The sequence below is a fragment of the Hyalella azteca genome, unplaced genomic scaffold, assembly GCF_000764305.2.
Source record: "Hyalella azteca isolate HAZT.00-mixed unplaced genomic scaffold, Hazt_2.0.2 contig11482, whole genome shotgun sequence".
Lineage (NCBI taxonomy): Eukaryota > Metazoa > Arthropoda > Malacostraca > Amphipoda > Hyalellidae > Hyalella > Hyalella azteca.
This window is the reverse complement of record NW_025941478.1, coordinates 1-61,816: the sequence shown is the minus strand read 5'-3', so window position 1 is coordinate 61,816 and position 61,816 is coordinate 1. Positions and strand designations below refer to the sequence as shown.

At 41.1% G+C, this 61,816-nt stretch overlaps 3 protein-coding genes across 3 annotated transcripts in view; all 3 read left to right on the top strand.

Annotated features, from left to right (window-relative positions):
- LOC108682820 overlaps positions 1 to 16,719 on the top strand; it is a 30,379-nt gene extending 13,660 nt beyond the window's left edge. The window contains exons 2-7 of the mRNA XM_018172061.2: positions 5,386 to 6,109; positions 6,706 to 6,788; positions 9,546 to 9,645; positions 9,885 to 11,396; positions 12,294 to 13,606; positions 15,507 to 16,719. Of these exons, the coding sequence (XP_018027550.1) occupies positions 5,517 to 6,109; positions 6,706 to 6,788; positions 9,546 to 9,645; positions 9,885 to 11,396; positions 12,294 to 13,606; positions 15,507 to 15,691 (3,786 nt within the window). The 5' untranslated portion in view covers positions 5,386 to 5,516 and the 3' untranslated portion in view covers positions 15,692 to 16,719. The remainder of the gene's footprint in view (positions 1 to 5,385; positions 6,110 to 6,705; positions 6,789 to 9,545; positions 9,646 to 9,884; positions 11,397 to 12,293; positions 13,607 to 15,506) is intronic.
- A 4,060-nt stretch (positions 16,720 to 20,779) lies between these two features.
- LOC108682818 (mucin-20-like) lies at positions 20,780 to 25,073 on the top strand. The gene is made up of 3 exons (XM_018172059.1): positions 20,780 to 20,786; positions 21,577 to 22,367; positions 24,840 to 25,073. Exons 1-3 carry the CDS (start codon positions 20,780 to 20,782, stop codon positions 25,071 to 25,073), a joined length of 1,032 nt encoding a protein of 343 aa, XP_018027548.1.
- A 5,564-nt stretch (positions 25,074 to 30,637) lies between these two features.
- Positions 30,638 to 58,078, top strand: LOC108682817 (glutamate receptor ionotropic, kainate 2). The gene is made up of 21 exons (XM_018172058.2): positions 30,638 to 30,693; positions 32,611 to 32,763; positions 33,217 to 33,401; positions 33,987 to 34,135; positions 34,484 to 34,625; positions 35,939 to 36,061; positions 36,632 to 36,721; positions 37,291 to 37,404; positions 41,372 to 41,524; positions 44,870 to 44,982; positions 45,617 to 45,722; positions 46,442 to 46,648; positions 47,377 to 47,461; positions 48,254 to 48,392; positions 48,768 to 48,884; positions 49,627 to 49,827; positions 54,279 to 54,511; positions 54,816 to 54,931; positions 55,471 to 55,626; positions 56,170 to 56,445; positions 57,084 to 58,078. The coding sequence occupies exons 1-21, from the start codon at positions 30,645 to 30,647 to the stop codon at positions 57,816 to 57,818; spliced, it is 3,642 nt and encodes a 1,213-aa protein (XP_018027547.2). The 5' UTR covers positions 30,638 to 30,644; the 3' UTR covers positions 57,819 to 58,078.
- Positions 58,079 to 61,816: the final 3,738 nt, after the last annotated feature.

The following is a 61,816-nucleotide window of genomic DNA, read 5'->3' as shown; positions in this document are numbered from 1 at the left end:
CACATCTGGGGCCTTTGTGTAGGGAGGGGACAGGGAGGGAGTAGAGAGAGGAGGCGGGAGGGTAGGGAGGCGGCAGGGAGGGGGCAGAGAGAGGGCAAGGAGGGGGCAGGGGGGCTACTGCGTGAGAAGGCAACAGTATTATTTCGTCTGTTTTTACCGCTCACGTTATGTGCCTACCTTGCAAATAACGGTAAATAACGTGCCCACCTTGCAAATAACGGTAAAATATCGTTTATTATTTATGATGGCCGTAAAGTTAAAGCCTGCCTTACGACCTGCATGACCTTGTATTGAGTGACCTTCAGATGTTGCATCGCATGAGTGAAGTGACGGATAACTTTAATTTTTCTCATTCATTCTTGATAATTTATGTGAAGTATGAGACTAATTTTACGAATAGAAACGGATATAATAATGCATTGTGATTAAATGTTTACGTTTTTCGATGTCATCGTTTTTAATTTCTAAACATGAGAATTTTTATGAATTTACGCAGCAAAGAGAAATATAAATTACATAAATTATCAATAAATAGAAAATAATTTAATATAAATAATGAGAAAAAAAGAAGAATAAACAAATAAAATTGGAAAAAGAAGAAACGAGGAGAGCGTCAGACGCGCGGCGCACGATCGCTCAGGCGCGCGTGGGCGAACCTGCGCGAGGTTGTGGACAGCGCCTCAACCGCATGTGGTTGCCTCAACCGCATGTGGTTGCCTCAACCGCATGTGGTTGCCTCAACCGCATGTGGTTGCCTCAACCGCGTGTGGTTGACTCAACCTTCACGTGTTTGGTTCAACCTTCACGTGGTTGGTTCAACCTTCACGTGGTTGCCTCAACCTCCACGTGGTTGGTTCAACCTTCACGTGGTTGCCTCAACCTTCACGTGTTTGGTTCATCCTTCACGTGTTTGGTTCAACCTTCACGTGGTTGACTCAACCTTCACGTGGTAGACTCAACCTCCACGTGTTTGGTTCAACCTTCACGTGGTTGGTTCAACCTTCACGTGGTTGCCTCAACCTTCACGTGTTTGGTTCAACCTTCACGTGGTTGGTTCAACCTTCACGTGGTTGCCTCAACCTTCACGTGTTTCCAATACTTTATACCCACTCTAGCTCCTGATAACGTCGCTGACGTGCAGGTATTTCCAATACTTTATACCCACTCTAGCTCCTGATAACGTCGTTGACGTGCATTCCAAAGCAGCAAAACCGCTCACCTTTACTGAAATTAGCGCGTTTGTTGATGTATTGTTTTTGCCAAACACTGCTGCTGTATCTCACTTGTGCTACTTTTCGAATACTGCAGCTGATAAACTTCATGCTTTCGCAAAGCACCGCTGCTATTTAAATCACGGTTGAATATGTTATTTAAGAACACTGCTGTTGCCGCTACTGCTATCGCAAAATACTGCTGCTACTTCTGCTATCGCAAAACGCTGCTACCATCACTGCTATCGCTTAACACTGCTGCCACTACTACTATCGCTTAACACTGCTACCATCACTGCTATCGCTTAACACTGCTGCCACTACTGCTATCGCTTAACACTGCTGCCACTACTGCTATCGCTTAACACTGCTACTTCTTCTACTGCGCCTCCACATCACCGCAGCTGGGGGCCACGAAGGCAGCGTGTGTCCATGTATGGCCTCTCTTATCCGCCTCAGTTAATCTAAGGCTCAAAAGCCGCGGGGTTTGTTTTTGTGCGGCCCTTTAAGTAATTTTTTTTTCAGTAAACTTTGCGGGAAGAGCAAGAATTTGCCAATATGATCCATGGATGTGAACGAACCCTATTGAAAAAGATGTTGGACACAAATAGGTGGCCGAGCTTAAGGCCGCATTAGATTTAGCTCTTACATTTTTGTATAGTTTTCTTTGTAAATATTTAAGAAGGTTGCTGTTTTGGTTAACTGAAAAATCGTGGGTTTTGAACATCTCATAATTATGATGTTGATGAGGTTGTTTTAAATCCTATGCTATGCAATATCTTTAGTTTGACGGTGTTAATCTATAATTAATATGAAGCGTCCAAGAACACATAATGTGTTGATAGATTTCAGTATCGTAGAAATCATCTACAAAAATGTAAAGAAATTTATCGAAGATTTACAAATTTTTAAATAGAATTCAATTCAATATTATATCAATAATTTTAATACGTTATTTTGAAAGCGTTCCATATGATCCCCCTCTTAACTGTCTTATTCATTAGGCCAAAAAATGATACATTTTTCATGGCCAAAAGAAATATTGAATTTTCAAAAATGAATGAAACTAAAGCGATGACTCAACATATTGCGTGCAGGCCGACGCAAGATATTATTGCGCCGCCCTTATTGCTGCTCAGTTTTCAGCCTTGCCTAAATTGCCTATATTGCCTATATTGCCTATATTGCCTAAATTGCCTCACCCTCCCTTCCTTGGGTTGCGGAAAAGAAATTCACTTGGCGCTTTCGCACGAAAAAACACAATTTTTTGATTTATATTTCACTTTTAAATTCATATTATATTATTTTTTCAATTTAAATTGTTATCCTCGTTATTAAACGCTAAATTATGCTTCAAGTAAATAACAGTGGGTGACGACAGATGCTTTTTATTAGGTAAACAAAAAAAACTGTTGAAAAAAACAGCGGCGCCCAACAGAAACGGCGTTCAACAGGAGCGGTCTCGCCGTTTTCTTTACGACTTCGCTGGTCGCTAATGGACGACGCGCGGCGATTGTTCTGCTGTGCGTCGTGCGTCAGCCTTACGACGCAGCAGGTCGGGAACGCCGGACGCTGGAACGCTGAACGCTAGAAGCTTCAGTGCTAAATCTTTGAATGCTGAACGCTGGAGCGTTGAATGCTAGAACGCTAGAACGACAATCGCTGAACGCTGAAACGCTGAACGCTAAATGCTAGAACCCTGGAACGCTGGAACGCTAGAAGTTTCAGTGCTAAATCTTTGAATGCTGAACGCTGGCGCGTTGAATGCTAGAACGCTAGAACGACTATCGCTGAACGCTGCGCAGATGTAGAGGTTTCTGCTGGGAAAATGATACCTGAGTGAGAGTGATTGTTTTTGGGAAGGCGACATTTTGGTGTCGGAGAAGCTGATTGCGACAGAGAGGGGATTTTTGTGTGAAAAAATTACCTTTTGCCAGGGAGAGATTACGCTACGGCTGATGTTACAGCAGCCGTGCAGCCACTACGGCTGAGGTTACAGCAGCCAGCCGTGCAGCCACTACGGCTGATGTTACAGCAGCCGTGCAGCCACTACGGCTGATGTTACAGCAGCCGTGCAGCCACTACGGCTGATGTTACAGCAGCCGTGCAGCCACTACGGCTGATGTTACAGCAGCCGTGCAGCCACCGCAGTTTCCTCTTCTTTGTGCAGTCTCAGCGCAGAAATTTTTCCACGTAATTTTGAAAGTTCTTTGGAGCGTCAACACATGAATTTAAAAAGACCTAAACTGATATCAATGTTCTTGTCTTCGAGCAATTGATGTGAAACTTAAAATATGCTAGGTTCGTGCTGTGTCTTACTTTTTTAATCACAAATACAATTCGTACAACAATTTCGCAAAGTAATAATAATTTTTATATGTGAGTTTTGGCGCCGCGGTTCCTGCTATTTTTGATGTATGTGCATATAATGTCTAAATATAATAGCACCTGTTCGGTTAATGATACTTACGGTGTCTTATTATTGCGAAATTTGGATATTTTGCCGCTCTCTAACTTCTAGTTCGGTTTTATTATCTTTTTATTTTAAGATTTCATAGATTTCATTTGAAATCGTTCCCATGTAAAGAATAATTTTTCGACGGAACTTCCCTTGGAAAACCTGACTGAATTTTTTTCCCGAAGCCTTTCTCTACTAAATGAGTGGAACGATGAAAGTTTATTATGATACAATGAAAGTCATGATATTGAGTAACCTACTTGATAAAAATATGAACCGTTTTATGAGCGGCAGTTGAATCGGTGCCGTTCTGTCGGCTCTAACACGGCCCTAATTTTCATTAGGGGTTAGCAAAGACTTGCTAAACTTCCACGCTTCATTGCAAGTTCGAATCCAATCGCTCATCGTGATGGATTTCAGCGTGTAAAAATGGAATTCTGTGAGAAATCTTTAGCGCAAGTTTGCTACGAGGCAATAAGTATATTGCTTCTGCCTGTCATAGATGAGTTAGGGAACGATAGCAATGACCGAAAGATTTGTTATAACACGTTCATTGAAATAATACAATATTATATTTTTAAATGATATATTCAACATTTGGACAATATGAATTATAATTTTTTATGAGTGTGTGTACACGAGAGACTGGCGGCATGATTATTTACATTATTATATATTATATTATATTTAATAAGATAATGCATAGCAAAGTTAACCAGTGATTCAACAACAATATGAACGAGACTGTATAAGAGTTCTTTGTTTCTAACTATATTTTATCGATGTATATATGTTATAATATAATATTATTATATATAATAATATTTGTATAATATTTGTATATTTTACATATATCGATGATTTTTACTTGTAACAGTGCATTTTGGTTTACGCCAGCAAGTTTAAGATGTTAGAAGTTATTGATTTGTTCAAGTCTGAGTAAAAATGAAGGCAGGTATATGACTCAGCGGCAACCGAGCATTCCGGTGACCAGATTTTCGATGGTCACGGATGGTCACGGACGGTCACGGATGGTCACGGACGGAGAATTGAAATTTGTCAGTTTCAAGCTAGCGGGCGGCGTGCGGTTGAGGCCCCTACATCGACGGCCTGGCCAAGCCTCCTGCATCGCCTGGCCAAGCCTCCTGCATCGCCTGGCCAAGCCTCCTGCATCGCCGGACCAAGCCTCCTGCATCACCTGACCAAGCCTCCTGCATCGCCTGACCAAACCTCCTACATCACCTTTTCATTGAATATAACGATGCGATGTAGTTAATTATGATAAGCGGTTGAGGTGCGATGATGACGCTGGGCATCACTGCTTCACCACATCATGAAGTGGTGAAGATGGTGATGATGAGGGTAATGGTGGCTTGATATCGAGGCACATCATCTGTATGATGGCGATATAGGGCTGTTCTTTTGACCAAACCCATGCAGCCATGGTTGAATTAATAATTAATTCAACCATTCATGCAGCTACCTCCGAACAAGCGATGTCATGCTCACCATTAAAACTATTGTGAACCTAACTTAGCATCTGGCTACTCCTACTGAAGTAGTAACATCATATATTTATGTGTGTAGGATGTGTTACTCATACGTGTGAGGCGTGTAGGATATGTTACTCATACGTGTGAGGCGTGTAGGATACGTTACTCATACGTGTGAGGCGTGTAGGATATGTTACTCATACGTGTCTCTCTTACCCTACAGCTCACCGACCTCGCACTGCTCATTCTGACGACTTCTGCTCACTCTCCACTCTCCCTCCCACTCTAAAAACTCCCCCACTCCTAAAACACACTCACCACTCGCCCACTCTCAAGTCCCACTCCAGCGCCAGTATGCGGCTGTTCAGGCGTAGAGTGGTTCACGTCCACGACCCTGGCTGTAAAGTCCACAATCCCACATGTGGACCAGGGAGAGGTGCTTCACACGGTTCAGTGGCCGCCGGTTCACACGGTTCAGTGGCCGCTGGTTCACACGGTTCAGTTACCGCTGGTTCACACGGTTCAGTTACCGCTGGTTCACATGGTTCAAAGACAGCTGCTTCACACGGTTCCTCCCGCTTTGCTGGGCATGATAACAATGTTCAAGTTTCATACGGAAAACGAAATCCTTGTCAAAAAAGCAATTTAAATGAAGATTCACGCGGCCGAGACAATAATTACTCACAAAAAACGAAAAACCGTGGTTTACAAGGCGCCAACAATATCGGTTCTCAATGCACCAGAAACTATGGTTCTCAAGGTTCCAGCAACACTGGTTCTCAAGGTTCCAGCAACACTGGTTCTCAAGGTTCCAGCAACACTGGTTCTCAAGGTTCCGGCCACACTGGTTCACATAGCAAACCAAATAATGGTTCTCACAGCCTGACTTACGTTCACCCCAGCCTGATGCGAGGTTCACAACAGGACACGGATTGCCTAAACTCACCGTAAGTGTACGAACAAATCTAACTCTGTAAAAATTATGTTCATTCCTGGAGAATTATCTGAATTTGGCTTAGCAGATATTTACTGCAGTGCCTAGCTTTTTGTCCAAAAATTTATTGATAAGCGGTCTGAAGAAACGGTTGCTAACATTCATTTGTACGCCTGAATTTATGTAGCGTATTTGTTTACTAAATCAATGTTGTAATCAGGATATTAATGGTTTAAACATAATGTGAACTGATAAAAGCGTTTACTGATAACAGAACTCGCACAGCGTACAAACAAACTTGGTTCAACGTTACTAAAATATTCTATATAGCCGAAAAAATAATCTTAAGTCACTAAATATGATATGGAATTATGAAAATTGATGTTGGCAAAATAGAACAATTGATACTGACAACGAAGCAACTATTCCTCACAATATCGTAAACTGTTGCTGTACAGTAAATAAGAGATCACATAAAGTGAAGTAGTTTACCGGCACAATATTTTAAACACCGTCAAAATTCTAGAAAACTGTCGTTAATACATTAATAATAATTATTATCACAATCAAGTAACTTACTTCACAACTAAAATATTTTATTGCCCGCAGACGAGTCGTGTCGGTGGGGGGTGACATCAGCTCCCCCACGCCCCCCCACCAGCTGGGGGAAGACAGCCACACCCCCAAGCCTGGTAAGTGTCTACACTCAATAAAATGACTGGAGCTTTGTAAAAATAGCGATGCATGTTTTGCTCTGGTGTTCATATTTTATCCAGACCATGCACTTAGTCTCGACAAAAGGAAGTAGCAAAGTGCAAAAGTGTGTCACAAATCAGACACTATACTGTAGTTAACCCTCAACTACCATGGTTGTTACGATAGGTTAAATCCGCGATGAGGAGAATTTAGCGACTGATAATACTCATTTACGTATTTATATTGCAATTGTCTGGTTAGTTGTCATGGTTTTAAGTGTTTCCAAACCCTTACCGTACTCTTATGGCCGATCGAGCTCCGCGGGGCTGTTCAAAAATCTACCGATCAAATGGCGCAGAAACCTGCGAAAATTCCGCAGAAACTTGCGAACCGACGAATATATGCGAATGATTCTTCCCATCAATATTTATTGAAAACCCGCGATGAAGGGAAGCTGCTGTAGGTGAAGTGTAGTATTACTGTATTACCCATTTATTTTTCCAGCCTTAGTACGACAACATTCATTAATAATATTTGACTAGTAAGGAGGGAGACGGATTCGAAATGGATTTTCAGAACTCGCTGTAAAACTCACGTATTGACTGCAGCGTGGGAGTTGCACGTATGGAATGGGCAGTCATGCCCATTCCATATCATTGCCCGTCATCGTGTAGTTCGTTGTACTACTATATATCGTGGTTGTTACTAATTTATTAAAATGAATCAAAACGTGACAATTGTTAAGCAAGACAGTTATTACCTTGACAGTTATTACCTTGACAGTTATTACCTTGATAGTTATTACCTTGACAGTTATTACCTTGACAGTTATTACCTTGACAGTTATTACCTTGACAGTTATTACCATGACAGTTATTACCATGACAGTTATTACCTTGACAGTTTTGCATTGACAGTTATTACCTTGACAGTTATAGCCATCCGGAGCGACTCTTTCTTATACACATTACATATATAAATAACGGCACGCATATATTTAGGACCATGTCGGTACGTAGCGCCTTTTTCTTATTTCTTATACACATTTTAAATAACGGTGCTCTGTTATTTAGTAGCTTGCCATTACGTAGCACCCTCCCGCTACGTTACCGCAGATCGTCTCGTTCCTGCCAAATGGCGTCGAATTGCACGCCGCGTCCACCTTAAAGAGCGGCCGTAGCGCGTGCGAGAATTTCACAGCGAAAAGTCGCTTACCATCCGACTTTCCGACCGACTTTTCAGCCAAATTTTCTACTGAATTTCTGAACAACTTTCCAGCTAAATTTCTGACCGACTGCCTAGCCGACTCTTCGGCCAACTTCTCAGCCAATTTTCGAATCAAATTTTCAACCGAATTACTGACCAACTATACCCAACCGATTTTGCGATCAACTTCTCAATCATCATTCTAACCAACTTCCCAACTGACTTTCCAACCGGCTTCGCAACCGAGTCATCGATTGTGCTTTTGACAGCTTCCTAGCTGGATTTTACACTGATTTCTGATAGGCGATGCGAGTGGATTCGGCACCGAATTTGCGAGGGTGTTTCCGACCGACCATCAATCGGTAGAAGAATGTAAAAGCTTAACAAGAAAACGACAACTTTGCGGTTGGTGAGCTCGTTAACCTACTTACTTGCAATGACCGAAGACCTTGCGACCTGCGATGACTTTGCTGCGTGCTTTGCATCGCTGCATGACGATGCAACATACGGAGAAATTTTGCATCACTTACGGTCGCATCGCACCGGGCTTGTCGGCAGCTATGCCAGTATGCAACATTGCAGCCTATGTACTGCCTGTACATAGCGGTGCAGCAGCCAGTATTAAGAAGTTCTATGGCCAGTAAAACAGTAAACGCAGTTCAACAGTACACCTCGCTTGCACAGCTCATCATCACTACACAGCCACTATATAGTACATGTACATCCATTACACAGCATCGAAAGTAAGCTTCCTACTTTTGCTTGATTCTAGCTAAAAATTTTGCCCGTATCTTTTAAAATTTCATTCCGGCCTTTTAAAATTTCATTCTGGCCATGCGAAAGGTTTTACCTAAGACGCATTACTCGTGACTTGTTGAAAATGACATTAGTTCGTGTCACTCATTCAAGCACACACTTCCGGTGGTTTATGCGTCTAATGCACTCGAAAATTCGTGACATTTACGTGCAATTTTTGTGACATTCGTGAGTTCATTCCATGACGTTACACATATTATTAGTGGAATTCATTTGTAAATTTTGGGTCATATAAACAAAATTGTTGGCAAATTTCACGCCAACGTAACGTGACACCCAGCGGCTTTTAACGTCTCGTTAAATCGTGAACTTTATTACGTTCGTGACGTTGGATGCGGACGCAAGACCGAGCGTCTCGACGTGTAGACGTCAAAACACGACCTTCGTTATACGGACTTCAGTTGTACGTCGTCTGGACATGTGACAAACGTACGGCGTGACGTCACGTACGGTTTGTTCGTTATTTGCATCAGATTCTGGCATTCCGTCAGTCTACATAAAATGCGCTTGTGCAACAAGGACAATTTATGTGCATCAAATTTAAATCGTGTTGACGTAAAACGACTTAATAGCGCTATAAGTCGACGAAATTAGCCACGAACGGCATAATATGTCGGCACAATAAGCCATGAACGACACAATGCGCCGATGCAAAAAAAACTCATACCATAAAAACCATAATTAATGCAATGAATGATTTTATATTCTGAATATAAATATTTTTGTGTCAGGACTGGCGACGTGGGGGCGGCGGGTGGGGCGGCGTCTGGAGCAGCTCGCCAGGGCCCCCAGCAGGGAGAAGGTCGCGGCCACCCCTGGGGATGATGGCAGGTCTTGAGAAATAGAAATAATTTTAGAAATAACTTTATCAAGTAATCATAGAAGAAAAAATGGATTAGGATGTGGATGCATAAAAGCCCCATTATGTGCAACGATAAATTCAAGTTATCTTAGTTGCAAGTGAACGCACAGTACAACTCATGTTTATAAGTCGCTGATTATTAGTATTATCGTTCAAAGTGTGCAATATTTGTAACTAATACTAATACATTTATTTATTTTGTTTGTAGTTCAGTCAAGATGTCTTGGTCCTTACGAAGACGATCTTCAGGACCCAGTTTCTTCGCTACTTCGGGTCCTCCTACATCGGCGACTTCGACCCCAGTCATGTCCCGGTCTACGTCAACGTCCCGCATCAACAACGAATCTACAGACCACCATCATCATCAGAATCATCATCATACCGATCGTCTCGAAATGATGACTTCCATAGCATCCAATGACTACATCCCAACTAAGACTGTGAGCTGCGAGAACATTCCGATTACTGCTGAAGTGAAATCGAATTTTCCTCACGCGTTCCTTAGATCGAAGCCTCCTCGGTCTGGATCAATGTCCAGGCCTGCTTCAGCAGCTCTTCAGTCTACTGAAGTCACGGGCAGTAAAGCACCTCAAGAGCCCAAAAAGAATCCCAGTGAGCGAGGCTCGCTTTCTGATATCAGGGAGGCTCTGCGTCAAAAGTTGAAGGCCGTGTCAGAGGAAAACTTTCCGTTGATGTGGTGGAGGAAGAATCAAACTTCATTGAAATCGAGACTCAATTCCAATTTTTCGCGTACGAAGAACCAAGAAAGATCGGCGTCTACGCAGTCTATGAACGCGGACACTCTTGTTTACCACAGCCCCGTGACTGCAAACCTCTCGAACATGACGAACCGTTTGTCGAAAAACGCACAAAATCAACTAAATGTCCCTGGAAATCGTACATCTTTATATATGAGCAGCACTGAGAGTGGCTATGAAAGTGAAAGTTTAGGACTACAGGCAAGGTTGCGTAGAAAACTGAAAAAAGTTGAGAGTGACGTAGACTCTGGAGTCAGTTCTGGAAGTCCGTCCGAAACCAACTCCGATTCTGGTTCATTTACGAGCAATGACTTATCTTTCGATCACAATTCTAAAGCCGATACAAATTCATTGAAGAACAGTTCTGTAAATCAACGGAACTTGACGAAGAGGCTTCAACTGCCCAAAGGAACAGACATTGCTACGATTGGGTTTTGTAAGTGCCCTCCTGATGCGAACGAAACTTCTAAACTTAATCTAACTGACGAAGAAAAGATGGTACCTGCGTTATCTGAAGACATCCACCCGGTCTTACCCGAGCCAGCAAACATTACATCTTTGCGGCACAAATTTCTCGTATCGCAACTAAATCGTCAATATTTATCCAAGCCTTATCCGGCTGGTAGCCAATCCTACGACACAAGCTCCCTCGACCACTTCAGCCATCAGAGGGGAGGGTACGATTTTGGAAGGACTTTGCAAACAGATGGAAGTTCAGAACGCTGTCGCAGTGACTCCCCTCACACACGTTCGCCATTATCTTTACCCTCACTTTCTTTACCTTTATCGAGTTCTTCCTCTTTGTGCTCTCACGTTACTCCCCCACGTACCTTCAAAATGATCAGACTCACCAAAGACGCGTCAGGAGAGCTGGGTATTTACATCACAGCTAAAAGGAACAACATGGGAGTTACGACAGGCTATGTTATCGCCCACATCGAGCGAGGCGGTCTAACCCACAGGTAGGAAGTATACAAAGTTTTCAAGTGTAATTCGTTTGAAATTCTGTCATTGGTATATTTGATTAACATCGATTTGTCCACAGTCGGACTGATTCATTTGATCTAGCAATAACAGAGGATCTTTATTATTCTTCTTACAGAATTATTTCTGGGACAAAAGTCTTAAAATGTCGAAACTATCCTTTCTCTAGCGCGTCGTGTATGTTTAACAGGCCGTTTTATTTGATTCAATCATAATATTTTTAAAAGTAGCTAATGTGCGAATTTAAAAAAAAAAGAAGAAATTGTTGCTATATTGTTCCAAATACTCGTATAATCTTAAAATGAAGATTTGTCAGGCATCAAAAGGTTGAAGGTTCTTTAAATCAAACGATTTTCAACATGAATTTTGTAATTAAGGTGAAGCAGTTTTCTTTTATTTTCACCTAACTGCTAAGCTCAAACCCTAAAAAAATTTGGGTACCGCCTACGCGTCGGTCGAATAATCACTACACTCGGCGCAAAGTTATTCTGTGACTTCTTGGCCACCCAATCGAAATCAGTTTCTGGTCAGTTTCTCCTATTCGACTTTATAGTCGCCTGAGAGTCTGAGAAGGGTTGGCCGAGCCGAATCGTACCGAGCTTGCAAGCTGCCCAGAGGCTGCCCTTCATGCCCTTGGCCGAAGCGGACATGCCCTGAACAGAAGCTGACAGAGAAGCTGATAGAGAAGCTCTTCGTATCCTAGGCGGCCCTAAATTTTGTTGCGGAATAATGTCTGACGAGCCGCCTTGAACTGCGGAAAAATTGGAATTGTTTATATAAGTTTTTTATTAATTCATTGATGAAATTAATCATTTGTGCGTTCATGATTGCGATTATGTACGTTGTGGAGTATTAATACATTCATATGCTCGCAGGGACGGCCGATTACGCGTGGGCGACGAAATAATCAACGTCGCTGGACAGAGGCTGCGTGGCGTCTCTCTGGACGACGCTCGAACCATCCTGCGCACCACCTGCCGTCAGGTGGACATCGTTGTAGCCAGGGACCTGGAAAACCACCAGCTGCCTTACCAGGACCAGCTGTCCCCTCAAGAAGAGCAGCACCAACCATACCAGGATCATCAGTCAACGTTATGCACAGGAAATGATGGATTTAGAAGGGCGGATGTCATGGTTGACGATGGACAGTTCACTTCCACTCCAGGTGAACGGTACTCTGATATCAATGATCGCAGTCCATCAAGGGCCAGCCGCAGCCCCCATGAATATTTCAGGAGTATTTCGTCCAGTTCTCCAACAAGGCTAAAAGATTTTCCAGAACCCGATGTCTACAGGAACAACATTGGAGTAAAGAAAACCAGATCAGATTTCACTGACCTAAACAACTACGATGAATCAATGAAAACTGGAAAATTATTCAGTAAAGTATCGGCTTCATCGAACGAACCTGCATCGATGACTTCACCAACCTACGGATCGTTTGCGGATCCCTTCGATCTTGAGGAATTTTCTTACGCTTCTTTGCCGCCACAAAATTTACGCCGACTCCCCGATAGCTCTGAATCTCGTAACGGAAGTGAGCTGACAGAAGCCAGATATAGGAGCGCACATTCCTCCCAGGCGTACAATTTACCACGGTATATTGATGGTCAGCCCATCTACTCATCCAACTTTGACGTTAGTCAAATTTCGTCAGAATCAAGACTATCTCCTACTAAATCTATGTTTTCTGATCAAAGGCGCAAGCCTCTGCAGCCCAGTTACGACCAAACCACCAGTATCGCAGAACCCGATCTTATGTCCCGGCCCGACAACATTCAAGGATATTCTAACAGAAACCTCGAATCTAATTCTAATAGTACAGATTCTTTATCGAACTTCCCTAACCTCGATCGACCTGCTGACCTGGACCCAGATCCCGTTAACACTTCGCACAAGAAGGAGTTCGGCATCAGGCGTCAGGCTCCCGTACACAAATGGCAGAGATCGCTCAGCGGCGGACGCATCATGCGCAACAGCTTTAACGGATCCGCAACGTTGCTCCCTAAAAGACCGAAGAGTTTGGCGCTGAGCGTCAAGACTGTCGTGTTCGAGAAGGGGAGAGGGCGCAAGAGTCTGGGCTTCTCGGTCGTGGGAGGACGAGACTCCCCCAAGGGGAGTATGGGCATCTTCGTCAAGACCATCTTCCCTAATGGACAGGCAGCTGAAGGAGGGAAGCTCAAAGAAGGTGAATAGAATAATCTGATGTGCAATGTTTACCCATATGTTGTTATTCTATATTTAAGTCAAGTCATAACTGTTAATTGTTTGAAATCGAAAAAAGAACTTGACAGGAAAGGCGAAGAAAGGAATACCAGAGAATATTTTTCACGGTATGACTTTTTAATGTCGGTACTTAAATCAGTGAGAAATATTGTCCCACTCTACTGCCTAATATTGTCCCACTGTGCTTCCTAATATTGTCCCACTCTACTGTCTAATATTGTCCCACTCCACTGCCTAATATTGTCCTACTGTGCTTCCTAATATTGTCCCGCTCTATTGCCTAATATTGTCCCACTCTACTGTCTAATATTGTCCCACTCTACTGCCTAATATTGTCCCACTGTACTTCCTAATATTGTCCCACTCTACTGCCTAATATTGTCCCACTCTACTGTCTAATATTGTCCCACTGTGCTTCCTAATACTGTCCCACTCAATTGAATAATATATTGCGAAGGGCGGTTTATTGAAGGGTGGCTTTGTGAAGTGTGATATCAAACCCTAACCCCCCCCCCCTCCTTCTACGTTGGGGGTTAAGCGATTTGCATGGGTGGCTTCCGACGGTCTGGTAACCGACGAGCCTCTAAAGATTTTTGGTTCATCAAAATGTGGAAAGTTTTACATTTTTCAAGTGATCGACATTCTGTGTAAATTTTTCATTTGAATTCCATCATATTTTCAATTTTTCCTAATTCCATCGTCTTGATACGCTTTTTTTTTTTGTCTTCGACGTTTTCTTCTTCTTCTCTTCTTGCGGCCAATTTATTCCGTCAATTTTACGCGTCATAGCCCCGCTGCCTCTCCTGCCTCCCTTCCGCCCCTTCCCTAATCCTATATCCGTCTCCCTCATTCATCCCATCTTCGTCTCCCTCATTCACCCCATCTCCGTCTCCCTCATTNAGTAGTTTTTAACAATAAAAATTTGGGTGCAATAAAATAACGAAAACATAGAAGTAAAACACACAAACCATTTTCATTTTAAAGGCATTAATCATCAGGTTTTGTTCAATCCATCGTCGTTTATTTCTTTGCTTACCTCTCTTCAACATCTTCCTATATTACATGTTTTTTTACAAGATTTTTCTTCATTTTCCCTGTTCGTGCTCCCTTCATTTTTTTTCACTTCCCCTCACCCTCTATTCCCTCACCCGTAGCCCTCTCCTCCCCCTTGCCATGCACTGCTGTTATTGGTGTCCCGCTGCTTCCTCCTTTCATCCTCCCTCTCGTCTCTCCTATGTTATGTTCTAAGCCTTCTTTTCCAACAAGATGGCCGAAACCAAAGTCAATTTATTCATAAAAAATTGATCCCCCCCAAACAAAGATGCTTTTTCGTACACGCAATTAACTTGAATAACTAATCGTAAAATTTACCCGAATCTAAAATAAACCCGAACATAAAATTACCCGTATGCAGGTATTATTGTTATAAATTCTGCAGCACCACAGCGCACAACATCAAACACAATACGCAGCACCACGCAGCACCACGCAGCGCCACACAGCACCACACAGCACCCTGTCTCTTATACACATCTAGATGTGTATAAGAGACAGGTGCTGATATAGGCGCCGTGGTACTGATATAGGCGCCGTGGTGCTGATATAGGCGACGTGGTGCTGATATAGGCACCGTGATGTGTTCGCTAATTCATTAAATTTTTTGTTCAGTAAATCATTCGAAGCAATTCATCTAACTCATTTATCAATATGTGTTATGTTCTCGTTATAAAATGTATAAGATATGAATTAATGTTACAATACATGAAATATATTTCAGGAGAGTAACTAATTTCATCGAATATTGTCGTTATAATATGAATAAGATATTATATAATGTTACAAGACATGAAATAATATTTCAGGAGACGAAGTTCTGGCTGTCAACGGCGCGTCGATGGCCGGACTGAGCCATGCTGAGGCCATCTCTGTGTTCCGAGGCGTGAGGACAGGCAAGATTGTCCTCCACATTGTCCGCCGCAACACTGGCCATCACGGCACCATTGACCAGCCCTCCGAGGCCTGTGTGGAGGCCGGCGGCCACGAGTGAAGTGAACAGAATGGGATAAAATGCGTAAAGGAAGCGCCGCTCGGGAACTGAAATAACTGACAAACAAATACTTAAATTCGCGACTTTAATGGACCACGGAACGTTTGTTTCAACGTCACCGATGGACAGGGCGAAGGTACAAATGAGGTCAAATTCGTACGATTTGAATGAGAATTTATTTGAGTTGGTTTGCCTAGGATATGCAGTTCGATGACGCTGGCTGTCATCGAACTGTGCAATTAGTTCAATCACTCATATTAATGCCTATAAAATTTTCTTGTTTAAAGATATTGTAGTTATAAATCACGCTCTCAAATCTACACATTTATTTAAATTATGAAATTGAATGAGGTACTTCGGTATATCTGCTTGTATAAAAATAGAATCATTTGTATACATTTTAAACAGAATTCAGTTGCTTTGTATATATGCTTGTACCCATATACACATATTTGCGTAAACTATTAGATGGGATGAGATGTCCTGATTTACTACTTGTATAAAATAACACATTTGTATATCAGTTATTCAAAAACTCGTATGCTGCTCAGGCAGCACTAAAACAAACACCTGACACGTTGGTTTGACGTCTTAAGCATTTTTGCTGAAAAAAATATGATGTCTTAGAAAATGTTTCAATTTATTTAACAAATGAGGAAGTGTACATAGTTTATGTATGAATGCTTTAACAATATTAATGTATTTATTGATGAGCCTTTGATGAGAAATGTAATCGATAATATCTATACCATTAATTACATTTTTATATAAATTTTCAAGGTATGCATCTATAGCTCATGACAAGTGTTGTTCAAATCTTAACTTTACCCTACTATAATTAAGTGTGATTATTTGTGAATAATTGCAAACTAATTGCCTTTATATGAATAACTATGAACTACTTTAGTGGTATCACGCAGAAAAATGGGCGAGACTTGTCCAAAAAGTGATGCTTTTTTGCTCTTTTGTGGGCTTTCCTGACCCAGTTTGGCCCAACATTTGGGTCTATTAATATGATAAAAAATATAACTCAGTACTCACTGCAGTGAGTGACAGAGAGCGCATTTTCTCGTCGACGAAAACTTGAGGTCACGGACGGACGGACAGACAGGCAGACGGACATGGCGAGCACAATAGTGCATTTTTTCCATAAATGAGAAAATGCGCTAAAAAGTGTGTCACTTTTGGACAATATCACACCGCCAATCATATGGGATAAGCCATTCTTTTTTTGTCGCCGAAAGATTGTTTGCATTGTTTTCTTGTGTTAACATTGTTGTCCCCTGTTTGCGTCTGTGTCGATAATGTTTGAGATTTGTTGTCCTGATGCATGTGTTGTCCAGATAATTCATACGATTTTCGAATCCTTTAATCCCGAATCCCGTCACTAATAATAATAAAGCTTATCTATTCATGTTAATTAAGACCTCATCTAATGTACACTTTAAATAGAAGATTGAACTCTCATTTTATTCCCGTTCCAAACTATATTAGGAACTATTAACGCCTCTTCAATTAAATTTATATTTAACCATTGTAACCTCAATTATTCAATTTTTGATCCAAAAGATACGATGTCACTAACTTCTCATTACTATCAACAAAAAATTTCCAACCAATGATGAGTTTTAATCTCCTTTGTAATTGTAAGCATTCCCTTACTTCGGTGACAACCCACCGATGTTTGTGCAGAAACCGAAATTTCGTGTCATAATAACAGAAGGTCATGTGTAACAGTTTAAGTGGGTCAAAAATGTCATTTGGTGAGTCATAATGTCTAGTTTAGTGGGATAATAAGCCTTCATTTATTGGGTGGATTATCCAAACTTAATTTTACAGGTACCAAGGTACCAGGTTGTTAGTACTTTAGCCCTGCTTACCCATGAAAGGCTGGTGCAGCTTAATATATTCAGTGTTTGCTGAAGGCTTAAATATTTAACGTTTTCGTTACTGCGCGGCTTGTTAGCGACCGACAGCTTCTCCTTCATTACAGAAAATGCTAATAAAGTTGGCGCTATTTGACAATAATTTCACGTATGTGTTTGTTAAAAGCGTTCATCCTCATTTCTTGTAAGCTGACGCACTAAAGTAAGAATTCACCTGAGCTGGCGAATTTATTTATTTATTGAAGAAAGTGATTATGCCGATGGCTCGAGAAAAAGCTCCACATTCCGTGTCATTTTCAGTTCGTGTGACAGTTGAGTAAGGTGTATATGTCGACCTTCCGACAATCCGGTAAGAATTATTATTCGCTATTTGTTCATGGTTTGTTTACTTAGAATATTAGGCAATTATTCAGATTCCATAGATTTTTTATATTACGTGTTTTGCATGGATTTTAACAAATTCGTAAATCAGCGATCCGAAACCGTGTCTTCATTACTGACTTCTACGAACCTAAACATTCGGCATGCCAGATTATTTACAGTGTAGCTACGAATTATGCTTCTCTTATGCTCTAGTTTCGATGGAGTACTAAAAAAATAATGGCTCGTAATGTCTAAATAATGATATACAATATTTACTGTACGTAGCTCTAATACGCCATTTTACAAGGCCAAACTGGTGTAAGATTACCCATTATTACAGCCTCCCCGATGACATCGTTGGCGCTCCAAGTATGAACGCGTTCAAGAACAGACTAGATAAAGCTATGGAAAAATATATGTTCAGATTTGAAATGCCTAGCTCCTTATCGAACCCGGTGGAAGTCTAGTAGCTACTTCAAACTATCGTCAGTCATGAAAAGATCCGGTCAAATGACACGATTTTAGATCTTCTGTGAACAAGGCACGAAAAGGAAAAGAATCGGCGACAGGACACATCAGGCCTACACTTCAGCGCCGAGATCAATATGTTATGTTATGTTATGTTATTACTAACTCGAAGGAAAAAATGCAAAAATGCAGGGAAAAATGCAGAAAAGAAACTAAGTCAACTTAGTGGGTCTATTAATGGATCAAAACGAGGCAATGCGTTTGGAGCGGGCCAGGCATGCCAATAAATAAAAAGAAATTGTGTTTGGTTTTATCCTTTGGCGGTGCGGAAAGTCTGGTGTTTAGGAGCCTCGTTTGGTGGGATGTTCACAGCTTGGGGACTTCGGAACACTCATACAAATGAATGAATTATCTTGTCCAAATAGTGACACACTTGCTGCACGTGGCATTAAAACGACTTAGTGCTGGGTGAAAATGTGACAGTGTGACCCATACAAGAGAAAGACGTGCATCGATAATGGCACAAAGTTTCTACATTTTTTCTGAGTGAAGGTTGGGGAGCTTGTATGCCCTGGGGCAGGGAGAGATGGGGAGGTGGGTGAGTATTGGTGGGGAAGAGAGAGAAGTGGACCAGCACTCAAAGATATAAATGAGGCTGTGTCTAAATGGCGATGCACTTTTCGCCATTTTGCAAGTCATCTTACCCGAGTTTTGGCCCTGCGAATGCGCGTTTCAAAGCTACGTCCGCTTTATACTCTTAGTGAGTAAGAAAAAATGTGTCACTATTTGGACAATATGACCCAATTATATTTTTAGTGGGAATCGGCACATTTCGAGAGATTGGGGATGTTTGTATGCCCTGGGGAGGGGGAAGGTGGTGTACCAGCTAATTGTGGACGATATTAACATACAATACTGCTCTATGAGGGTAATATTGACCGACTAATTGTGGACGATATTAACCTACAATACTGCTCTATGAGGGTAATATTGACCGACTAATTGTGGACGATATTAACCTACAATACTGCTGTACAAGGGTTTTTCTTACCAATATTGCGGAGATATCTACCATTATTACATTCGTTTTAAGGAAATTTTAATTAATTGTATCGGTGATATTGACCGATGTTATTTAAAACAATATCATCACGTGTGGATAATAGTGATCAATTTTAGGATCATATCATCGGCTGTGGCTGATATTGGATGAAATAAAGCTAAGAGCGATGAGTTGGACTGAGTAGCTGACAATGATACACAACTATTGGAAATATTTACATCTACCGGACAGACATCTACTTCCTAGCCTGTATCGCCTTGCCGCGGTAGGAACCAATCTACTTCTTAACGAGGCTCCTCTATTGATGCAGGACCCAATCTACTTAACAGCTCCGTGGACGCGGCGACGTCAACAAACTCTACGGAAATTAGACGCCAACCTAGAAACTGAAAAATTTTGGTGCCGAGCGCTGAGAACAAAATGCCTGTTGATGTAACAGCTATGATGTAACTGTATTTTTAATTAATGAGGAATTAGTGAGAGATACAAGTGTAGATGAAGGTGAGTGGTAAATGACGCGAGTAAAGGAGAGTGAATAAAATGAAAATTATAGTGTTATAGATTTAAAAGGAGAGTCCTTTAAATAGAGAATATATATTTTGTATCTTGCCAAAATTTGTCAGCCAGATTTTCCTTCTATTGTTCGAGTCAATTTTGCAATATTTATTTATACTTCTATTAACTTTTTTATACCTGCGTTCATTACAATAATTCAGGAATTCTAACTGAAATTTGCCCAGTTTCTTTACTGGAACTTTTTTTTTTTTTTTTTTTTAAGACAGACTTCTCCATTTCGCGGCCGAGCTGCCGGCCGAGAAATGATCCCATGGACGCGTGATAGATCCTTTGAAGTCATCAACTCCTGCCCCGCGAGATCGAAGATCTACGCAGATCTCTGCGGATCCCATGATCTATCCTGCGAAATCCTGCGTGGCTGCGGAGCAGCAATATCGTGTCTCATTCTCAGTGCCTCACACTGCTCCATTTAGACAAAGTTACACTTACTTTTCTGAGTGCTCCTTGCTAGTAAATAGGGTGAGCGTTTTAGGTTCGTGAGCTGCGCAGTGGTATTCGGAGGTAATGGTTAATTTCTTAGGTAATATAATTAGACAGGGTCATTTCGCTCAGGAGGTTATGGATTATGGTACTGAGTGTTAAAATTCGGCAGTAGTAATGGAAGGTAACAGAGTATGGTATTAGTTAATAGAAATCGATAGTGCTAATAGGAGGTAATAAAATTATGGCATGAGGTAATGGAATATAGCATTGGTAATGGAAAGAAAGTGATTTTGTTATAAGTTAGTGGATATGGAAGGTAATGGATTATAGCGATGTAATGGAATTAGGTAATGAGTGAAGTTGGTTGGCTAGTCGACGATGTGCAGGCTAGCGTGTATGGCGGTAAAATCGAGGCGTTGGCCATGTATGTTCAAATATCATGTTTGAGGACATGATAATCTAGAGCGGAATGCGGCAGTTGCTTATAAACAAATATTTGTAGTGTCTGCTCTCTAGACTTTGCTTAGAACATAATATTCTAATCTAGAGCGGTGTACGGCAGTTGCTTATAAACAAATATTTGTAGTGTCTGTTCTGTAGCCTTTGTATTAATACATGATATGCTAGACCGCTGTGCGGCAGTTGCTCTTCGGTTACAGTTGTATCACTAGTTGCTCTTTTTCGACAGCTGGTTAAACATTTGTTCTCAAGTTGCTGTGTTACACATGTATTATTTGGCAGTTGTTTGAAGAAGTTGCAGAGATAAGTTTGGGGCCGCGGTTGCTATGCAGCGTACGCAGCTGTTGGAAAGCTGCCAAACACCAAATTTTAAGGAAATTTCAATTATGAGCGAATTTCAGCAGTTGTTAAGAATGTTTCTAAAGGTCTCAAAAGAAATTCAGCAGCATTCAGAAGAATTTAATCATTTTTTAAAAGAATTTCAGGAGCACGTAAAAGTATTTAAGAAACATTTAAGCAAATTTCAGCAGTTTTAAGAGAAAATCTTAACGGTTTTCCAACAATTTAAAACTAATAAATTCTGAGGTTGTTATCTCACTTGCGTCAAATTCAGTGGCGATGAATTCAGTCAGCGCCACATCCACCAGTCAGCGCCACATCCTCCAGTCAGCGCCACATCCACCAGTCAGCACGGCATCCACTAGTCAGCACCACTGAATCCAGTCAGCGCTACATCCACCAGTCAGCACCACATCCACCAGTCAGCGCCACATCCACCAGTCAGCACGGCATCCACCAGTCAGCACCACATCCACCAGTCAGCACCACATCCACCAGTCAGCACCACATCCACCAGTCAGCGCCACATCCACCAGTCAGCACTACATCCACCAGTCAGCGCCACATCTACCAGTCAGCGCTACATCCACCAGTCAGCGCCACCTCCACCAGTCAGCACCACATCCACCAGTCAGCGCTACATCCACCAGTCAGCGCCACATCCACCAGTCAGCGCTACATCCACCAGTCAGCACCACATCCACCAGTCAGCGCTACATCCACCAGTCAGCGCCACATCCACCAGTCAGCGCCACATCCACCAGTCAGCACCACATCCACCAGTCAGCACCACATCCACCAGTCAGCGCTACATCCACCAGTCAGCGCCACATCCACCAGTCAGCGCCACATCCACCAGTCAGCGCTACATCCACCAGTCAGCGCCACATCCACCAGTCAGCGCTACATCGCCACATCCACCAGTCAGCGCCACATCCACCAGTCAGCGCCACATCCACCAGTCAGCACAACATCCACCAGTCAGCACAACATCCACCAGCGGCTGCGGAAGTTCCGGTTGGCGTCGGCAGATCATAACCGGCAAACTTTATTCTTCCGCGGCCTCCAAAATCCTGAACTTTCCGCCTCGTTGTGTTTCGTAATGCTTTGTGTTTGTGTTGTGTTTTGTAATGCTTTGTGTTTGTGTTGTGTTTTGTAATGCTTTGTGTTTGTGTTGTGTTTCGTAATGCTTTGTGTTTGTGTTGTTTCGTAATGCTTTGTGTTTGTGTTGTTTCGTAATGCTTTGTGTTTGTATTGTGTTTCGTAATGCTTTGTGTTTGTATTGTGTTTCGTAATGTTCTGTGCATCGGTCATGTAAGCCGATTTAGTTTTATGTCCCGCTTGTATTTGTTACATGAAATTTTTAGAGATGTTGTCCTGTTTATGTTTGTGCGGGATTTTTTTACTTATAGACGCCTTGCAAGCTATTGCACAATTTTGGGTCCCACCCCTAATTTTGGGTCCCACCCCCTATCTCTCGGGCCAAGAGATTAGGTCCTACCGCTAACGCCTGCGTTAGTTTCACAAATCAGATTCACACATGCGTTGGACCACCGCTAACGCCAGCTTCTCGCATAATGCATGACTCCACTGGCTCAGGATGACCATGTCCTCGCTGCTTTGCTGTCCGCGTCGAAGAAGCTACATACCATTATTCTATTATATAATTGCCCTCGTCGTGTTCATTTCTCATGCCGCCCCTTTGTCCAGTTGCTGTTATTGTCCTGTTATTCCTATTTCCTGTTATTTCCCTGTTTCCTATTCCTGTTATTTTCTCTATTGCTCATGATCGCACATGTCACTCCCGAAAAAGACTACATATTTGCGGCCGAATACAATAGGTGGCCGAACAGCGTCCGATTAACTTCTAAGCCGTACGTAGTGAGCCTTTTTCGTCTCTGAAAGGAACCTAAATGTAGACGGAGTTGTGTCGATGTCAATCTTACGGTTTATATAGATAATAATGTTTATAATCACATCCAAAGCGGACCACAGTGGCAATCGTTGTCCTCATGCCCTGGGAGCGTCTGTGGCCCTATAGTGGCGATGTTTGTGCAGCGCGCGATGCCGCGGGCGCCGTGGCATCAAAACCAATTTCCCGACTCCGATGACGATGCCGGGACTCATGCATCCTAAACGAGGGACGGAGAGGGACGGAGAGGGATAAAGAGAGTGATGGAGAAAGACAGAGAGACTGAACCCTATGAGAAGGAACGAAATTGAATAGGGAAAACGGTGAGGAACGAATGCGGAAGTTTAATTGAGGCGCAAAAACATTTAATTAGATAATTAATTAGTTGTGTAACGAAATTCATCCCCGAACCCTTTCAATGCGATCGGGCGTGCATTATTACGCAATTCTCATTTCACATCTTCTTGTTGCACTCACTTCCTCCACAAGGCGTTGCATTGCAGTCTTGCCGAATCTCGTGTCAGCAAATTCTGCTGCAGCCTCGAGAAGATCAGTGATTGCAGATATACCGTGTATATCTGCATCCATGATATACAGTCCGTGTCTCTCTTGGGGAGACCGAGACTATTTCTCAGCTCGGTGAGGCCGAGGACTGTCTAATTCTACCCTCCAATCCACCCAATCCAATCTAATTCTACCCTCCGTCCCTAACTGACACTGAGGACTGTATGTATATTTTTACTCTCGGTGAGACTGAAGGCTGTTACTTTCTAAACTCGGTGAGACTGAGGGTTGTCTGTTTTTACCCTCGGTGAGACTAAGAACCGTCACTTTCTTAAATCTGTGAGACTGATGGCTGTCATTTTCTAAACTCGGTGAAACTAAGAACTGTTATTTTCTTATTTGGTGAGACTGAAGTCTCTATTTCTACTCTCGATGAAACTGAAGGCAGTTTCCCTCAGTGAGACGGAAGGCTGTCTATTATTCCCCTCACTGAGGATGAGGACTGTCTGTTCCTCCCCTTGGGGCTGTCTGTTCCTTCATAGGTTGTGTCGAGTCAGCAGCAAAGTCGTTGCACGAGCTCGGCTATGCGGAAATCAAAAGCGATTTGATGAAAGCTTTTGAAAATCCTGGGTTGAAACAATCGTGTTCTCGAAATAAGCGTGAGTGCAGAGGCTTGTGTTGTCACGTAGAATTGATATTAGTTATGATTTAAGCATAATTGATGTTATTGCTTGTAACTGCCATTGCTGATGTCAGCACAATAAATGTTGTAGTTCGTGCAAATGCGTTCGATGCGCCCGTGTTAGGCGCAGCTGGGAAGAAAAAATTCGAGAAATGAATTCCCAATTCTGATGATTGCTTTAGGCGAATTTAAAATTTGTTGGCACCGATTATTAACACACTTGGGTACTGCAAGAAAATATACTTTTATTATTAGCATATACTCATTTTAATTCATATTGTTATAATTAGGCTACTAATATAATTGGTAATTAGCAAATTATTTCGATATTGAAGAGCTGTACATTCATACAAAGGTCACACATGGTTATGTGTGACAGCTATGAGAGTCTCACAAACCCACATACCCATAGTTGTGGGTGTCTCACACACCCAGCTGTCTCACACACACATGGGTATGTGCGTGTGAGACAGCTACACACAATTGCTGCCACGCGCCTAACTCTTTCTATTGCTGCCACGCGCCTAACTCCTGCCATTGCTGCCACGCGCCTAACTCCTGCCATTGCTGCCACGCGCCTAACTCCTGCCATTGCTGCCACGCGCCTAACTCCTGCCATTCCTGCCACGCGCCTAACTCCTGCCATTGCTGCCACAGGACTTATTCCTGTCATTGCTGTCCCGCACATCCTACGCGTCCTGATGTAGCATCGCTCTGAGGCCGCTTCAACAGGCCGAGGATTTTCAATTTGCTGTTGTAATTTCCTTGTTCTGCAGCTAAAAAACCGCGGTCATTACGTTTGTGGTTTCATGTTTTAACAGAGATGTGGGGAAAACGTACATTTTACGCAAATTGTAAATTATGTTAATATTAGATTATACATTCAAAATATATTTGCTGTAAGATATGAAAACCGAAAAAATTTGGTATCATTTTCATCACTGCATTGAATTCTCAGGGAAAAAGGTAAACTAAATCTTCGTTTTGAAGTCCGTGGAGTTAAATGATTGACAATCTCCTGAGTGAGAGTAAACTCAAATTTTGTTTTAAGATGTTTCAATGTTACCATTTATTTTCTTCTCAACTGCGTTCAAGATAATCAGTGCCGGATGTCAACATGCATTTGTAATTTTTGGTGAATTTAGCAATTCTCTTTATGAGGATATTTGCTTGAGATCTTTGTTAAAGACGTGGTGAATGTGAGAAGAGTTAGATCGCTTCAGCAACCAGCATCCCTCAGTGCCTCCTTGGACGTTGTGTAGTGAAGTCATCGCGTGCATCGCTCTCTCCACGTCACATGAATTATTTTCTTGGATCCTCGCATCAATAGCGTTCTTAAAATCGATGCCAAACACCACGCTTAAAATCTTGGCGCAAACTATCAGTTAAAGTTTATATTTTACAGTTGATTTGAATAACCTCTTTTGAAACAAAGCATGAGAAAAAAGATTTATCGGCCTAACGAGTTAGGGTTCAAAAATTCAGATTTTTTGGGGTATTCTTCGAATGATTTTAATTTTATTTCTGCATGACCACCAACGGCAGTTCTGAGAAAGTGAAGGTAGCTTGCTCTGAAGAATGATTCGATGATAAGATTATAGATGATGTTATTGCACAGTTTAAAAGCCTATGAGCTTGATGCGCATGTACGCTTGAAACGACCATGCAATTCATGCGTCAATGCAATCGATTCGCTTATGGAATTGATGCGACTATGTGCATGATTCTTCCATGCATCTGATACGTCTATGCATCAGATAATAATATGCGTACGTCTTTACGCTTAATAATCTCATGCGTTTGATACGCATTTATAATGAGGATTTGCCCAGAGGTGTCTGTCGCCCAGAGGTGTCTGTCGCTCAGAGGTGTCTGTCGCTCAGAGGTGTCTGTCTGTGACGGTAATCAGGGACGGCAGAGACGTCCGTCAATTGGACGGTAAGTGAGTTAGCGGTGAATTAAGGCCTCTGCTCGTGGACGGCAGAGCGTGGACGGCAGAGCGTGGTCGACAGAGCGTGGACGGCAGAGCGGGGACGGCAGAGCGTGGACGTATTAGTAAACTCGCCCCTGAAATGCTACGGCCGCTCAAGTTCTTGCATCAAAAACGCTTCATTTCCGCAAAAATTTTCGGGGAAATTCCAGCCCGCAGAAGCGAAGGAGCTCCATCCAACTTTCCTTGTCGATAGATCGCAAAAAGAGACGGTCGATTTTTCTATTTTGGAAGTTGCGTTCCAATTCCCATTTTTCCAATAGTTGTTCAGACATTAAATGCAAATATATGTTACGTATTAAAAAATCTTGGTGATATTTGAAAACTTGGGGATATTGTTATCGACCTCACAGACGATTTCTTCTATTGATTTTGAAACGGATATAAAAGGATAATTTTTGTTCTGGAATGCCTGGTGCATTAATGCAAGACGTGTTTGTAGGTTTATAAATTTTTGTATTAATTTTATCATGGATATAAAATGATAAATTACGCCTCATAATGCCAATGCAGAATTGCAAGAAGTGTTTTAAAAGTTGAATAGGTCTTGGGGCTTTTATAGCTTAAAATCATGGTTATTGAAAAAATTTCGAAAAATGGGCAAAAAATTTTCTGAGTTAAAAAAAAACATTGACAGGGTTTATTGTCTAAAATTAAAGATTGCCAAAGATAGGTTTACGGATACAAATTGCCGAAAATATTGCAATACATACATGAAGTTTGAGTAAGGGTAGAGGATTTATTACCGCAGAGGTAAGGAAATATTAAATATTAAACCCAGCCGAAATTATTGCAATGAGATCTTTGAGTTTGAGTAAGGGTAGAGGGTTTGATACGAGGGCTTCATAGCGCAACATTAAAATCGCGTCCGGCACTCAGGACCGAAATATGAGTCACTATCACGCGCGGGACAAGAAAATATGAAATAAAATATGGACCAGATTGGTTATATTGATGAATAATGAAGTTTAAATGCGTTTTATTATCAACAATTTCACTCCTATTGCAAATAATTTGAGTGATTTTACTCGACGGCTTGAAATCACACACGAAAATGAGAGATTTTCAAGTCTAAATAATAGAAGTTCCTGTTAACGTTCCTGTCAGATTTGTACGATACGGCTGGAAGATTCAACTAAACTAATAATGAGTAGGCAGTTAGTCATATCTCTTCCAATATTATTGATTCATGAAGGTAATTAATGATTCATTACCAAGCATTACCCTAATCTTGTAATTAATTATCATTTATTAAATATTAATGAGGGTCTGCCGCGACGTTTAATAGAAAATTATTAGAAAATGTAATGTTGACACTGCAATTGAATGAATAATTTAGAGGTTTAACACATTCAAGCTCTGCCATACATCATTTTGTTATTTCACGTAGTTGAATTTTCACATGCAAATTGCAATAAATAAGTTTTTTTCAGGTATATTATAGGTAATATGCTGTACACGTAAATAATGGTACACTTCTACACTTAATCATGACATAACTTTCATGAATTTTATTCTAGAAAATCTTATGAAGAATGTTAGCGACAGCACAGTGAGGACATTTTTCCCGAGATGCCGGCAAGACAGACGCATACCTTGAGACAGACGCCCCGTCAAATGGCATCCCATTTGCCGAGGGCATTGTCTGCCTCCCTGAGAGAATCTGAGCCGAGAAACTGTAATTCTGAGAGAATACGAGCCGAGAAACTGTGTAATTCTGAGAGAATCTAAGCCACGCAACGGTGTAATTCTGAGAGAATCTGAGCCACGCAGCGGTGTAATTCTGAGAGAATCTGAGCCACGCAGCGGTGTAATTCTGAGAGAATCTGAGCCGAGCACCGGTGTAATTCTGAGAGAATATGAGCCGAGAAACTGTGTAATTCTGAGAGAATCTGAGCCGAGAAACTGTAATTCTGAGAGAATCTGAGCCGAGCAACTGTGTAATTCTGAGAGAATCTGAGCCGCGCAACGGTGTAATTCTGAGAGAATCTGAGCCACGCAGCGGTGTAATTCTGAGAGAATCTGAGCCGCGCAACGGTTTAATTCGAGAAAATCTGAAAATTCTGAGTAGCTCTGTGTCGTGCAATTTAAAATTCTGAGCCACTCAGTTGAAAAATTTTGAGAGAATTCGAGTCGCGCAGCAAAAATTCTGAGAGGCTCTGCATGTTCAGCACCGCACAAAATAATGAGGGGCTTGAAAATTCCAGATTAAATTCTGAGACGCTGTAAGATAGGCAAAAAATAAAAATTCTGGAAGACACAAAGCTAATCAGTAGAACTCAATACCGGCACTTATTTAAAGGAACTTTGAGACGAGCATGTCAAGTACAAGGGGGAAAATTATTACGTGTTTCATGCTGACCTCCGGAGGAAATTATGAACTTTTTCATCCCGAGCTTAAGTAATGTTTCGTGCTCAAGTAATGTTTCGTGCTGTATTTGCGAAAATTCTCTGAGTTTTTTGGGTGCGAGTGCCGTTCATTTTGATTGTCAGCGGCAATTTTGCGGAAGCGGGAGAGCAAACAAACTGTTTTCCAGCGCAGCCTCGATGAAGGCAGAATTGAATTAGCTGAGGGTAATAGAATTGTTTAAGAGGGTACTTGCCTTGTAACTGAGGGAACTTGCCTTGTAGCTGAGGGTACTTGCCTTGTAACTGAGAACACTTGCCTTATAACTGAGGGTACTTGCCTTGTAACTGAAGGTACTTGCCTTGTAACTGAGGGTATTTTCCTTGTAACTGAGGGTACTTGTCTTGTAACTGAGGGTAATTGCCTTATAACTGAGAGTACTTGCCTTGTAACTGAAGGTACTTGCCTTATAACTGAGAGTACTTGCCTTGTAACTGAAGGTACTTGCCTTGTAACTGAGGGAACTTGCCTTGTACCTGAAGGTACTTGCCTTGTAACTGAGGGTACTTGCCTTGTAACTGAAGGTACTTGCCTTGTAACTGAGGGTACTTGCCTTGTAACTGAAGGTACTTGCCTTGTAACTGAGGGTACTTGCCTTGTAACTGAAGGTACTTGCCTTGTAACTGAGGGTACTTGCCNCTCCTCTCTTCTCCTCTTCCACTTCCCCGCTCCTCTCTTCTCCTCTTCCACTTCCCCGCTCCTCTCTTCTCCTCTCTCACTTCCCCGCTCCTCTCTTCTCCTCGTTCACTTCCCCGCTCCTCTCTTCTCCTCTCTCACTTCCCCGCTCCTCTCTTCTCCTCCTTCACTTCCCCGCTCCTCTCTTCTCCTCTCTCACTTCCCCGCTCCTCTCTTCTCCTCCTTCTCTTCCCCTATTCTCTCCCCTCTTCATTTTCTCACCCCTCACCCCGACAAAGGCCGTATTTTACGTAATGGATATTTTACGTCGTGGATATTTTTGCGTGTCCGCCGCTGCAATGGATATGAATAAGAGTCTCGTTGGCACTCGGATGTCGAGGCAGGAAATAAAGCCCCTGCACCGCTTGAAATACGCACGTCTGATGCGTATTAAATGTCCCGCTGTGTATTAAACTTCATTCAGAGCGTTTATTCATTCAAACATGTTATATTTCTTACCGGGTGCAGAATCATTTTATTCTGAAATTTTGTTTAACAATGATTTGCACGGTAAAATTAAGCTGAATATTAGTTACTAACCTTCATCTGTCTTTTTAACACGTTTATTTTGTCGATTAAGATTAAATTATATTGAATATGAGTAATAAGTTCAACATGTGTAAATCTTCATACAATCGTCTTCATACAAAATGTATTGCAAATTTACGTATATCCTATTTTTAACAGTATTATCATGTATAACTTCAAATCTTACTTCTATGTAGTATTATATTATTGCATCAATGTATCATCTCGATATTTTTCATTTTAAAACAGATTTAAGAATGATTTTTTCAGCACGGAACGAAGGCGGATGATTGTCGAAAAATATCGGTGGCGATTTTTTCGAACTTCGGACGATCTTAGGAATTACAATGCGGACAAGAATAGGAGAGAGAATATAACTTTAAAATAAGATTCTTGAATGTTAAATAAGTGTTAAGAGAAGTTGCCTAGACTTTTCTTATGTATTCAAGTGATTCAAAGGTTCAAGGTTACTTTACATTTCACGAATGTTCAGTAGCGTGTTGAAGTGCGTCGAGGAGAAATTTTCTTTGGAAAATTTGTGTTGCTCGGACTAAAAGATTAATATCAAACTTCAAAATTAAAGTTAGTCCGAAAATATTAAAGTCAGGAAATATGGGGAAATCAGCGCAAGTAACGTTAGGTCTGCTGTTGCTGACGCTGCTGCTGTCAGCTCTGGCGATGCAGCTGCAGAACAGAGCTGCAGACGACAGCTCCGTGCTGACCATCGGTGAGCTGTCGTTCTCAATTAAGTTCTCATTATGCCATGTGTTCTCTATAATTTAGTCTTTTTTTCATTACTTCTTCTTATACTACTTATTCTTCCGCTACTTATTCTTTTACTACTTCCCTTCCACTCCACTACTTTCCTTCTACTAATATCCTTCCTCTTTGATTAATTCAGTTTTCTTCCGTTCCTCTTTTCATGTCATTGATGCGCGGTGTTTCAGTTATCGCATGATTTATTAATTATTTTTGCATACTTTTCATCTGATTCATTAATATGCCAAGCGAGCTTTTAGTTTCAATCTCGTCTGTAGGCACGAAAAAGGCATATTGAGATATTTTTTAAAGACACATTAATTTAAATTTATAACAATTTTTTACCTAAATTCATATTGTCGGGTGGATTGCAGGGTGAATGCCTTCTGTGGCTTGTACACACTTCACATTATTTCTGTTAACTAACAGTTTGTGGCAACATTTATTACTTCGAACCATCTTCAAATCATAATACAAATTCACGAATCAAAGGCGACAGAAATTGAGTTCTAAAGGTTCATCTAATGTTAAACTCTTGATTTATGTCCGGTGTAGCATTGCACCGCTACTCTATCAGTTTCGGTATCCATGTATCATTTTCATTGAGAGCGCTTCTTATTGAACTTTATTACTTAGTTTACTTTCAACTTTTTCATGATATGATTTACCACGATTTTAAGATATGACAAGTTTATCAGTAACTTAAGGGTAATTTTTACTATCTTCAAAGCTGATAACGTTGCCATAGTATTCAACTCGCCAGTCTTCAATAGAAACGAATGTATGTTATTAGCCAAATTGAACCACGTCTCTCCAGCGTGATCAAAACAAATTTGTTATTATCCTGTGGTTATCAAACGATGCAAATTGCACTCCTGACCAATATTATACGGCTTTAGTGACTAGCGGCGAGGTAAGTGCAGTATCTGCAGAGTGGCGACTTATATGTCATTGACATATATAAGATGCGGTTTCAGGTTCACTGTTCTGCCCTGGTATATAGCTGACGACAACTTGACACCATATATAGCTGAAGTCAGAGGTGACCATATAGGATTATTATCAAGAATAATCCAATGATTATATACATGACTGAACCTTATGTCTGACTCAACATTTCATTGCAATATACTGGTAGAATACAAGGTCTCTTCATACTCTACCACGATTTTAAGTTTCTATGGGTCACTAACTCAGGCGCTAGTGTCACACTAGACCTAGTCTCTACAAACCCTCTTGTTCGAATGTTTGTGCAAATCTGCCTCGTACGTGGTCGTCGTTTTGATGGGTAATCTGTTCCATTGGATGCAAATAATATAATATTATAGTATAAACATTATATTGAATATTCTTATTATATAAATATTATATTATAATAATATAGACATAAATAATCTTATTTATTATCGTGCTCACATTTCCCTTATGGTTGTTCATTCTAGGTCGCCTATATTATCTAGGTTAGGTTCTCGTCGCCCCCCACTGGTGATCATGCCCCCCCCTCTCCTTCTGAATTCAAGAGCGTTAATGCAAACTGAAAAAAATGGACGTGGCATTTGACTCTAATTGCTTCCAAATGGCAAAAAAAACAAACAGCTCGGCTTCCGAGGGTCGACGGCGCGAGGGCAGTGTGGCGTCCGAGAGTACTGTGCATTTGTAGCTGTTATTATAATTCAAACATGTTATTTATTATTTAAAGATTTAAACTATTGAATGATGCTGGCGGTTGCCGCGTCTCAAAATCTACCACGTTCTCTTTTTGCAGTTTGTTTCTGTGTCGTCAGAGGAATGTAGACGCTATATAATTACCGAATGTGTAATTGCTTGTTTAAAAATCATTTAAGTGAATTTTTCTACTCCAGTGTCCAAATATTTATTCACGCAGGCGGATTATTCGACCGATCGAAGATGGAGGAGGCAGCGTTCAGGGCCGCCATATCGGCGGTGAACGGCGGTCGGCCGGCAGCATCAGGAGGCAACCTGTCGGCCAGGGTGGAAATTCTGCCGCCTGGCGACTCGTTCATCGCCGCCAGAAAAGGTGCACTAGTTTAGGCATTTCTTTTTACGAAAAAGTTAGTGTAGAAAAGTTCTTTTATACTCTACTTTTCAGTTAGTGTTTGTTAGAAAAAGTTATTTTCGTGACGATAAAGTTAGTGTAGTCAATATAATGCAAGCATGTGCAATACTTCTTGAATATTTACATGTCATTTTTTATTATCAGGCAATAATGACGTCTGATGTAAAGTATGATAGATATTGTCTTGTGATTTTACGTAAAAAGGCATTGAACGTAGCGATCTTTTCGTTTGATTACAACTTTTAAGGTAAAATATATTTTAAAATCAATAAATATATTATTAATTCAAGTTTACCAAATATCAACATTAATAAATATTAGACTTAAATATTCAAACGCGATACTTTTAATAACATATAATTAATTAAATCATTACCTGATAACGATGATGTTAATGGGGGTGTCGGGGGGCAGCCTGCTCCATCCTGGAGGGGGGCGTGGCCGCCATCTTCGGGCCGTCATCGGACGTGAGCGCGGCGCACGTACAGGCGATCTGTGATGCGATGGAGGTGCCCCACATCGAGACCCGCTGGCAGTACCGGCTCACCCGTGACCCTTATAGCGTGAACCTCTACCCGCACCCCGCGACCCTGTCACGGGTGAGTGCTGCTAGTATACACTGTCACGGGTGAGTGCTGCCTGTACCGCCTCACCCGTGACCCGTACAGCGTGAACCTCTACCCGCACCCCGCGACTCTGTCACGGGTGAGTGCTGGCATTACCGGCTCACCCGTGACCCGTACAGCGTGAACCTGTACCCGCACCCCGCGACACTGTCACGGGTGAGTGCTGGCAGTACCGCCTCACCCGCGACCCGTGCAGCGTGAACCTCTACCCGCACCCCGCGACACTGTCACGGATAACGGGTGATCGATACCTCTTATAACGATCACGTTACTTATAGTCAGAGGTGGGCAGTAGCGTGCTACATGTAGCGGTAGAGGCGCTACATTTGAGCAAATGTAGCGGTAGCGGTAACGGCCGCTACATTTCAAAGTAGCGCTTACCAGCTCTGTTTATAGTTGAATTACCCACGTGTTAATTAATGAAGCAGACGTCCTTAATTAGGACCACGTGCCTAAATGGTTCACGTAGCCCCACGTGCCTGATGAAAGCACGCGTGTAGATTCACTTTAAGGATCACGTGGTTCATAACGGTTAACGTGCCCACGTGTGTAACGCAGGCGTACGTAGACGTGCTACGTGCCCAGGGCTGGACGAAGTTCACCCTCATCTACGAGACGATGGACGGGCTGGTGAGGGTACAGGACGTCCTCAAGGACCCTCACTTCAGGATTACCCTCAGGCAGCTCCCTCACACCCTCGATTTCAGGTTAATCCTGCACACATTTAAACTGTCAATTGATTTTTGTTTACATTTTCAAATAATATGCAATTTGAGTTTTCAAAATAATGGTTCATTTAAATTTTCTGATAATTTTCATTACTCATTTCAAAATTATTTACTTTCCCTTTTTCAAATAAATAATTTCCAATTATTTTAATAGTTCCTCTTTTTTTTAAATTGCATATAAACTTCTTTTAATTTTTTCTTTTATATGTAAATAAACTAGGATTTTTCAATTGATTATACCCTCAAACGTTAGAAAGGCAGGTAAATTTTATCCTTGGAAGAATATTAATGATATTTTTTAATAATAATTAGTTTTTTAAATTGCAGACCACTTTTAAAAGATATTAAAAAGTCTGGGTCGACGCACCTGCTGCTTGACGTGCGGCTCAGCAAACTGCAGAGTGTGATGAAACAGAGCCAACAGATCGGCCTTATGACGTCATATCATCACTACTTCATCACCACACTGGTGGGTAACACCACACTGGTGGGTAACACCACCCTTGTGTGATATGTTAAATATGTTGTAGAACTAATAACATGCATGCGTATGGAAGGACTAAATATGCTCATGGCCATACACGGGCTATTGACCTATAATTAAAGTGCACGCGGGTTAAATATGATCGGTTTAATATCTTTCTGCACATGGATACGTTTTTGATTAAGAACATGCGCAAAGGTCGGGTTTAACATGACGGGATGCACAAATGAACATGCTTCACTACATACAAACGGCTCTGCCCTACAAAATTGATAGGAGAAAGCTCGTATTTTATTATCTTGCGTATTATTTTACTTCAAATTCATAAATTATTTTGAAGTTGTTAGTCGCCTTTTTAGTTTAAACTTTACGAAAATTTTTTTATTAAAAATATTAAAACCAAAATTAAAAATACATAATCTCTAAATTCTGAGCCAAAATAATGTGCGTTTTGGCGAAATTAACGTGTTAAAAACATAAAAATCAAATTAAAAAAAATACATAGTCAATTTACATAAAAAGAGCATTATTTTCTCTAAATTTATAGAAGTCAGAATGCGGATGGTGGAATTTGCTAGGATATTGTGCGGTGTGAAGACCGAGCGCAGGAAAGCCTAAAACCCAAAACCTGATACTCGAAACTATACATTATACAGTCCTCTTCTCCCATTAAATATCAGTTTGGCCAGCACGTGGATTGTATATGCTATAGTGGATGGATTGTTCAATAAGGTGATTTTAATTGAAGAATATAAGTGACCAAATGACCCTATACGATCATATAGGCCAAGATGGTGTGTCGGTGACTGCAACATGCACACAAATCAGGTTAAACATGACAGGATGAACATGTCGGTCGTCAGGATATGTTATAGGAAGTTTATCACTAACAGTCATGTTGCGCAAGTCATGTTGAAGATGACGAACATGAACATGTTGGACATGAACATGTTGGACATGAACATGTTGGACATGAACATGTGATACATAAACATGTTAAACATGAACATGTGGTACATAAACATGTTGGACATGAACATATTGACATGAACATGCTGGACATGAACATGTTGGACATGAACATGCTGGACATGAACATGTTGGACATGAACATGCTGGACATGAACATGTTGGACATGAACATGTTGGACATGAACATGTTGGACATGAACATGTTGGACATGAACATGTTGGACATGAACATGTTGGACATGAACATGTTGAACATGAACATGCTGGACATGAACATGCTGAACATGAACATGCTGGACATGAACATGGACATGAACATGTTGCAGGACCTACACACGGTGGACTTGGAGGACTTCAAATATGGCGGCACGAACATCACATCGCTGCGCCTCATTGACCCCGCCCACCCCCCGCTGCGGGAGCTGGTGCACAGCTGGATGCCCCAACAGGTGCCTTAATTTTTACATGTTTTATATCTTTAATAAATATCTTTTATATTTATATATATTTTATATATATTTTATATCTTATATCTTTTAAATCAAGTTTCAAAAGTCTGATGTTCAGGTATTACATGTTTTATATGTTAAAAAATATCTGCTATATTTATACATATATTTAATGTTTTTATCGTATATTTTTTAAATCAAGTTTTAAAGTTTTGGTGTTAAAGTAAGTAAACAAGATTAGTGTCGCTATTTTTATTTGAATTTGTGCATATTTATTGATTCAAAAACATATTATTATTTAATATAATTAATACAATTGAATATGTAGGATCTTTTATTGAAGATCACACCCAGAGAAATGGGGGAGACTTTGTTCAAATGTCTAAGCGTTTTTTGCCCCTGTAATCCTGACACAGTTTGGCCGTGCAACAGGGCATATCAGTGCTACGTGCGCTCTCTGCTCACGGGCGAGAGAGTGAGTCACTATATGAGACATTATGCCCCGTTGATTTCGTTGAGTGGTACACTGCGTGGTACAGCCTAACGCTTATTTATTCCGCCATTCTGCAGCCCACAAGCCTGCAGACCACTGAGAAGCCTCCGCCTGGTCTGCTGGCCGGCTTTCCAGACCATCTGCCGTCAGACCTTTACAACACCAGGGTGAGTTGCATGGGGCTGTCTTAAGACCGCCGTATGTTTGGTCTTAAGCACCGTACATTTGGTCTTAAGACCATCGTATGTTTGGTCTTCAGACAACCTTACGTTTGGTCTTCACCCCACCTTATGTTTGGTCTTGAGACCATCGTATGTTTGGTCTTGAGACCATCGTATATTTGGTCTTTAGACCACCGTATGTTTGGTCTTGAGACCATCGTATGTTTGGTCTTGAGACCATCGTATGTTTGGTGTTGAGACCACCGTATGATTGGTCTTCTGTCTTCAGACCACCGCAAATTTGGTCTTGAAACCACCGTATATTTGGTCTTAAGACCACCGTATGTTTGGTCTTCAGACCACCGTATTTTTGGTCTTCAGACCGCCGTATAGCATCAGAAAATTACACGATATCGCTCGTCGTTGTTAATTAGCGTTTAACACTGCAAATCTACGGTTGTTCTTCTTAGACATAACGTAGAGAATAATTTAATTTTTTGTATAGAATAATTTAATTTTGTTGAGAAAATACATAAATTTAATTCGTAAGAGATTCCACCTTTTTGCAACTGTAGGCTGGGTTGGAAGAGCCCCCCGGCACATCCACACCCCCCGACCCCTCGACCAGCACTGAGCTGCCCCAAGTGACGTCATCAAAGGAACCTGACTTAGACTTGACATTATTATCGGTAAGTTCTTTTGATTTAATATTAATGCTTACCATTTTATCCAGTGAGTAACATATTGATTTTAATCTGATTCTTAGCTAATAATTTTTTTGTCTAACTTAATCGTTTCGAAGTTCATATTGCCGGAACTCAATTAACCATAGGAAAAGCCTAAACATTTCGGCTTCATAATTTATAGAATATCAGTAGGTTAGTCCGGCGTTGCAAGGGATAGATTATACATAAAATTTGAGAATACTGTCATCCTAAACCCCTTCATCACGAACCCCATCACCCAGAATCTCACCACCCCTGTCATCCCAAACCCCATCATGCCGAATACAGTTAATACTTTTTCCATTAAACTTCTGCTATTAACTAAAAACTTAAAAGCAAAGAAAACTCCACAAAAATTCATAGTATCTTTAAAGAAAACGTTTCGGAGTCCAGCTCCATCGTCAGTTCGAAAATTCTAGAACACAGATAAATCAATAATTAGTACAGTCAAGATTACAACAAAAAACCTAAGCTGTAAAACCTACCTATTTACAATTTCAAGCGGGTAAGAGCGAAAAGCTAATTCAAACTAGGCCTCTGTTTAAAAATATACAATGATTCTAAAATGCGCAAATCAGAAACACCGGAACTGGAAGCTAAAACTTTGAAGTCACTGTCAGAAACTGGAACATCGCACTGCTCGGCGTAAGCCCGCACAGCCGAATGAGGTGGGCGCGACAGTAAGTTACCAGTTCTACAACTCCTGCCCCTATGTTCTGCGACCCTAGAATAAAGACGTCTCGCAATCTTTATTCTAGGGTCGCAGAACATAGGGACAGGAGTTGTAGAACTGGTAACTTACTGTCGCGCCCTCCTCATTCGGCTGTGCGGGCTCATGCCGAGCAGTGCGATGTTCCAGTTTCTGAGTGACTTTAAAGTTTTAGCTTCCAGGTCCGGTGTTTCTGATTTGCGCATTTTAGAATCATTGTATATTTTTAAACAGAGGCCTAGTTTGAATTAGCTTTTAGCTCTTACCCGCTTGAAATTGTAAATAGGTAGGTTGTAATCTTAGGTTTTTTGTTGTAATCTTGACTGTACTAATTACTGTTTTATCTGTAAGAGCTGGACATCATGTAATTTTCGAACTGACGATGGAGCTGGACTCCGAAACGTTTCTTTAAAGATACTATGAATTTTTGTGGAATTTTCTTTGCTTCTATATGTTTAGTGAATTTGCGATTCAAGCAAACGAGTGACATTATTACTTATATACGTTCTGCTATTAAATATCGTAAATAATTCCTCCATCCCTCATTAATTAAATGTAATTAATTAATGAGGGATGGTGAGATGAGAGGGATGGTGAAATTATTTTTTCATACTCATATTAAACACAAAATAATAAGTAGTTCTTGCAATTTTAGGATCCCGGATCAATTAATGCATAATAAAGCTGACGTATGCTAATTAATTAAAGATCAACTCAACCGACATTTTGAATAAAACGACGAACTGTGGTTCTTAGGTCCTCTAGATTGAAGGTGGCATGTGAGTCGTCGGCCTAGGGTCGTGCTAAGTCTACAACCTTTTTTATTACATGAGAATTTATAAACCGCGTTAGTTTCTTGAAGTAATCCAGATTTTTTACATGAATTATTATTCACGACAAGGTTTTTAATTTTCGTATTTTTGTAGTAGATCAGAAGTTTAATTGTTTCGTTATCCGTGGTGCCCCGATACTACGAGACAGACGATATAGCAGAGGCTTCCATCATCAAGCAAACCACCGTATATATTTTTCAGGAAGTTGAATTTTCTATCGGAATAATTTCAAGTTTTGATTTCAAACCGTATCTACGAAACATTTTGTATACACTTATGTCATTTCTAAATTTCGAGTGCTGTAAGACTCTCCATCTGTTCAGAATGAATATTGAATATTCGAAACTTCGTGTTCCAGTAAAATGTCTTTTGGTAACCTGCTTATCGATCTCCCAACACCAGCAAGAAATTTTGTTCGGCTTATTGAAAAAATCAATAATAACGTTGCTTGCTCAAAATGCAGGTTTAAGGAAGTAATTTTAATTCATTAACGACAACAGTTTAATTTAATATGACAGCATTCATTTTCAAGTTCCAGGAAGCATCGAATACTGAAATTTTGGTGGAAATATGTACATGATGCTCGTATAAATGATACAACACGAGAATTGAGAACCATGAAAATACTTTAGAATTAATCTCAAAGTTCAGAAAATCCGGTAGTTTTGTAACGGGTTCAGCATGTATTTGTTAATATATAGATGATTATTTTGTTGCTATTTGAACAGGGTGACTTATTTATTTCTGAGTATAATTCCACTAATCACTTCAAAATCTCAAGAGAAAGTAAGCTGCAAAAAGCTTTCGTTTAAGTTCGACATAAGTGACACAACTTACACAACTTTTAACAGCATTTTAAAAATGGTTCGCTGGCGACTTTCTTAGCAAAACAAACCGTGAAAATTTTGATTTTTTTCACAGGGAAACTTTGAAGATATTTCAACGGTTAAATTGGATGCATGGCTTAGGCGAGTGATGGATATCGGATAGCTCAAGACCGATCTCCATGATGGATATTGGTAGACATGCCATCAGGGTGGAAGGGGGTAAGGGAAGTTATGCCGATATTTTGAAAACAATTCGATGGCCTAACTTTCAAGACTTGATTCTTATAAGGTTTCAAAACCGAAAATCAAATACAAGTGTTTTAAGGTTGATTCTTCATAGTTATTTTCCAGCATTTTTTCGATGGAAATTTCAAATTGGCAGTTTTGAACATGCATTGAAAGCAGAAAAATGAACGTGCCATATTCATCAAATTGTGCCTCATTTTCCGCACGCAGCACTGATACATTTTTTGCTTGGCCAAGTTAGGTCAGGATGACCAAAACAAGAGTAAAAAGTTTATCGCATTTTGCTAAAAACCTCCTACATTATTCTCAGTGTAAACCTCTCAACATTCATTGCAACATTTCTCAACCTTAGCCATCCATTAGCAAAACTTTTTTCACAACTACTATGACTAGAATATTATTGATCTACCTATAGTGATTTACCTATACCTATACCTACCTATAACCTACCTACCTATAGTGATTTAGACGTAGGTTATGCTGATCTACGTCGTGTTTCTTCTATCAACCTAACAAAAATAGGGTGACGCCTCAGCTTCTGCACAGGAGGCGCTGAACTCGGCTTAGATTTATTCTGGGTCTGCTTGGCCACCCAAGCAAAATCACTTTCTGGTCAGAATATACTTTTCGACTTAATAATGTCCTGTGAGTATGACAACGATTGGCCGAGCCGAGTCACACCGAACTTTTTAGCTGCTTAGAGGCTGTACTGCAAGCCCGACCGAAGCGGACATGAGCGGCTGATTTACGCGCTCCCCGAGTCCTGGGCGGCACCTGCTACTGAGTCCGGCCAGCATCTAAATTCTGTCAATGTATTAATCTAACTATAAAGGTGCAAGCTCCATCAACCCGGTAGACTGAGATGACGCTTATCTACCATGCAGTGCAGCTGCCACTAATCTATTCATAATCTACCCGGTAGACTGAGGTGGCGGTTGTTTACCATGCAGTGCAGCTACCAATAATCTCCCGGTAAACAGATGTGGCACTTGTCTACCATGCAGTGCAGCTACTATTAATCTATCCATGATCTATCCGGTAGACTGAGCTGTCGCTTATCTACCATGCAGTGCAGCTGCCACTAATCTATTCATAATCTACCCGGTAGACTGAGGTGGCGGTTGTCTACCATGCAGTGCGGCTACTATTAATCTATCCATAATCTATCCGGTAGACTGAGCTGTCGCTTATCTACCATGCAGTGCAGCTACCATTAATCTACACTTAATCTACCCGGTAGACTGAGGTGGCCCTGATCTACCATACAGTACAGCTACCATCAGCTACCATTAATCTACCCATAATCTACCCGGTAGACTGAGGTGGCCCTGATCTACGACGCAGTGCAGCTGTTCGCCAAGGCCCTGGAGAACCTGGACCGCTCCAGCCACGTCAACGTGACACGTCTGCGTTGCGACGAGGACGTGACGTGGGGCCACGGCAACTCCCTCGTCAACTACATGAAGTGGGTGAGTGGGGGAGACGAGGACGTGACGTGGGGAATCGTCACATCCTGGGGAAACGTTGGGAAACGTCACCTCACCTACACGTCACCTCACCTACACGTCACCTACACGTCATCTCACCTACACGTCATCTCACCTACACGTCACCTCACCTGCACGTCACCTACACGTCACCTCACCTACACGCCACCTACACCTCACCTACACGTCACCTCACCTACACGTCACCTACACCTCGCCTACACGACCCGGTTCCTCGTCTAGCGTCTCATCAGGCCCGCAATTTCTGCCCAGGAAAGCATTTGCAAAATTGGATGCCGCGTCCACAGCTGCGCCGCCCGCGCTTGGAAATAATGAATTCTTTCACACTCATAATTCCTACATGCTTTAAAAGTATAGTTCTTACCTATTTACACTCATAATTCTTGCCTACTTTAAAAGTATAGTTCTTGCTTATTCATACTCATAGTTCCTACCTACTTTAGGAGTATAGTTCTTACTTATTCACACTCATAATTCCTACCTACTTTAAAAGTATGGTTCTTACCTATTCACACTCATGATTCCTAGCTACTTTAGAAATATAATTCTTACCTAATTACACTTGTATTTCCTACCTATTTTACCCCATAAAAACTACCATTTCATACCCATACGTCCAACTCGCTTTATACTTAACATGCCCATCTATTTGACAATCCTAGTTCCTACCTAATTTCTGCCTACTTTCCACTCACAATTTTGAAAAATTTTACAATAATTATACTTCCTACTTAATTTATACTCACAATTCCTACCATTTTACCCTCATAATTCGTAAGCAACTTACACTCGTACTCCCTACACATTTTATTTTTGTTCATTTTTTTAATTTTTATAATTCATACATATTTTATACCCATTATTTTTACCTATTTTGCCTTCATATAGCAGACTAATTTTAGCTTCACAGTTCCAACCCATTTTACCCTCACAATGTCCACCCATTTTATTCTCACAATTTCCACCCATTTTACCCTCATAATGCCAAACCATTTTACCTTCACACTGCCCACCCATTTTACATCACACTGCCCACCCATTTTACATCACAATGCCCACCATTTTACCTTCACACTGCCCACCATTTTACCTTCACACTGCCCACCATTTTACCTTCACACTGCCCACCCATTTTACATCACAATGCCCACCATTTTACCCTCACACTGCCCACCCATTTTACATCACAATCCCAACCATTTTACCCTCACACTGCCCACCCATTTTACATCACAATCCCAACCATTTTACCCTCACACTGCCCACCCATTTTACATCACAATCCCAACCATTTTACCCTCACACTGCCCACCCATTTTACATCACAATCCCAACCATTTTATCCTCACACTGCCCACCCATTTTACACTCACAATGCCCACCAAATTTCCCTTACATTTCCTACTCATTTTACATAAATAGTTTCAAGTTAATAAGTTTTTTACAATAATTGCCACCAATTTTCCAATTTTTAATTCTATTTAAGCCTCCTTAGGCCGTTCGCCTCTCAATTATATAAGGTTCTGCTGACGCTAATTTATTTATGTATTTGCCTTATTTCTTTGAGTGTTCCGCCAACATTTTTCGCTTATTTTATTTATGTTTGGATTTAGCGCCTAATATTTTCAGTGGGTGCGCCTTTTTCATCTAGTTTACCAGGCTAATTTTCAGGAGTTGGACGCCTAATATTTTTCGGTTCTGCGCCTTTTTTATTTAGGTTCCTCTCCTTATTTCTTAAGGGGCTGCACCTGGTTAATATTTGGGTGGTAAGGGCGCTGAGGAAGACTGGGTCATTTGCATCTCTGCATTTAGGCGTTGAGTCCCACCATCATCATGGGATGATGGGGGGATGATGGACGGTGATGACCAATGGTGGAAATATGGAATATGGTGGACAATGATGAAAGATGGTGGACTCTGATGAAAGATGGTGGACCATGATGAAAAATGGTGGACAATGATGAAAGATGGTGGACCATGATCAAAGAGAGTGTACCATGTTGAAAAATGGTGGACTCTGATGAAAGATGGTGGACAATGATGAAAGATGGTGGACTATGATGAAAGATGGTGGACCATGATGAAAGATGGTGGACCATGATGAAAGATGGTGGACCATGATGAAAGATGGTGGACTATGATGAAAGATGGCGGACAATGATGAAAGATGGTGGACAATGATGAAAAATGGTGGACAATGATGAAAGATGGCAAACAATGATGAAAGATGGTGGACTATGATGACCGATGATGTTTAATGATGAACGATGAAGGACAATTAACAAATAAGATAGGCAAGGATACAGTATAAGACGATGAACAATAATGACCGACGATGGAGAAAATGAACGATGTTGGACAATGGCTGACGAGGATGGATGATAATTATATAATTGATTGCCATAAAACTGCAAATTCCGTTTCTGCTTTTTTTGCTGGTGAAAAATTTAAAGCTATAATTTTTTTTTGAGAAAAATTTTAAGAAATTATTCCTCTTGGAATAATTACTTATTCTTTTATTTGTTAATTATATGTGAGATTTTTCACACCCCCAGCAATGTTGGGTTATTGATACTCATATTGTTGACAATTTTAGCTGCATTTTTCCATTATGATGTTCAATATTGTTCCTTGGTAATATATTAACGATGTTGGCGACTACTGAATCTATCCATTCACTCGGCCGCTAATCGGCGTGACTGTTCCACTCGACTGACTGCAGTCAAATGACTGGCAGCGCTCAATTAAATGCCTGATATTACATTGGCAAAGCTTAATTAATTGGCTGATGTCAATTATCTTAGCTCAAATCAACGCTTATCAATGAGCAGAGCTTTACTCATAACCAGGCTGCAAAACCCAGTTAAATTTTCAACTGTGCTGCTTCTCTGAACCTGCGGTACCTGCAAAGAACATATCTGGTTCACCAGGTTCAGTTACTAACTTGGTTCTCTGAACCTGCTGTACCTGCAAAGAACACATCTGGTTCACCAGGTTCAGCTACTAACCTGGTTCTCTGAACCTGTTGTACCTGCAAAGAACATATCTGATTCCCCAGGTTCAGCTATTAACCTGGTTCTCTGAACCTGCTGTACCTGCAAAGAACATATCTGGTTCACCAGGTTCAGCTGTACGGGTTCTCTGAACCTGCGGTACCTGCAAAGAACATCTAGTTCACCAGGTTCAGCTACTAACCTGGTTCTCTGAGCCTGCGGTACCTGCAAAGAACATATCTGGTTCACCAGGTTCAGCTGTACGGGTTCTCTGAACCTGCGGTACCTGCAAAGAACATATCTGGTTCACCAGGTTCAGCTGGACGGGTTCTCGGGCCACATCAAGTTCGACGCAGACGGGTTCAGACGGGACGTCAGTCTAGACGTCCTAGAGTTGACAGTAACGGGCCTCGAGGCCGTCGGACGGTGAGAATTATTAAATATTACTATAATAATAATTAAAAGTTTAAAATTACGTAATGTAACATAATTACAATGTATAATTATGTATAATTATACAATGTATAAGATAAGTTATATTCTGAGTTAGGGTGAGAAAGGTACGAAAGTGTGAAATGTTTTCTACCTTCTAGAAATGATAGAATTACAATAATTTACTGGTAGAATAATAATTAATATATTATTATAAATTATTATAATATATTCTATATAATCTATGCAGGGAAGGCATAAGATCTAATATTTTGTATACATAGCATTGAAAAGTAAAAAGAAAGAGAAAAAGATATGTATTCCTGATATGTTATTCCATGTCGAAAGTAATTACAAATGTCTAATGCGCCGCAATATCTCGATCGGCTGTAAACATTCACCTGTTTACTTCGTATTCACTTGAAGCGTGACGGCCTCTTGTCACGCCTCAGTCACCCTTGACTCTTCTTGACGCCTCTTGTCACACTTGACACCCAAGACTCCTGTTATCACATTTCTTTCGTCCTGTTGTCCCACATCACCTTTGATGCCTTTGCCAAACTTGACGCCTCTTGTCACACCCTTGTCACGCTTGACGCCCCTTGTCACGCTTGTCATCCCTTGTCAGATGGGACTGGGCGAACGGCGTCAACTTTTCGCTGAGTGGAGGCGGCGGCAGTCGCACGTCCGCGCAGACGCTGCACAACAAAACCCTGCGCATAGTGACGGTGATGGTGAGACGAGGGATGGTGAGACGAGGGATGGTGAGACGAGGGACGGTGAGACGAGGGATGGTGAGACGAGGGATGGTGAGACGAGGGATGGTGAGACGAGGGATGGTGAGACAAGGGATGGTGAGACGAGGGATGGTGAGACGAGGGATGGTGAGACGCTGCACAACAAAACCCTGCGCATAGTGATGGTGATGGTAAGACGCGATGGTGATACATGGACCGTGATGCTCTTCTCCGCTATAGGTACCCAACACCAAGAAGCTGAGGAACCTGTTACACTAATGTTATTGGTCTCCCCTACACCATGTCCCCGAGGCCTCCCCTTACACCTTGTCCTCCCCTACTTCCCAAGTTTTCCCCTTGCACCATACCTCTCCAACTACCCCCTGGCCTCCCCCTGGCCTCCCCCTGGCCTACCCCCGCTACATCTACAAGCCTCCCCCTACACCATACACCCACTACACGCCCGGGCCTCCCCCTACACCATACCCCCGCTACACCCCAGGTTTCCCTCTACACCATACCCTGCTACTCCCCCAGGCCTCACCCTACACCATAACCCCGCTACACTCCTCCAGGCCTCTCCCTACACCTTATCCCGCAGGCCTCCCCCTACACCATACCCCCGCTACACCCCCAGGCCTCCCCCTACAACTTGTCCCCCAGGTCTCCCCCCTTCATACACTCCCCCAGGCCTCCCCCTACACCTTGTCCCCCAGGCCTCCCCCTACACCATGTTCCGGGAGTCAGCAGAAACACTAGTTGGCAACCACCGCTATGAGGGCTTCTGCGTGGACCTCATAACGGAGATCGCCGCCATGTTGGGCTTCAACTTCACCATCGAGATCGCCCCGGACGGCCAGCACGGCAAGTACAATGCGGAGCAGCAGCGCTGGACCGGTCTGGTCGGGGAGCTGCTCGAGCAGGTTAGCTGCGCCGCTGTCATCGTATTTTGACTTTATTATTATTTTTTTTCTAATTTTCTTCAATCATATTTAAATCATTTACTTTATTATTATAAATTTTATTTAATTTATATTCTAAATTTTCTTCGATTGTATTTAAATCATTTACTTCAAATCGATTTTTGTTGTTTTTTGTAATCATGTACAAGAGTACATTCTTTGAGGCTTGCGACTTTCTTGCAAATTGATGATATTGTTTATTTTAACAATTGTACATTATTGCATAGCATTTAATAAATTTTTTTGTTGACAAAGATTCTTTATTTTTTACATGTCAAAATTTATTTCACCATATGTATGCATCCAAACAAACCTCGAATTATATTCTTTGTTACAGAAATAAGTCATGTTTAATGAGATATGACCACAAGCCTAACAATTTAGACTTATTAACTTTAATACTTGATCTTTGCTGGTCTATACATATTTTGCTACAAAAAATGATCACTACGCTACTATTTAATGATAGTTTACAAAACTAAACTCACGCAGCCCCATACTCCCCATCTTCAACCTGCTCCCTGAATAAATAAATGCGATCATAACGTGACCAGTTGATAATTTTTAGCATAAATATTGATTATAACGAGACCATTTGATCATTTTCTGCATATATGCTGATTATGAGCCGACTATTTATTAATTGTTTTCATGTATTGTAATGTATTGCCCCACCCCTTGCCCTCCAGCGGGCTGACCTCGCCATAGGTGACCTGACCATCACCTACGACAGGGAGCAGGCCGTCGACTTCACCACACCCTGGATGAACCTCGGTCAGTTCTTCATACTTCTTACGCTCGAGATAATATTAATATTTTTAATAAGTTCTCACAATATATATGCATAAAATTAACTAATTAAATACGAACTAGTATTAGATGACGAACTTTGCATGTTTTGTAGCATGTTTTTGATTTTTGGCAGTCATTTGATTCTAAGTTTCAGGCAGTACGTCGAACAATTATCAAAATTATTGTTATTACTAATGAGGAATGGAGATAATTAGTCACTAATCAAAATAACTTGTTCGAACTCTGAACAAAGATTTTAATTTCATCTTAATATCCCATTTTTTATATCTATAGGTAACTTTTTGATTGATAAATCGTGAGCTTTTTATTTTTTCACCTACCATCGCTCGGATGAGATACCGTAGCTATTGTACGATGTCCTTGCTTTCCGAAGCTCATATCATGGCAAAAAATCACTATTATGGGAAACATGTTGCTTGATTTAGTGAAATGTGATGGCAGTGGTGTCAAAATATGGAGTGTAGTGTGATGTCAGTTGTGTGTCAACATCATAATGACATGTAGTGTATATATAATGACTGTGGTGTGTTTTCACCATAATAAGCAGCATAGCACAATACGTATGATCATGCACAGGCATCACAGTACGCAGCATAGCACAATACGTATGATCATGCACAGGCATCACAGTGCCCAGCATAGCACAATACGTATGATCATGCAAACGCATCACACTGCGCAACATAGCGTAATGAGTGAGTGCAATTAAGGACTGTGATGCAATGATCATGATGCCCTGACTGTGATGTGCAGGCATCAGCATCCTGTACTGGAAGGCCAGCAAGAAGCCCCCCAAATTATTCAGTTTCTTGTCGCCGCTCTCCATTGACGTGTGGCTCTACATCGTCACGTCATACCTCGCCGTGTCCGTCCTGCTCTTCTTCCTTGGCAGGTCGCTTCTTAATTAGAATAAAAGTGTTGGCACTGAAGAAATAGGACTATTAATACTCAATAATAACATCAAATATTAATATTTGATCAGTTTAGTTTGATATTTATTTACAATACATTAATTTATTATATTGAATTATATTTATAATCAAGTGCAGGTGCTGCACCTGTTTTTGGTGATATGCCTCATGGTAAATAAAGAGTTGATAATATTTAGCAGAATTCCTAAGGTTTTATGTAATTACACGTTTATTTGGTTAGTCTGTGCGAGTATGATGGAGATGAAACACAGAACTGATCATTATTTGCTGAAGTGTTAATGCACTTTATGTAATTTGATGATTATTTTGTAAAGTCTCTCTGTTCTTGACATCAGGCTGACGCCGTACGAGTTCGTGGACCGATCCCCCGAGAACAATCAGTTCAGTCTGAGCAACTCGTTGTGGTTCACCCTGGGCAGCCTTCTGCAGCAGAGCACTGAACAGATGCCCAAGTGAGATAATTAAATGATTAAACTTAACTATTTCATTTTATTAGTATCGAACGTTTTTAACGGAGAAAGATATTTATGTATTCATTAGTGATCATAAGCCTCAAGTTTAAAATAAAAACCAAAATCAAGTAGAAATTACTGTTTGTTTTTGATCTTTCCATTTGAAAGATCAAAATTGTTTTGAATCATACATGTGAAATACAATTTTCAGCTGTAAAATATTCTAATTCCTCAATCATAAGCTGTAAAATATGTGCATTTTTAACCGCATCTTACTTATAATTGAATAATTTCGATTTAGCTGCGCAAAAGGCATAAATTTGAACGCCCAGTTCTACGATGCACTGCGCGAGGCGTGAGATATTCGGCAGAACTCAAAGATTATCCAACCTTCTTTGTCTAAACCAGTGGCACCGCAGGAGTCGATGCAAAAGTGCTAAATATTTCATTGGTGCTTTGGTGCTTTAATAATCATAATCAATCTAAAGAATAACTAAACTTATGCATAGTGCATTATTACCGCCCTACTTTAGCTTAATTTTCTTATAATTAATCAGTATTGAACTTTAAAACATCAATATTCATTACATCAGAGCTGTCAGCAGGCGCTTCATCGCAGGCTGTGGTTGTTCGTCGAAAAGTTCCATGCTTACGCGTATGACATTATTATAGCTTAAATTTATAATATTATTGTCTAATTAATCAATATTTAACTATGAAACATCAATGTTCGCGGCACCAGGGCAGCCAGCACGCGGCTCATCGCAGGGCTGTGGTGGTTCTTCACGCTGATCATGATCTCGTCGTACACGGCCAACCTCGCAGCGTTCCTGACCGTCGAGCGCATGGTCTCTCCCATCGAGTCTGCCGAGGATCTCGCGGCGCAGACCAAGATCAAGTACGGATCCCTCTATGGCGGATCCACGTGGAATTTCTTCTTCGAGTCTGCCGAGGATCTCGCGGCGCAGACCAAGATCAAGTACGGATCCCTCTATGGCGGATCCACGTGGAATTTCTTCAGGTTAGTGCATATTAGGATTCAGGGATGTGATTGAATAGGAAGCTGTTCGTGGGGATTCTTTCAACAACGGAAAATGTGTACTAAATCGTGTACAAAGAACTTAGGTGCATCTCAGCGCCTATAGGATTTTCCGTCATGGTTGAATTAATACAAAAATCGCATATTGGAACTAATTTAGATGCCATGTTGCAACTAGTTTGCTATCACTGAAATGAATGCATTTATTTTTTTAAAAAACTTTTGAAACTTATTCTCTTACAAATTTAAAATCTGATTTGTTTCATGTGTTCATCAAAGCAATACGGTACGCGAGGCACTTATTATCGTTCTTCGATCAATAGACTTATCATGATTTGGCTGATTTGTCTTGATAATCCTTCTCACGAAGTTTTATTTCAGTATAGGCCCTCGCGAAGGATTTCAGTATAGGCCCTCACGAAGGATTTCAGTATATAGGCCATCACGATGGATTTCAATACAGGCCCTCACGAAGGATTTCAGAATAGGAACTCACGAAGGATTTTAGTATAGGCACTCACGAAGGATTTCAGTATAGGCCCTCACGAAGGAATTCAGTATAGGTCCTCACGAAGGATTTCAGTATATAGGCCCTCACGAAGGATTTCAAATACAGGCCCTCACGAAGGATTTCAGTATAGGAACTCACGAAGGATTTTAGTATAGGCACTCACGAAGGATTTCAGTATAGGCCCTCACGAAGGATTTCAATACAGGCCCTCACGAAGGATTTCAGTATAGGCACTTACGAAGGGTTTCAGTATAGGTCCTCACGAAGGATTTCAGTATAGGCCTTCAAGAAGGATTTCAGTATAGGCACTCACGAAGGATTTCTGTATAGGCCCTCACGAAGGATTTCAGTATAAGTCACACGAAGGATTTCAGTATAGGTCCTCACGAAGGATTTCAGTATAGGTCCTCACGAAAGATTTCAGTATAAGCACTCACGATGGATTACAGTATATGCACTCACGAAACGTTTCAGTATAGGTCCTCACGAAGGATTTCAGTATAGGCACTCACGAAGGGTTTCAATATAGGTTCTCACGAAGGATTTCAGTATAGGACCTCATGAAGGATTTCAGTATAGGCACTCACGAAGGATTTCAGTATAGGCACTCACAAAGAATTTCAGTATAGGCACTCACGAAGAATTTCAGTATAGGTCCTCGCGAAGGATTTCAGTATAGGCACTCACGATGGATTTCAGTATAGGCACTCACGAAGGATTTCAGTATAGGCACTCACGAAGGATTTCAGTATAGGCACTCACGATGGATTTCAGTATAGGCACTCACGAAGGATTTCGGTATAGGTCCTCGCGAAGGATTTCAGTATAGGCACTTACGAAGGATTTCAGTATAGGCACTCACGAAGGATTTCAGTAAACGCACTCACGAAGGATTTCAGTATAGGCACTCACGAAGGATTTCAGTATAGGCACTCACGAAACATTTCAGTATGCGTAGGTCCTCACGAAGGATTTCAGTATAGGCACTCACGAAGGATTTCAGTATAGGCACTCACGAAGTATTTCAGAGACACTGCGCTCTCAGATGAGGGCTTAAGAGTCCGCTTGACCTCAAGAGGAATTTAGGACTTCCAAAGGCACTTCTTTAGGACTTGAAAAGATCTCATGGACTTACGCCGCCTTGAAGAGGTCGAAATATCAAAGTGTTTACTTGAAGGTGATGCACGTATAGAGTAAGTACACTATGTACTGGGTGGAATAAGAACCTATGGAATGCTAATAGCTAGAAGTACAATATGCACTTCATTGACTAAAGGTATATTGAATTAATCATTCATCTCGTACCGATTATCATTTATTTTATTGAATGAAATAACTGATTTTACACATCTTCATTAACTATGTGACACATGTTCCAAATTTATGCAATGTAGCGAAGTGACTTTTGCGATCGACGCGTCGCAAGAAGTATTAAAATCTAATTTGAAAAGCGAAAGAAATTCATAATTTAAACTCCAATTGATTGTCATCGAAAGGAGAATTGTAGTCTAGCCAAGATTCCTTAAAAAGAAATCATTTTTGACGACACAAAAGAATTTAGCCTCCGAAGCGATTCGAAGCAGCTGCCCTTGCTCCATCTCCTCCATTTCCGCGCGGTTGAGCAGCTGCCCTTGCTCCCTCTCCTCCATTTCCGCGCGGTGGAGCAGCTGCCCTTACTCCCTCTCCTCCATTTCCGCGCGGTGGAGCAGCTGCCCTTGCTCCCTCCCCTCCATTTCCGTGCAGTGGAGCAGCTGCCCTTGCTCACTCTCCTCCATTTCCGCGCGGTGGAGCAGCTGCCCGGTGCTCCCTCCGCTCCATTTCCGCGCGGTGGAGCAGCGGCCCTTGCTCCCTTTCACTCCATTACTGCGCGGTGGAGCAGTTGAAAGGAAAGGAGACAATCTGGCATCTTAGAGAACACACGGCACAGAAAAGCTGGAAAAAGAAATAAATAAATGAGGAAATGAATGACGTTAAAGGAAATGAAGGAATGAACAGAGGAATGAAAGGGAATAAAATTTTAGCGCCTGTAGACATTGAAAAATATAGGAATGAAGAAAATAACCTCGTTAGTTGATTAGGTTTTAGAAATGACGAATTAATAAAAATGTCTTCAAAGAATGTAGAATTGAGAAGGAATGGGAGAAAAGATGTAATTTTCTTCGGTTGTTGAATCAGATACTGGATATTAGATTAGATATTTGGTAATGGATTAGATATTTGGTAGTAGATTAGATATTAGATTAGATAGATACTGGATATTAGATTAGATATTGGATATTAGATCAGATATTGGATGTTGGATATGAGGTTCGGTATTAGAAAAGATAATGGGTATTCGAGAAGATTTTTGTTATGTTTTTAGCATTTTTGAGGTGGATTAAGATACCTGCAGATCCGATGGAAAGAAATAAGACGACAGTAGTGGGGAAAATACGGGAATACGGAGGAAAATGATTCGGAAAGTAGGGAAAATAATATGGCGAATTAGGAAAAATGATACCGGAAAGTGGAGAGAAATAAAACGTGAAAGTAAAAACAAAATAAAACGTGAAAGTCAAGGAACATTAATTATACGGGACATTGGGGAAAAATCCGTTGAATATTTCTTATAGGAAGTAGGGGAAAATGATACGGAAAAGTAGGGTAAAATAATACAGAAAAGTAGGAAAAAATAATACGGGAAAGTAGGGGAAAATAATACGGGAAAGTAGGGGAAAATAATACGAGAAAGTAGGGGAAAATAATACGGGAAACTAGGGAAAAATTGGCACGCTAGGGAGAGTTTGACCACGACGTGGCCAAGACGAAGGTTTTTACGACATGTTTTCCCGTAGGCTTGTCAAGACTGTCAAGCGGCGGTTGTTTTCAGCTCTTGGCAGAACTCGAGGATTTCCAGCGCTGCCGGGTGGCATGAGGATAAAAAGTAATTATAAAGCATTTATGGCAACGCATACAATGGTTATAAAAATCATGATGTTATGCAAAACTGCTCAAAGGTGCGTTGTTTTTGTGAAATTGTGGCAATTTTAACCTGAGTCGGCGAATTACCAAATAAATTACTTATGTGGATAATATAATATTACTTATATAATATATTATAATATACATAAATAAATGTATAATAGATAATTATGGGGATAAGTTAATTATATTAGTTGAATGGTGATCATTTCTTGTAGGGGATAAGTTATAAACATTATTTCAGTTATTGATCGAGTCGGATTGTGAAATATATTCGATTGAATCTAAGCAATGACCTCATATGATGTAACAAGGTAATAAAGATACGATAAAATAACGAATGACACGGCAAATCCAATAAATCCTTGTGGAAGATTCATCTCCCGCAAGCCTCTAACTACGTCAATAAGAAGCAATTTTACTTACGGCCATTTATCGACCGAAGAACTGCAATATTAAATGACAAAAAGTTCAGCATGAATATTTTCGAGTAAATCATGGAGCAAACTTCGATACCGCGGCCATGTTGAACCGCGTATGGACCTGCCTCAATCCTGGTCGACCTAAGCCAGCAGCTTCTAGGCCGAGAGATCAACCTGTCAAAAATATCGAGTTTCGGGGGGGTGTGGCAGCGGGTGGTGTGGCAAAGGTCGAGTGTGGGTTTGGGGGGGTGTGGCAACGGCTGAGTGTGGCAACGGGTGAGTGTGGCAACGGGCGAGTGTGGCAACGGGTGAGTGTGGCAACGGGCGAGTGTGGCAACGGGTGGGTGTGGCAGCGAGCGAGTGTGGCACCGGCGAGTGTGGTAACGGGTTCGACATCTACCGAAGCATGTTCATGTTCGGCGCTCGTGTTACCGGACTTACAGGCAGCAATACCCTTACAGTTCGTCATCAGTGGGCACCTACCAACGCATGTTCTCGTTCATGGAGTCTCAGCGGCCGTCGGTGTACGCGAGCAGCAACGAGGAGGGCGTGGAGCGCGTGGTTAAGAGCGCCGGCAAGTACGCCTTCCTCATGGAGTCTTCGAGCATCGAGTACATCACCGAGCGCCACTGCCAGCTCACGCAAGTGGGGGGCCTGCTCGACTCCAAGAGCTACGGCATCGCGCTGCCTCCTGGTCAGTGGGGCGTCACTGCTGGGGAATGAGGTGTCGGTGCTGGGGAATGGGTGGCAGTGCTGGGGAATGGGTGAATATATGTTATTAGTATACAATATACTGATATAATATACTCACTCTGCTGTATAACAATGCCGTGCTATACCGTACCATAAGATAATTTATCCAGTGCCGTATCCAGTGCCGTGCTATACCGTACCATAAGATAATTTATCAGTAGCTTGATATACATCAGTAATATATCAGTAGCTTGATATATATCAGTAATATATCAGTAGCTGACTCAATATTGTGGACGTGCCAGGCTCTCCATACCGGGCGCTGGTGAACGCTGCGGTGCTGCGATTGCAGGAGCTCGGCAGACTCCACGACCTCAAGCAGCGCTGGTGGAAGGAGAGGAAGGAGGGGGGGAAGTGTAAGGTGAGGGGAGGAGGGGGGAGGGAAGTGTAGGGTGAGAGTATGGGGAGAGGAAGGAGGGGGGGGAAGTGTAAGGTGAGGGGAGGGGGAGAGGAGGAGGAGAGGAGGGGGAGAGGATGGGGAGAGGAGGAGGGAAGTGTAAGGTGAGAGTATGGGGAGAGGAGGGAGGGAGGGAAGAGTAAGTGAGAGGAGGGGGAGAGGAGGAGGGAAGTGTAAGGTGAGAGTATGGGGAGAGTAGGAGGGAAGTGTAGGGTGAGAGTATGGGGAGAGAAGGGGGGAAGTGTAAGGTGAGCAAATTTATGGTGATAGGAGTAAGAGAAGTGTAAAAGGATTAGAAAGAAATGAGAAAAAAAGGGGACCAAGCGTAAGGAAATTGAGAAGAGAATGGCACAGTAACCAAGAAGGAGAGCTATTTATAGTAACATAGATCAAATTATTTTACATGTGCCATTATGTATAACGAGCAAGATATTAAATTTGTGTTGGAAGAATTAAACTTTTTAATTCAACTTAAATGAACTAAAACCACACGTTTCCCGCAGGTTGACGAGTCTAAGGCTGGTAACAAAGCCAACGAGCTGGGGCTGAGCAGCGTGGGGGGCGTGTTCGCCGTGCTGGTGGGGGGCATGATGATCGCCTTCTGTGTCGCCATCGGCGAGTTCATCTGGAAATCAAGAAAAGTCGCCATTGCCAAGCATGTAAGTCTTGTCCTTGAAAACTTTGAAAGATTGCAAAATTTTATTCCATTTAAGTTTTAACCGTCGCTGCGAAGCGACCGAGTCTTGGCAATGCAGGGGTCGAAAGATTGCGAAATTTTTTATCCCATTTCAGTTAAAATTGCCGCAGTATTCATGCGAATTATGCAAATAAATACGTAGAAAGATTATTAAAATTTACATTCCTTTTCGGTCTTAAACATAATTGTATGTGAGTGTCGGGAATTGCCAAAGATTATTTAATTTTATTTATTCGTTCGAATAGCTATAGTATTCGTGCGAGTTATTACAATTTTTGATTTAAGAATGAGAGTTATGGCTCAAAACTTTAATCTTTTTAATATTCAAGCTCGTATATTAGTCACGCTTGAGTTTTTTAGTTCCTATATGTACTATTGCTAATATCTTGTATTCTCTAGTTGTCGACGTACCAGTTCACCTCGTTCTCTATCCTAACATTAAACTAAAAAAAACAATATTGCAATAATAATTAATAATAAATAAAATAAAATATATTGCCTGCAGGCGTCCATCTGGAGCGAAATGTGCCACGACTTCCGTCTGGTGGCCGCGTGCGACGGCTCCTCGTCCTCCAACCTCAGCAACAAGAAGTCGGACGTGCTCTCTTTAACGGACCATGTGCGGTCCCCTTCCCCGGTCACGGTCACCGGCAGACCCCTGGAAAACTCTGGGTCTCATGGACATGTCCCCAGCTGTGGGGCGAGTTGCAGTCTCGCCTCGACCTACCTTGGGGACTCGCGGGGACAGATAAACCCCAACGACCGCTCCCCACACTACACGGTGGGTGGGTTGTCGCTGACTGTTTTTATAGTGTCGTACTGCGGTGTTTGAGATAATTTTTCCATGATGTGCTTACGTTGAAATGTTTGTTTTTGGTGACGTAAATAACGTTTGTTTGAGGAAATTTTTCATTATCCATTTGTGTTGAAAGTCAAGGCTTTGGTGTCGTAAATTGTATGTCCTTCTATGAGATTAATTAGGTATTATTTCTACAGCGATAATAATAATGATAGTAATTATTACCACCGTTCACTGCTAATGAGGTACAGTTCTTGTAGTGCGTGAATATGCCATATTGTTATGCCATGACAATGAATTCAAGTCACCTTACTAAGATCTTTATTCACTAAGATATTATCTTATTTCTTTACACCAAAATTCTCCTATTATGTTTATGTCGGCTTGTTCAGCATAATTGAAGATTAAATGAAAAAATTATAACGTTTCACGTGTCAAGCGTCATGCCCTGTTCTTCATGCGGGAGAAAATAACCACTTTCTTCCTACATTAAATGAAAATTAATTTTGCAACATCTAACTGATAATTCCGCATGAGTCTTGCTCGAAAATAATTTTCGTTGTCAAGTCAGATTTATTTCCGTGCTATATCTTATTGTAAGAAATTTCATCAATGGGCAGAAAAAAACTCGATCCCCGGACCGATTCAACGTAAGCGACCTTCCGTCACCTGTTCTACATGACCGCCGGATGCCATCTCCGATCCGCGACTTCCGTCAAGCCCCTCCAAGTTTCTCGTGCTCCGGCAGCGTCCACAGTGATTTCGGATCGAAAACTCTTGACCGAAAGGACCACTATGGCTCCAGAAACTTACAACAAAATTCTGATCATTACGGGTCGCGATCGTTAGACCGAGACGACCACCTTGATGAACGTCCGATGAACAGGCATCTTCCACAGCAGAACTTAGGTTCTGTTGATCTGGATTGTGCAGATCGATTCGCTCCACGGAGTCTGGAAAGGACCGAATTTTTGGAACCAAGACCGCTCGATCGTTGTGAACCTTATGGATCTAGAAACCTGGACTGCTTGGATCATGTAGATTCCAGAGCTCGGAACGAACATTCGGCATCACGGCCTTTGCAGCGGAGTGAACTTTGCGGATCTAAAAACTCTGTTCGGAATGATATTATGGGTTCTCGAAGTCACGACAGAAAAGAGCAAGCCGAGAGTCGGGCATCTGATAGAGCAGAGTCTCACATGCGTGGTGCTCACGGCGCCCTTGGTCCCCCTTTGGTGCACTCGCTGGGTAGGGTTGCCAGGTCTCCATCAGAAGGGGAAATTTCCTCAGAAAGTTCGAGCCTGCAGGCTCCTGATTTGCCCTTTCAGCTCATCCCTCGAGCCAAGTGCTCGTAGTAGACAGAGCGGGAGAAAGGACGAACAGGAATGCCGTCTTTTCTTCCGTGAAGTCAAATACAGAAACAGGAGAATATATTTCTTGGAGTTGACTGAAGACCAGTCAAAAGTCAGGTTCATTTGGCTAGAGAAAGATTGAGAAATTCACAGGAAATCAATGGATTTTAGACATGAATACTTAAAGGGACTAGAATGCTAATGTTTGTTTTCATCTTAGTCTAAAGTTTATGTTCTAAAAGATCATTCTATACTTGCCAGAATGGAAGATAAATTAGTTAAAATTAGAAATAACTTGATCGAAAAATCAACTTATTGAAAAATATATTTACAGACAATATATAATTACTAAGCTGAGTTCCGGCACCAACTCATTCAATGAAAAACCAGATAAGAAAATGGTGCGAGTGAAAACGAATGCACTACCGATTGCCTCTCTGTTTCATTTGGGCATTACAAATTAGTGAAGTATTCTATGCTACGTCTCGGGATTGAGATGGTTTGCGGTTTCTGTGTACAGAAGGACGAGGAAATTCGCGAAGAGGATCTTCACGAATATTGATGATTGTTAGTTATGAGGCTAGTACTGATCCCCCTACTAAACCAAACTCAAGCACAGATCGTTTGAATGATCAAACATTGAAAATATGAATGGAGCTTGGTTCAGTTTGAGATTTTTCTAAACTGTTTAAATGTTTCCATGGATAGATGAATCAACCACCAGAATGTGCTTGAATTTAATTTTTAGCGTAAAAATTTTCTCGATTGTTCTTGAAAATTTGATGAATGAATTACGTTGATCTCGTGAACATTCATAGTTCTTCGCAGATCTGGATGAAAGGAAAAGATGCATAATTTAATTAAGTTTCGTTCGAGATTTTCTACGCGACCGGAAAAGCGGCCGAAAATAAAAATTTGAAACGAAGAAACAGAAAACATGAATGCCGGTCATTAGGATGAAGTTTGCTCATATACTGTACTTCACGCTATCGTTTTTAAATGCACATTGACTGATGATCAACACCAGTTCATGTTAGTTGAATTCGAAGTGTTCACTCATGCACTCCTCATTCCACTATGCGCGTTGTGTGAGGTACCAACTGTGACGTAACCGGTTGAGTGATTTGGTTGGTTGGATAACTGGCGATACCGTTACTTTGATGCGAAAAAACACAGCCGTTGCACAGTTTTTTTGAAAAAGATACCTGTGTCAATCTCCTGCAGCAGAGTTCTGAGGCTGTTTTCTGTACATAGCTTCTGTGATGCCGCATAGCTGTATGCTGCAGACCGGCACTGAAACGTTAACATTTTTGAAGATCATTTTTTGTGCTCGCTGTTCTGAAAATTTGTGAAACCCAACTGCTCTAGCTGATAAGTTGGTAAATAGCTTTGCTACTTTCAATCAAAGTCACGGTTTTGATCCCGAGGTTCAGGGCTTTCTACATACTCGCTGGAAAGTAGCGCGTCAGACTATAGAGTTGGTGTCGCCTAAAGGTGCTTGTACACGAGGCAGGTTTCGCCGCTAGTAAATCTGACCAGTATTAGCCGCGAGCTATTTTCGTGCTACTTGCCTCGTGTAGAGGGGTACTAGCTGCTTCCGGAGCGAGTAGTGGCAAAAGAAGACAAACATGACAAAGAAGAAGAAACAAGAACATGTTTGTCTTCTGGCGCCGGTAAGCGCGGAGTAGCTGGACACATGACCTCTTGCACACCTAGGCTAAGTCAACCTAGGTGACCTAGGTCAAGTCAACGGCTAGCTAGCTAGGTTTCTCGATCACTCAAATGCCAAAATCTTCCAGGCCCGCTCTCGAGGCAATACTTGATTGTGACAAGGTTTTTGTCACCGAATAATTTACTAGTGTTGACGTTGTTACTGTTGTCTTGTTGCAATGGTGCTATTTTTAACGAAATTAAATATTAATTCCTTGGTGGTGAAATTTGGTGGATAGTCAGTCACACGTAAGCACCGTGTAGTGTTCGCTTGTCATATTTGTGTACGAAAATTGAAGCGCTAGCGACGAAATTGCATTGAAGTTGGTTATAAATGATAGTAAGTATCTAAAATATTGCCTAATCGCTTTGAATTTGATTCTGAGATGAAAGATTTCCCTCGGCTTTTTGTCCCTTGCGTGAAATTATCGTTGTAGATGCGAAATTATTGGAGAATCCATCACACCTAAATTTAATTAGATCTTAACAGAGCCGCAATGCATGCAAATAGGTATACGTTAATCCTATCTCTGATAATAAGGATTATTTTAAGACTTAGATTCTGTAGGAATTAGACGAATAAGACGGAGTTTAGAGAATCCCTCCAGTGAGTAGTGGTTGAATAGGTTTCACCATAGTAATTTGTGGTTTGTATAAGATATAAATAAGTTATTGGTATGTATATAATTAACATCAAATCGTTCGTAAGCATTAAGAATTGTTGCTGTTGAAGTGGTCTGTGCGAGATCTTTCTCGCCAAGCCAAGGCTGAGAAGATTGCAGTATTATGTTGCATTCACGCTTTTGTAAGCCCTAAACAGAATAAATTGGTTTAAAAATGGATCTATACGGAGACGGTTATATGAGAATTAAAAATGAATATTTGTAATTTAATTTCATGACATTAATGATAAAACAACTATTGATCTTTGTATATATCTTATAGATATCTAATTTATCCGTACCTAATATCGTTGTGTGAAAGATGCGATCTTTGTTCAATGAAGCAATATGCAACAACTGCGTACATAATTTGATCAATAGGTTATCATGAAATAAACACTCCTTGATTATAGCAAGCCTATAAACCTCAAATGTACTTCATTTCGCTGGATATTAAAATAAAGAAAAATGGCTACAAGCATAGCTTTGTTTGTTATTTAATGTAAATGCAGCAATAACCAGCATATATAATAACATTATTAATGTCTGGCTGGACCCAGACAATATCAAAGGCTCTGCAGAATTTATTTTATTTATTTATCAGAAAACACGCATAAATACAGAAATTTACACATAAGTTAATTTTAAATCTTTTCAGACATTTAAATTTATTCAGTGTAATTTTAGGCATCCTAAAGTAGTGAGATAATAAAGCTTCATTTATAAATGATGACGCACCTCATCAGGAAGAGCTTATTTAATGATCGTCGCATTATTTACCTTTGACCAAAAAATTTGCGTACATTTTTTCGACCTTTTGAATCAATCGACTGTATGTCATACAAAAATTGTTGGCATTCGTATTTGTTTTTATTAACCGCATTTTGTCGATATTTTTCACGTCTTGGACAAATTTACGGCCGGACTTGCGGCCGGTCCACGTCCATTCTCCAAATTCAATGATCAAGGAATGTCTCCCAAACTACCGATGACCGGCCGTAAAATTGTCCGAGACTTGTGTTTTTCCCTCTTGGTAGTTAACTAATGAACGACACTATTATCTAATCTTTCAAGTCGTCGTCCGACAAAAGAAACAGGATATCATAGTATCAGGATTTAGTTCAAAATTTAGAGGCACAGTAAAAGGTTTTTCGTTTTTTGTGCTTTGATTAAACGGAACTATATAGTGAATATGTTAACAGTTTCATATCTATTTAATTAATTGATAATATGAGTCCAATCATTACACTGGAGGATCAGCTCGCACCCTGTCGTATTAATAATGTGTACGGAAATATTTGGAATTTGCGAAGATTATTTTTTCTTATATTTGGGTTTCAATAAACTCGAAAGTGTGCTTGAGATTTACTGAATACTTTCTGATGTGAAAAGAGTTTTTTTTAGTTATTGCGGATCCGTAATTTCAATGAGAGAGACACATTATCAGCTGTCGCTCGGATTCCGGTTTAAACTTCGGCCCGAGACGGACGTAAGTTACTGTGCTCTGTGCCCGACTGTGAAAATCACATAAATATAGTTGAATATTTGATATTGTAATTATTGATAGGTGTGTGTTTAGCAAAAGCTTGAGGCTAGAAGCTCCTTATTTATCTAAACGATGCCGGTGCG

Excerpts from the sequence above, each read along its gene's own strand:
- LOC108682817 (XM_018172058.2), top strand. The coding sequence starts at position 30,645 with ATGCAGCTGCAGAACAGAGCTGCAGACGACAGCTCCGTGCTGACCATC. Across the intron at positions 34,136-34,483 it reads CCTCACACCCTCGATTTCAG|ACCACTTTTAAAAGATATTA; the intron begins GTTAATCCTGCA and ends TTTAAATTGCAG. Across the intron at positions 34,626-35,938 it reads ACTACTTCATCACCACACTG|GACCTACACACGGTGGACTT; the intron begins GTGGGTAACACC and ends AACATGTTGCAG.
- LOC108682818 (XM_018172059.1), top strand. Across the intron at positions 22,368-24,839 it reads TTTCCGCCTCGTTGTGTTTC|CTACACACAATTGCTGCCAC; the intron begins GTAATGCTTTGT and ends CGTGTGAGACAG.